At 39.8% G+C, this 72,089-nt stretch overlaps 2 protein-coding genes across 2 annotated transcripts in view; both read left to right on the top strand.

The window, feature by feature from the left end:
- The window catches only part of APOLD1 (apolipoprotein L domain containing 1), a 5,582-nt gene extending 4,313 nt beyond the window's left edge, over window positions 1–1,269 (top strand). The window contains exon 2 of the mRNA XM_043965080.1: window positions 1–1,269. This exon is cut by the window's left edge and continues 2,467 nt beyond it. The gene's annotated coding sequence lies outside the window, so the exon portion shown is untranslated.
- Window positions 1,270–20,965: 19,696 nt separating this feature from the next.
- DDX47 (DEAD-box helicase 47) lies at window positions 20,966–46,479 on the top strand. The gene is given in 13 exon segments (XM_043967008.1): window positions 20,966–21,073; window positions 22,508–22,550; window positions 22,553–22,600; window positions 28,620–28,808; window positions 29,053–29,124; window positions 29,346–29,464; window positions 32,845–32,916; window positions 33,011–33,127; window positions 33,996–34,142; window positions 40,317–40,454; window positions 41,060–41,130; window positions 41,418–41,547; window positions 41,791–46,479. Coding segments are annotated over 13 exon segments (1,380 nt in total). The 5' UTR covers window positions 20,966–20,983; the 3' UTR covers window positions 41,935–46,479.
- Window positions 46,480–72,089: the final 25,610 nt, after the last annotated feature.

The following is a 72,089-nucleotide window of genomic DNA, read 5'->3' as shown; positions in this document are numbered from 1 at the left end:
AAAGCCTAGTGTCCTATGAAGTTGTGTCTCATGGTTGATGGACAGTGTGGTTGGTGAGGTTGTAGTGATGTGTCTTGGTTTCATTTGGTACAGGTACAGAAGATCCAGGTTTTTTTTTTTCTTAGTAGTTAAGCTACCTTTAAGAAAACACTTCAAGTCTCTTGAATCGGCCTTCTAATCATTGTAACCAAGTACCAAAAATAGGTTCCAAAATACTAGGTCTGGCAAAAAAAAAAATTGCTTACCAATGATGGCAGTGAGCCGAGGAAGTGCAATTTCAAACCTTTGGGGTCTATTTCCAATTTTCTGAAAACTTTAACTCATATCTTGTTGCTTTTTAAAATCTTGCATCGTAGGCTGTATTTCTTTTGCTTATTTACATAGGTGCTGGCAAAATCTGGCCCTAACCTCATTCTTACCAGTGCTTAATATTGATTTAGATTCTACCAGTGACTAACCTCTATATGCAGCACTCTTGGAAGCAGTATCAATCTTTTCATTACACTAAGTACTTTAAGTGCATCAAAATTGTAGTTACATCTTGTATGGATCAATTTATAGAAGAACAGCATCTATTCTGCAATAATGCAATGTTTACAGTTGAGATTCAGTAAATATTATTGAATGAATAAGTAGCTTAATGGCTTAGGCAATAAGATTATCTGACTTATATGCCAATGGGGACTTCATAGAAAAAGAAGATCACCCTCTTTTCCCTATGTAATTATTACTTTGAAATTTGGAAGCTCTTTAGGGCATTAGGTAATTTATCCTTAGTCAAATGTAGCTACATATTAATTTCCAAGGGACAATAATTTTTTGTGGGAATATACAAAATGTTGTTTTGGTAAGTTTTCATTCTATCAGAAATAAGGTATAAAATGAAATGTGGAGGGAAGAAGGGAAAGAAATTCTCAGTTAAAAGGTGCACATCACTAAGTGATATATCTTTCAAAAATAAACTTGTTAAAAACAAACATGCTGAATGTCTAAGTGATTTTCTAAATATTTTTCTAGTATTCCATAGTCAAAGCATTTGAATTTGTTATCTTTCATAATGCTGAGATCTAAGCTTTGATTCTGCATTGTGGTGCTTCAACAAAACTGTATCTTGCTCTAGTTTTTAAAAAATGCAAACTATACTGTGTGTGAATTAAACTACCACGTTGGAGGTGAATTAGAACAGGGTTAGAACATATAATAAATGTCCGCTTATATGGGAATCAGACTGTAGAAGCTTCAACACCATGGGGAACTGGAGGGTATGGAGGGAAGGCCTCTGAGGAAATAAATTTGATATCTAAAAGTTCATTAAAGTTGAGAATTTGATATTTGATATTGTCCTGGCTTCACTCAAAATGAATCTATTATATTTCAAATAAACATTTGGCATTCCAGCCCAAAGTACATAAGAAGCAGCAAATTTAAAAGTGATAAAAGTTAAAGGCAAGAATACACAGGTGTCATTCCTCACTCTCAGCAATGATAGACAGTGAGAGCTGACAATCTGACCTCAAAGTAACAGAAACTATAAAACTAGAGATAAAAATTAAGAGTGCAGCAATTTGGATCAAGTAAAAGGGCAAATAGCTCTACACTTCAAAAGCTTCTGAGGTTTTTAAAAATTGGTGTTCATAATAATGACCTTATGTTATCAAAAAAGGTTAAATTATGTAAAGTGCACTCATAAGGCAGAGAAAAGGATAATGCATTTCAGAAAGATTTTCATTAAGAATGTTTAAAATAAAAATAATTTTTATGCTTAAATAGGCAAATGTCAAGTATCTGCAAAACTCACTTATCTTAAGTATTACATCCATAGGGTCATTGATGGAGACTCAAGAGGGATTTCAGAAATTTTCTAGTCTAAGCCCCCTATTTTATAGGTGAAGCTAGGGAGTTTGAGGGACTTGTATAAAGACATGGAGGAAGTAAGCAGCAAAGGCGTGATTTGAATACAAGTATTCTGAGTCAGTGCCCAAGTTGGTGCCATTGTGCACAAAGTACCTGGCCTGGGGTCAAGAAGATTCATCTTCCTGAGTTCAAATATGACCTCAGACACTTATTAGCTGTGTGACAAATCACTTAACCCTGTTTTCCTCAGTTTCTTCATCTGTAAAATGAGCTGGAGAAGGAAATGGCAAATCACTCCAGTATCTTTGCCAAGAAAACCTAAAATGGGGTCATGAAGAGTTAAACATGACAAAAAAATGATTAAGTATCACTCTGTGTCCAGTGACTATGCTGCCTTTTCATTCTTTTAGAGCATCCCTCCTATAAATGAGGATTTTGCTACATTCATACCAACATATTCAAACACTAATTAGCTAATTGAGCTTTAATATAGGCTTTATATGGTATGGCATTGGACTTTTATCAATCAAACTGTATGAATTTAGTCCAGTAGCATACTATATAAAGATTTGTATGATTCTAGTTGTATCACTTTGGGCAAGTCACCACCTCTCTGAAACTCAGTTTCTTCATCTTTAAAATGAGGAAGTTGCGGGGCGGCTAGGTGGCACAGTGGATAAAGCACCAGCCCTGGATTCAGGAGTTCCTGAGTTCAAATCCGGCCTCAGATACTTGACACTTACTGACTGTGTGACCCTGGGCAATTCATTGCCCCGCAAAAAAAAAAAAAATATATATATATATATATATAAATGGGGAAATTGGACCAGATTATCTCTATAATCTTTTCTTGGTCCAAAATTTTCTGATCCTACGAGAGTCAGAGATGCATTCTATAAAACTTCAGTTGAACACAATTTTGAGGACTGTTCGGTGGTATCATTTAGGAAACCAAGGAGAAAATACAGTAACTTATGTTAAAGAAAATGAAATTAACACCACCAGAGTATTGATGCCCAATTAGGTAGAAAAAGTATGTGATAAATTTAGTGTGCTAATTTGAATGATGACTTCCCACCTCCCTGTCAATCAATTTACTTCCTGTTTGGGAGGAAAGGAAAAGAATGGAGATATAAAAATAATAAGATCTGGCATTTGGCAAACCCAAATGTGTCAAATATATAATCTAGGCTAAAGGGCATAATGTAAGAGAAAGTGCCTAGATAAGTACAAGGCACTAAAGAAATGATGGGCATTTTTCTCTCTGGGATTAGCCAATGGGATATTCATCATAAATAAATTTTTCAGTTAACTGATACTCTCAAGGGTCTATTGAGTTTTGAAAGATTGTTTGTTCTTGATTCATAGACTCACAAAATGTTGGATCTTAAGTCCATGAATTTAGAAGTCGTGAAATCCAAGCAGCTTCATTTGATAGACAAGGAAACTGTGGACCAGAGAGGTCAAGTTACATGTACAAACTCACACAGCTGAGTTGGACCTGGCATTCTGATTTTAAATTCAGTGTGCTTTCCTAGACATGAATCAACCTTTATTTTCAAAGATGTGAGAGGCAGCCTGGCATAGGGAATGAAAGAGCTGATCTTAAAGTCAAGGCCTATGTTTAAGTCCTCTCTCTGACATTCTTCATGACTCTGGGCAAGTCACTTAACTTTTCAATGTTTTAGGCAACTCTTTAAGAGGCTAGGTTGCAGAGAAAGTGTGGACCTCCATTGGTAGAGGAAGTTTCCTTACCTGAGAGTCCTCTATTTCAATGAAACCACAGGTAAAATTTCTACCCTGTTTTGAAAGATATTTTATATCAACTTTTTAAAGGTCTATGGCACAATTCCACTGGCCCTTTTTCATTTATTAACTCACCTTGAATGTTGGCTGTAGCAAAGCTCTTCCTGGGGATTTGTCCTTAAGCCTTGGATAGAGTTAGTTTCAGAGCCTGCCAAGGCATGCTCATCTCTCAGCAGTTAGTTATCTTCTTTGTGGCTCAGCTACAAGTGATCTATTCACTCTGCCTGGGCTATTTGAGCAAAACACAGGGAAAGTCTTAGTTTAATTTTTGGACCTTTCTGCTCTCAGACCCCAGTTTTCCTTATCTATGCAAGGCAGAAGAATGAGAAGAACAGCCAGGGAGTACAAAAAACTCCTGTATTTGCTTTCTTTAAGAAGAAAAAAGTATTTCCAGGTTCCCTGAAGAGAGATGTGGAGCAACCTCCTTCCTGACCAAACTTTGTCTCTCTCAGAGCAGAGTTGGTCAATCTGAACATAAGGATAAAATTATACCTTAGCTCTTGGTAGATTATCTCCCTTAACAATTTTTATTTTGTTTTTGGGTTTTTTTTTTTTTTGCGGGGCAGTGGGGGTTAAGTGACTTGCCCAGGGTCACACAGCTAGTAAGTGTCAAGTGTATGAGGCTGGATTTGAACTCAGGTACTCCTGAATCCAGGGCCGGTGCTTTATCTACTGTGCCACCTAGCTGCCCCCCCTTAACAACTTTTAATTCAATTCAACTCAACAAACACTTGATTATACATATATTGCTAAGGCAGGGATGCAAACATGAAAAACTACACAATCTCTGCCCTCAATGAGTTTATAATCTATTTGGAGGATAAAATGTATGCAAATAAGATAGAATTCATTAAAGGCACAAATAAAATAGAATCTAAAGGGCAAAGGAAGGATTTTAAGCAAAGTACTTTAAGAAATTCAATAAAGAAGAAATCATTTTCATAAGGAGAAAGGGGGAGGGAAGTTTCATGGAAGAGGCACTTGGGCTAGGCACTGAAGGAAAATAATTTCAACAGGGAGAGACATACAAGAAATGCATTCCAGGCATGATAACAGTCTGACTCATCTATAGGAAGCCTTGAGTTAGGTTCAAAGAAGGCAAGAGCTAGTGGCTTTAATAGAAAACCGTCTCAATAAAGTATCTTATATAGAAAAGAACAGTACTTCAACGGATCGGTATCATGGGCCCACTTTCAAATCACATCCTAAAATCTTAAAGATTATTGAATATCTGAATTGAGACTTCGGAGGCTGTCTATTCCCAAATCAGGATCCCCTCTTACAGCACAGCTGACAAATGATTATTCAGCTTTGGCTTGAAGACCTCCAGTGAGGGGATAGCTCACTACCTCCTAAGGCAGCACATCTCACTTTTAGATAACTCTGCTAAAATAGTTCTTCCTTCTTTCTTTTCTTTTCTTTTCTTTTTTGCAGGGCAATGAGGGTTAAGTAACTTACCCAGGGGCACACAGCTAGTAAGTGCCAAGTGTCTCAGGCCGATTTGAACTCAGGGTCCCTCCTGAATCCAGGGCCAGTGCTTCATCCACTGTGTCACCTAGCTGCCTCCAGTTCTTCCTTATTTCAAACCAAAATTTACATTTTTGCCTCTTCCATCCATTGATACCCTCTGAAGTGAAATCAAAGAAGCCTATTCCCTCCTCTACATGATAACCCTTCAAATGAAGTTAAAATTGCATAATAACAGGGAGGCAGCTGGGTGGTTCAGTGGCTAGAACTCTAGGCATGCAGTCAGGAAGACCTGAGTTCAAATATGGCCTCAGATACTTAGCAGCTATGTGACCCTGGGCAAGTCACTTGACCTCTGTTTGCCTTAATCCACTGGAGAAGGAAATGGCAAACCACTCCAGTATCTTTGCCAACAAAATAGACAGCATTAGTGTACTAGGGTCATGGGGTTATGAAGAGTTGGACCAACTAAATGACTAAACAACAAAAACAACAGTAACAGGGAACATAATAATATGCTTCCTCTAGGTCTTCTCATCTCCATGCTAACTATCCACACCTCCTTCAGCTGATTCTCAGATAGCATGAACTTGAGGAAGAAAGTGAGGAAGTGCCTACTACGTGCCAGGCATTGTGCTAAGCATTTTACTAGTATCATCTCATCAACAACCCTGGGAGGTGGGTGCTAATTATTATTCCCATTTTACAGATGAGAAAACAGGCAGACAGAGTTTAATAACTTGTCCAGAGTCATAGCCATTAAGTGTCTAAGTTTGGATTTGAAGACAAGCCTTCCTTCCTCCTAGACACCTTGAGAACATCTTGATTATTCTTTAGAAATTCTCTTATCAAAATCCTTCCTAAACTGTGGCATCTGGAACTAAACATCATTTTATAGGTTTGGTCTGGCAAGGATATAGGCCTAGTTCACTTTCTTAATGCAGCCCAAGACTACATTAAATTTCTTGACTTTCATGTCACATTGTTGATCCATGTTGAGTTTTCTTGGATTCTCCCAGATCAAGTATGTGCTAGTAAATATCTAACAACCAGATCTCTGAAAAAGAATACTTGCATGACATATTTTTAAGTTCAATCTACATTATTAACATTTTCTCCATCACTTTCTCAAGTTTAGACAATCAACAATGCAATTAATAAAGGCTTGACTTTTGGCTATATGCCAAAGCCGGGTGGCTTTGTGGGCCAAATCATCTTTTTTCAGATGTGCTTCTATCTAAACATATCACCTTATACTTGTGATGTCTTTTACTTGTGAAGTCGATTTTTTGAACCGTGTAAATATATTTATCTATATTAAATTTGCATCTTATTAGATTTGGCCCCAGTGTTCTAGCCTATCATGATCATTTATTTTTGGATCCTGATGATGTCATCTGATATGTTAACTAATCCTACCAGTTGTGTATTTTCTGCAAATTTGATTATTATGTCACCTATGCACTTACCTAAATTACTTACAAAAATGTTCAACAGCTTGTATATTCATGAGGAACTCTATTAGAAACCCAATTCCATTTTCTATACATCTTTTGATTTCTTGGTGAGTTTCTTACAATTCTTAGATTTTTTAAGACAATCTTCCCTTTTCTTCTTTGTTGGAACTGTTTCTCTTCATTTCTTCAGAATTTCATTCTCCACCCTATTTCCCACTCACTACTTTTTTAAAAAGTGTGTTTATTTGGGAGCCTTTGAATTATTTAATTTACAAATACACCTTATTATGTGTTTTTAAAATCACAATCATTTCAAACCATTTTATCGAGACTGAACTCTTTCTTGTGAGAAAAAAAGTCTATATCTTCTTATTATAAAATACTAACTCATTCTCCCATTTAAAGAAATATTTCTCCTGTTACTTTTGGGGTTTTTTTGGGGGGGTTTGTGGGGTAATGGGAGTTAAGTGACTTGCTCAGGGTCACACAGCAAGTAAGTGTCAAGTGTCTGAGGCCAGATTTGAACTCAGGTACTCCTGAATCCAGGGCTGGTGCTTTATCCACTGTGCCACCTAGCTGCCCCCCTCTCCTGTTACTTTTTAATAAGGTATATAGCCAGAGCCATGGCTTCCACACATGGATCTCAACCCACCAAGTCTCAGTTGTACTTTCAAGGTCAAATTTGCCTCTTTTCATTCATTCTGTGAATCTATGTCAGATATAATTCCACATATGGTTGGACCTAGTCTGGAAAAGTTACCAAGGTTACCTGAGCTTCAACAAGGTTTTCTGGAAGGCTAAAAGGGCACTTTTGGGATTAAGGAATGAAGCAGAGACCTCCAGAAAACAGAGAAGAGTTCTGGAAGAAGGGCTATAGGGTTCAGTACTCCTCATTCAGTTGTGGGACCTGCCTTTCCAAGCAAAACATTTTCCTTCTACAGCACCCAAATGTTAGCCCCAAGCTATCCCCAACTGTGATTTGGCACAAAATGCTTGGTATGGGCTACTTTCGCTCAAACTCACCTGGTTGAGTTCTTGGGAGCTACTTACCAACATGGAAGAAGTATGGGTAGACTGACAATTGGTGAAGAGGTTATGTGAAAGTATAGAATAGACCAAGGTACCAAGTACAGGTACACATGAAGGTTAGTGTGTTGCTTGAACAGAAACTTGGTTGAGTAAATTGCAGGTTGATTGTGAGGGACCTGAGCTAGGAAGGTCAGAGGAAGATCAGTTTGGGTCTGTGATGGGGTGAGCTAGGCTGAACTCATTAAGACAGATAAGTTGGGTAAGTGACAGAAGGGGGTAGATAGAAGCATGTTAAATAAATTGACTGGGATCAGGGGATTAGAAGGGTTATTAGATAAGAACCAGAAGCAATGGAATATCAGCCAAGCAAGTTACGTTTCCCTCCCAAAGTGGTATCTTTTAAGTGGTCTTCTAGGGGAGCCCTACCTCTATATAGGGTCTGCCCTGACAACCCAGTTTAAGAGGGTTTAGTCTCTATTTAAGCACTCTCCAAAATTTCTCATCCTAATTTTTCCCTGAGCTGGACTTGAGAGGTAATGTTACATCTTTAGAGCAGATGGAGAGCTCAGTTGGGTCCAAGTATATACTACTCAAGGTGAGATCTTGCAATCCTACCTTTCAGTCCTAGGAAAGATGCCAAATCACAGAGTGCTGGAGCCAACGTATACTGGCTTGTTAGAACTGATTATTAGATTTTCACTGTTATCATTTACACTTAGGAAATTGGCAAATGATACAAATAAGGACTTGATTTACTATTTCATGATTGTCTACACTTAAGGGAGGATGGTGAAAATGTTAATACAGATGATATTTAAAAGTGTGTTCTGCACTAAAAAAAAAAGGGGGGACAGCTAGGTGGCGCAGTGGATAGAGCACTGGCCCTGGAGTCAGGAGTACCTGAGTTCAAATCCAGCCTCAGACACTTAACACTTACTAGCTGTGTGACCCTGGGCAAGTCACTTAACCCAATTGCCTCACTAAAAGTGTGTGCCTGCATACATTTTTTCTGAGAGCCAGTTGTTAAACATTTATCATCACACCCCTGGGCCTATTGGCTTTTATCAAGGTGTTTTCCAAGAATTCCTGGGGTTACTTGCTGTTGAAAAGCCCTATGTGTCTGGGGTGTGTTTGTGTGTGTGTATCTGTCTCTGTCTCTGTCTCTGTCTCTGTCTCTCTCTATCTCTCTATCTATTCGTCCATCTGTCCATCCATCCATCTGTCTATCTTCTATCCATCCATCCATCCCATCCACTCACCCCACCCACCTACCCATCTATCCATCCATCCATCCATTTATCTACCTATCTATCTATCTGGGGAAGGTAAGGGATTAAGCATTTATACACTACCTACTATATGCCAGGCACTGTGCTGAATGCTTTACAATTATGATTTCATTTGATCCTCACAATATCCCTGGGAAGTAGATGCTATTATTAGCCTATTTTACAGTTGAAGAAACTGAGACAAACAGAGGTTAATTCACTAGACCAGGGGTGACCACAGCAAGTAAGTGTCTGAGACAGAGAGAGTGAATCTTTTGTATAGTCAGATATCTGAGCCCAATAAGTATCGACTAGAAATTTTAGGGCAAGAGTTATAGAGATAATTCCATTTTTTGAGCTTTAGGGGTTTGAGAACCTGGCCCCCAAATCCTGTTTCTCCTATAACTAACCAACCCCCAAACTGAGAACTCTAGTAAAATAGAACAAATATTCTTTGAAATGTAGATGTGTATATGTAAGTGACGGATTTAGCCTAAATCCACCAAAGGCAGGAAATGTAAAACACAGTGCTCCAGTTCTGGCCTTGCTGGTGCCATGCTATATATGCTACTTCCATAGAAAACCACAATCTCTGGTTTCAGGACCAGCCCACTAGCTGAATCTGCAGCAAAGGGATAAGCAGCTTTGACTCATTTCCTGGCTTCCTAGCTATGACATATTTCCTTCATTTGTGTGTACATTTAAATGTGAATACAATTTAAAAAGAGACATATTATTAGAACTGGAGAATTTTATGAGGTTTTTAGTATCCAGATATTATTTCATGACAAAGTAATAAGTGAAGTAAAACTAAGCTTCCAGACCAGTGGTTTAAGATAACAGTATGTGCTCCTATGGATTTTAAGTCTGAATGTTTTAAAAAGCCATTAATTCAACAATTTAATTCAAGAATTATTTATTAAGTGTCTTCTATGTGCAAGGCACCAGACTAGGGGTTGGGGATACAAAAATACAAATAAATCAAGACAAGAGGCATATATTAGGCACCTACTATGTTCAAGGCACTGTGCTAAGTTTGGGGGATACAAAGACAAAAAAAGTCACTGCCTTCAGGGAGCTGGCATTGTTCTGGGTGTATACAACATGTAAGAAAGATAAAAACAAGATGATTTGAGGAGAGAGAGAGAGAGAGAATATGTATCAGATCATTAATAACTGTGGGGCAGGGAGAATCAAAGGATTCTTCCCAGAGGAGAGGACAAATTAGTATTTGGTGGTACTCAAGTAAAATGGTCCAAAATGGTTTGCAATTAAAACAAATAAATAAAACATTTTTGTCTCTGGACTACCCAGTAGAAAGATCGCAATGCATACTTGTGTAGTGACCATGTACTAAGAGCAATCTTCAGTTCTTAGTGGGTATTGTGAAATTGGAAAGTATAAATGCCCAAGAGAGAAAGAAAGTTCAGTAGTGATGACTGATGAAGTGACATGCGAACTGGGTGGAAGGAGAAGAAAACCACGTGGAGTCAGATAGTTCAGGGGTGGGAGGGAAGAGGAGAAGTGCTTTGGTGACAGTAGGGTGGTAAGGATGACAGAGGTCAGAGCTCCCAGGTGGTGGAATCAGAGCAAGAGAGAGAATATTCTAATGCTAGTGGAGCCATGAGAACCACAGATGGGATGGAGTTGTTAGAGGTCAAGGAATCCACACAGCTCCTCTAGGAGCCAGCACAGATGGAGGTTTCAGGAAGAAGGCCCTGAGTTGTGACCTCCCCTGGACTGGGTCTAATACAGATAGTGGGCAAAAACCATCACTCTAACTTTGGCTTATTATATCCGGACTCAGAGTTTTGTCTGGAGAATATCTGGATATTGCTGTTATAAATCATTCCTAAATGTGGGTAACAGGGTTCCTAACTGCCATAAAAGAATTCAAGGTAATATATGCATATTAGGTATAAAATAGTCTTTATTTTATCCAACATAAAAATTGAAAAATCCTGAGTACTTGCAGAAGTCCATAAAAAAGAAGAAAATGTATAAAATGACTCACAATAGCCCATGACCAATCAAGATACATTTTCTTCTCTAATGGGTTTCATTTCCCCACAAGATCGGAGAATCTTCCAAACTCAGTGCTACCCCATAGTTGGAGTACATTTTTTGTCCTGCTAAACAAGTGACCTCCTTCCTAATGGATCTGTACTGACCAAATAATTCACTGAATAGTGGGGAGCAAAACCAAAGACCCTTTCTCTCCCAGATTGTGGTTTTAGTCCCTTATTGTTCTTCAGCAGAGTGAATTATAGAATTTATTCTCTTCTTTTTCTGGGAATTCTGCCATTCAGGAAATTCCCCTTCTCTGGTAAAAGATTAGATGGCCAAATTCTCAAATTTGGAGTTATTATTGAGTTAGTCCCCTAGGCTGGTGCCACCCAATAAATCTCCCTTCCCTGGCTAGAAGGCCAGATTCTAGGATTGTGCTGTCCAGAAAAGATACATTGTCTGTGAACTTCTCTCTCAGACCACATAGTGTCTCTTTTGTGCTTCTCCAGGACAGTCCATCAGTGCCTGGCTGCTGCTGCCTCTTGGGCTAGAAAAGTCTACTCTCAGGTGTATTTCTCTTAGAGAATATTTGTTCCCTGACTTGTACTCAAAAGAAGAAAGAAGATGCTGGTCCTCTTGGGCTAGATGGGCTTTGGCAAGCACATCCAGTTCCCACGTGATTCTAATTGAAGGCAGCCATTAACAGTTCCTAGGGACCAGCAGGGAGGAGGACAAACCTTCCCCCCTCACCCCCACACACCTCATGTGTCTCTCCAGAAGGTGAAATGGGAAAGGCAAACCCACAGCCCCAAATTGCTAAGTAGATCTGTTTGCTTGCTTTTGTGACCTAGTACAAATAGTGGCTCACTTTTTGGGGGAGAAATTCTAGTCACTTAAATGCAAGGTACCCAAGAGATGGCACCAGACTAACCAATTCATCCTGTAGCAGCTTCAGTAGCTGAGATTTAAGCAAGAATTTCCTTCTAAGTTGCCAATGGACATACAACATCTTCAGTGAAGAGAGGTATGGACATTCCTGTAAGTTCCAAACTCACTTCTCAGGAGGCACTTAGTAAGTGTGTATTGACTGACTGACTAAGGGTCATGCTATGAGTTGCAGGAACTGAGCTGAGTATCTGAGAAAAAAAAGGAGGTCCATTGGCTGGGACTTTTCATTATTTTTCTAACAGCTCAAAACTGAGTCTTTTCTCTGCTTATAATTGTATTAAATAAATTCTGTCCTACTAGTGCTTGTGAGGGAGCTGAGGTCATTTGGGAGAAAGCACATGCAAGAATTTGAGCTCTAACCCCCATTGCTTCAAGGCTAGGTGTGTTACTTTTGATCCTTTTTTCCTCCCCTTTAATTTTCTATCTTTTATTTTCATATGATAGTCATATGTCATATGATAACCTAATTCGTCTCCATACATACATCAATGGCTCTAATGGATCTTCTAGTTCCATTAGTCTCCTTTGTAATGATAGAGTACCCTCCTTCTTAGCTCGTGAAGTCTATCTGTCTAATCTATCTATATGTCTGTCTGTCTATCTTTAGTAAGAAATCGGTAAGGTTAGCCACTCTTTTTTGAGCGTTCTGCAGCATTACTGATACTTGATGATCAACTCCTTCTAGTGTACCCCTGCCTCCCTGGGTTTTTTGTGACAATTTATTTCTCTTGGGTAGTTATTCCTTCTCAGTTACCTGGCTGGATTATCATCTCTGTCTCATTCTCCTATGCATGGAGATACCTTCTGTGCCATTTATCCTAAGATTCTCTATATTCTTCTATTTTCTTATCAGTGATTTTATGCATTCCATTCGTTCAGCTCCTCCTTTGCACGACAACTCTAGTGATCTATCAAGGCCCAGTCTTCTCCTGAACTACAATACTCATACCATATCTAAAACTCACACATACAAAGCAAAAGATATCCCTATTCCTAATTTTAACAATTTCTGTTTGAAGGTCTACTATCTTTCCATTCCACCCCAGGTTCCATCATTTTGACTCTAATTTTCTACTCGTTCCTTGCTCCATTATTCTAAAAATTCACTCAGTTATCAAATCTTGTTAATTCTATCTCCACAATTTACCTTACATCTGTCCCCTTGTTTTCATTCACATAGCCACCACCCTAGTTCAGGCCCTCACCTCTTGTTTCAATCATTACAATAATAGCTTACTAATTGGTCTTTGGACAGCTAGGTGGCATAATGGATAGAGTGCTGGGCCTGGAGTCAGGAAGACCTGAGTTCAAATCTGGTCTCAGACACTTACTAGCTATATGATTCTGGGCAAGTCACTTAACCCTGTTTGCCTTAGTTTCCTCATCTGTAAAATGGGCTGGAGAAGGAAATGGCAAACCATTCCAGTATCTTTGCCAAGAAAACTCCACAAGGGGTCACAAACAGTCAGACATGACTGAAAACGATTAAATGACAAAGCAATAAATTGGTCTTCCCCTTTCCAAAATGTTTTTCTACACAGCTGCCACACTGATATTGCTAAGACAGGTCTGACCAAGCAAGGCCTCTCTGATGAAGAAACTCCAATGACTCCCTCTTGCCTCTAAGATAAACTACAACTCCTCCATTTGGCATTTAAGGTTCGTCAAAAACTGGTTGTAGCCTGTCTTTCTAGGCTCATTGCCCATTATTTTCCTTTAGATGCTTCATGTTTCAATCAAATTGGCCTACTTGTATTTCTAATATATAACATAGCTTCAGATAATAACACACTAATTACTCACATTTACATGGTGCTTTTATATTCCATATTCAGTATTTATATTCTATCATGTGAATCTATAATTTCACTGGAGGGTCAAGGTGTTTTGTTTGAACAAGGTTGCCAGAACCTTTCTGCTGAGTAGTTTCACTCAATATGATAAATTATTGATCTGTAGATTGCTTTTTGAACCAATGGCATTAGAATGAGAGCAAAAGGAGTTGCATGTTTTTAACAGATTTTCTCCCAAACTCCATAGATCCTTGATAAAGATCTACCCATTGTGCCATAAGTTTGCCTAGATAGATATCTAGAAATATAGAAATCCTTCAGAATTTTTGCATGTATCAACTAAGAATTAGGGCTTCTTTTTCTTGCTCTTGGCACATGACCATTTCACCTACAGAATCTGAATCAGTGAGAGAATATTATTATTATTATTATTATTATTATTATTATTATTTGTGGGGCAATGAGGGTTAAATGATTTGCCCAGGGTCACACAGCTAGTGTCAAGTGTCTGAGACCGGATTTGTTTCTTTTTTTTTTTTATGCTAGAATAAATTAATTTTTGGGGGGGGTGGGGGTGGGGTGGGGCAATGAGGGTTAAGTGACTTGCCCAGGGTCACACAGCTAGTGAGTGTCAAGTGTCTGAGGCCGGATTTGAACTCAGGTCCTTCTGAATCCAGGGCGGGTGCTTTATCCACTGCGCCACCTAGCTGCCCGAGAAAATATTAATATTAAAATATAATTGTATTTGTGTATATAAGAGAGAAGCTTGAGAATATTCAAAACATTGTGTGATTTTCTAAATGCAATCTAAGATATATGTTATAAATTCAATGGAATTTTTATTCAATTGCAAAGTCTAGGAAATAGTTTTCCTTACATTTCTTTCTTCCTGAGTGGATTTTTAGACTAATCTCTTTCAAGTGGTTAGGGATCTCATTGAGTAGGCCCTATAATATTCTAGAGCTTGCTGCAGTCAGCACAATGTCTTCTAAAAATTACATTGTATCTGCAGTGAGTGCACCTGGAGGACCTATTTGTAAGGAATTAAAAAAAAATTTAAAGGAGAATAACCAACATGCACTGATTAAATGCACACAGTGTGGTTGGGACTATACTTGTTGTTGAGTCATTTCATTTGTGTCTGACTCCCCATGACCCCATTTGGGATTTTCTTGGCAAAGATACTGGAGTGCTATTTCCTTCTTTAGATTATTGTACAGATGAGGAATGAAGCCAAACGGGGTTAAGTGATTTGCTCAGGATCACACAGCTAGTATAGTGTCTGAGGCTGGATTTGAACTCAGGTCCTCATGACTCCACTGCCAGCACTCTATCCACTGCACCATCTAGCTGCCCAGGCACTGTGCTAGTTGCTGGGAATTTAGATGAAAATTACAAAGAAAACATGTAACCACAAAAATGGATCACTGTGTCTATTACTACGAAGAGAACCCCCATATATGAGATCATAGATCCACTGGCAAATTCAGGTATTAAATATCTTAGCAAATTATGACAAGCTATATCTGCCTAAAGAATTGCAACATTCAAGGCAACTAGGTGGAGCAGTGAATGGGGCAGCTAGGTGGCGTAGTGAATAAAGCACTGGCCCTGGATTCAGGAGGACTTGAGTTCAAATTCAGCCTCAGACACTTGACACTTACTAGCTGTATGACCCTAGGTAAGTCACTTAACCCTCATTGCCCTGCCCACACACACACAGAAGAATCATAACATTCTCTTCCATGGACAATGTTTAAAAGAAAAACTGACAAATATTTAAAAGTCTCTTTTTTTCCATGCAGACCATTTACCCCTCTTGTTTGTCACCAACACATTCACTTTCCTTTATTTCATTATGTTTCTATAACAGGTTACAGTTCCAGGGTTTTCAAGTTATTTTCACTTCATTGCAATTTATGTTGATTTTGTCCTGAAAAGCACTACCTAAATGTTTCCAAATCACACTCTATGTTGGTTTGCTTTTCTTTCTCTAACTGCCAGGGATGAGCTAGTGAGCCAGGGTAGGCAGTAGTAGCATCTCTGAGTTGCTATTGGGTGCTCACATGCGCACATGCTCTGTTGGAGCGCTCTCTGCTGAACCGGCACTCTTAGGTGGTTCTGCGCTCTCCCCACTCCCCCCACGGAAGCAACATCTATTTCTCTACCATTTTTTGCTTGTTGAAGAACCCTAGGAATAGCCTAAGTGCTTTTGCAGGGCTTGTGAACATCTAACTCTGGTCTTTGCACTTTTCTTTCCTTTGGTTCATCTACAGCTGAATCAAATGTTTCATCTTGGAAAGAACTCCCCTTCTTTCTCTCTTACTTGTTTATCTGAGCATAAAGTGCAAAAGACAGTTGGGTTTTTGTTGGCAAATATTTTTGGTGAGGCCACATCTGGACCATTCAGTCAAGGTCTTAGCATCACATTTCGGGAAGCATACTGGAAAACTGGACTGCACCTGGAGAAGGGTGACAAAGATGGTGAGGACAGTGGAGATCATGCCACCCAAAGATCAGTTGAAGGAACTGGGAACATTTAACCTGGAGAAAAGAAGACGTAAGATGGGTGGAGGAGACGTGTTAACTGCCTTTGTGTTTGAGTGTCATCAGTGAATGAGGAATTTCACTTATTTAGCTTGGCCCTAGAAGGTAGAACCAAGAACAATGGGTAGAAGTTGCAGAGCTGCAGATTTCAGCTTGCTATAAGGAAAAAACTTCCTAATAATTATAGCTGTGAAATCAACTGTTTTAGGACGTAGGAGGCTTAGATTACTAATCATTGGGGATTTTATTGTAAAAATTCTTATTCAGGTATGGGTTGAACTAAATGACTTTTAAAATACCTTCCAACCCTGAGATTATATGGTTGAGAAAAAAAAATTAAATGGTGAATGTGTAAGCTATCCAAGAAAAAATGGAAGTTTCTCAATCCACATATGTTGGCTTAAAAGATTGTTTTTGATGATTATAGTTGAATGGTTCAACCAGATTTCCTAAAACAGGTTTCCTTTTCATTTCTTTGCTCTGAAACAATCTTTCCCCAAGAAACTTAAGTGTGATTTCCCTTAAGCTATAATGTATTTTGCAAATATCATGGATACCTTAAAATCTACATCATGCAATTTTTTTAGTCCTTTAATCGTTTTCATCTGAATTCCCTTCTCACTCACTTTTCTCATCCTGACCATGTTGTTTCTATTTTCTGCTCTCATTCTTATTATCCTAAAGGGAATTAGGTAGTAAATTTGCAATAAATTGAATAAACCTTTCTGTTTCCTTTTTTAAAAAAGTGGTCACTAGGGGGCAGCTAGGTGGTGCAGTGGATAAGCACCGGCCCTGGAATCAGGAGTACCTGAGTTCAAATCTGGTCTCAGACACTTGACACTTACTAGCTGTGTGACCCTGGGCAAGTCACTTAACCCCCATTGCCCTACCCCCCCCCCCAAAAAAAAAAGTGGTCACTAGAAGCATTGTTCTTTAGGCAAATGCTGAGTGTGTTACTCTAAAAGATGGATACATTCTCCTCTCACCTCCTCCTCTGGACTGGGCTGCTACAACCCATATGAGATAGCTGGGAGGTGGGAGGAGCCTGAAGGTTCCAGTGTGCTGCTTTCCTCATTAACCCCTACGAAGTCTAGGCTGCTCAGAACCCATGTGGGCTGCTTGACAGTTTGACTGCTTATGTGGCTTGCATGAGACTGGTCACCAACTCCATTCCTTTCGGTGAGATGGATGACGACCAAATCTTACTGTGTTTCCTTACTAGTACTCTAAGATCCTTTAGGCCTCATCATCTAATTGTTTATATCCTCCAGACCCACCCTCTCTCCTCTCTAGAAAAAGGAGATGTCGTCTTGAAATTCAAGAATCCTTTCGTGCTCAATCGCATAAGGCTTAGTCATCCCCAAAGTGCTAACATGACATCAGCTGGAATTAGGAAGTGTGGCCTTGTTGGTTCAATCCTAGGTTGTGTTCATGTGCAGATACCATCACACAGATTTGTGTTTTTTAAAGGATTGATTCAGGGATAGACTTTATTGTAACTCCTCATTGATCTCAGCAACTTAATCATCACAAAGCAGCTTGGTGGTACAGAGGATAGTGCTAGATTTGATTTAGGAAAATCTGAGTTTAAATCCCACCTCAGGTTTTTGTTTTGTTTTGTTTTTGTGGGGCAACGGGGGTTAAGTTGACTTGCCCAGGATCACACAGCTAGTGTCAAGCGTCTGAGGCCGAATTTGAACTCAGGTCCTCCTGAATCCAAGGCTAGTGCTCTATCCACTGCGCCACCTAGCTGCCCCCCACCTCAGATGTTTACTAGCTGTTTGACTCTAGGCAAGATACTGAACCTCTGTTTGCCTTTTTGTTGTGGGTTGTTGTGGGAATCGATGATGCAATATTTGTAAAGTACTTTGCAAACCTGAAGGTGCTACATACATGCTAGCTATTATCATATATTATTCCAGTTTAGAGATGTTACAGATTTTTTTTGTAAAGAAAGAGCCCTTTTAAATTACAAACCTCCCACTCAACACTGTAATGTGATTTAAATGGGGGTTTTTGGGTAGTTTTATATATCCTTAACATTCTTCTATGGTTGATTCAGTTCTCTATGTATTTTTATATCAGAACTCTATAAGAGAAATTTGATGCAAAATTTTTTCACCGTTAGCTGTTTCCTTTATATATTTTTTTTATTTTGTTTGTGCAAAACCTTTTAAATTTTATGTTATTGAAATTATCCATTTTATCTCCTGTGATTCTCTTTTTGGTCATGGACAAAACCCTTATGCAGGGTTGTAAATGATATTTCTCTTCCTGTTCCTCTAATTTGTTTATTATGTATGACCCTTTGGAACCTATTGTGGTATCTGGTGTGAATACTGATTAAAATCTAATTTCCGTCATATTGCTTTCCAATCTTCCTATCAGCTTTTTAAAAGTTTATTATTTATTTATTTAACATTTTAAAAAATTCTTTTTTGAGTTCCAAATTCTTTCTTTTTTTCCAGTTGCTTCCCTACCCACTGAGAAGGCAAACAATATGATACCCATTATACATGTGATATCATTCAAAATATATTTATGGCTCTGGAGAAGAGTAAGGTTGGTGACCTTGCACAGCCCTCCCTCACTTAAATCCAATTCATTGCAAGTCATGACATCACTTCCCGATGTCAAGGTCATCTTTGAGAACAAAGGATCAACAACGACAACAGCTGGTACTGTGCATAGTGATCTCCTGGTTCTGCTTACTTTGCATCAGTTTATATGTCTTCCCAGGTTTTTCTGAAACTACTCTGCTCATCATTTCTTATAGCACAATAAGTATACCACAACTTGTTCAACCATTCCCTAGTTGATGGGCATCCCCTCCATTTCCAATTCTTTGCCACCACAAAAAGCTGCTATAAATATTTTCCTTTTTCTTTGATCTCCCTGGGATATAAACCTAGCAGTGGTATTGCTGGATCGAAGAGTATGCATAGTTTTATAGCTCTTTGGGTATAGTTCAAATTGTTCTCTGGAATGGTTGGACCAATTCACAACTCCACCAATAATTCATTAATGTGCTTATTTTTCCACATCCCCTTAAGCATTTTTCATTTCCCTTTTCTGTCATGTTAGCCAATCTGATAGGTATGAGGTGATACCTCAGAGTTGTTTTAATTCCCATTTCTCTAATCAATAGTGATTTAGAGCATTTTAAACTGCTTATTCATACCCTTTGACCATTTATCAGTTGGAGAGAAAAGAGAAAAGGGGGAAAAATTGTACAAAAAATATTTATAGCAACTCTTGGTGCGAGGCCTAAGAATTGAGAATCAAGGGAATATCCATCAATTGAGGAATGATGGAAAAAGCTTGCTATATGATTGTAGTGGAATGGTCTTGTGCTACAGGAAATGACAAACAGGATGATCCCCCAAAAACCTGGAAAGACTAATGAACATCGATGTATAGTGAAGTGAGCAGAGCTGGGAGGACATTGTGCACAGTGACAGCAGTATTGTTCAATGAGCAATTGTGATGACTAACTACTCTCAGCAGTGCAATGATCCAAGACAATCCAAGGAACTAATGAGGAAGCTTACTATGCACCCCTATAGAAAGAACTGATAAAAAGAACACTTGTGGATTGTACATCTATAACCTGGTTGCAATCTTGTGGAGGGAGAGGAAAGGAGGAGGGAGGGAAAAAAATTTGGAACTCTAAATCTTATGAAAATGAATGTTGAAAACTACCCTTACATATAAATGGAAAATAAAATAAATACAAAATAAAAATAAAACAAAATAAAACACAGGTTTAAAAAGAGAAAAATAAAGAAAGTGAAATAAAAATAAATAAATTTGGCTTAGTTCCTTCTATATTGAGAAAGAGGCCTTTATCAGAGAAATCTTGCTGTAAATATCTACCATTCTTGCCTTCCCCCAGTTTCTTGCTTTTTTTTCTGATTTTGGTTGCTTTAGTTTTATTCGTGTAAACTTTTTTTTTTCATTTTTACTTTCATATAATCAAAATTACCCAATCCTCTCTATCTCTTGGTTGGTCATAAACTCTTCCCTTATCTATAGAATCTGACTGGTTTATTCTTCCATGCTTCCCTAATTTACTTATGATATCTAAATCATGTACCCATTTTGACCCTATTCTGGTATAGGACGTGAGATGTTAGCCTATGCCTAGTTCTAATTGTTTTTTCAGCAATTCAAAGCTTGGCTCATTGGATTTATCAAACACTAGGACTATTTGGTCTATTTGTTCACTTGACTAGCTGAGGGTGGGTTAGAGCTTGGGCAGTCAGTGGAGCACGGCCGGTAGGGGGCGTTCTGGGTAGAACCCGCCATTGACTTTTGTGGTTTTCTTGTCAAAGACCCTGGAGTGGTTTGCCTTTTCCTTCAATAGTGGACTAAGGGAAACAGGGTTAAATGACCTACCCAAAATGCTGACTATTATCATTATTACATTTAAGGAAATCAGGCTCTGTTAGCCCCTTCTCCTGCCTTCTCTGACCCCTCCAATCACCCTTCAAACAGGCCATTCTGTGGGGGACTTTTAATTCACTTTCAAAAAAAAAAATGCTTTTGAGACAAGAACGGCCCACACAACAGAACTTTCCTCCTATGTGGGCTGTGCCCTTAAAGCAAACCAATTGTCAGACTGCACTGGGGAAGACGGTGGCCGAGAAGGAATAAGGAACTACATTTCCCAGGATTCCTTAAGAGAAGAGGGTGGCGATAGGATAAGGGTTAGGGAGGGGCGGGAAGACAGAGGCCACGAAGGAACAAGGAACTACATTTCCCAGGATCCCGTGCAGCGTCCGTAGCTTCCGAGCGCAAGTTCAACATGGCTGCGGCCACGGAGCACGATTCTGTCGCCAGTTCATCGGAACCAAAGGAGGCCGAAGTTCAGGAGTCTAAAACGTTTAAAGACCTGGTAAGAGCGGGGTTGGGTCGCTTTTATTTATTCAGTTTTCCTCTTTTGTTTTTACATAGCAGTTCCTGGATCAGTCTGGGAACCTTTGCAAACCCAGGCTGGAAGGATCAGGCGATCAGACCATAAACATTTATTAAACACCTATTGTATGTCAGGTACTGTGCTGGGCATTTAGTCCATAAACGTTTATTAAGCGCCTCCTGTGTGCTACAGACTGGGTAGTCAGTTCATAAACATTTATTAAGCACGAACGGCGTTCCAGGCACTGTGCTAAGCCCCTGGTCTCACCCTGGCCCAGGTCAGCGCCAGTTTCCTCGGGCTTTGAGCCGGGCGGGGGGGAAGAAGATGTGGCTTTGCGGGCCCGACCCTGCCTGCGGGAGATGACCACCCGCGTGGGCATCACCAGCCTTTTTGAAGGAAGAGGACAGGCCGGTGTCTACACCTGGTCATGGGTTGCATGCTCACCTCCCCCCTCTTTAGGATGGTATATGTATATGTGAGATAACCTGCAGAATTGTCCTAGATGCATGAGATAAATTGTAGAATAATCCTAGATGACTTCTCTCTCACACACACCATGTTTATGTGGCATACATATAAGTATGTTATTGTTGTTCAGTCATGCCTGACTGTGACCACATTTGGAGTTTTCTTGGCAAAGATACTGGAGCAGTTTGCCATTTCTTTCTCCAGCTCTCTTTACAGATGAGGAAACTGAAGCTAATAGTGTGACTTGTCCAGGGTCACACAGGAGTTTCAGGAAGGCCCTTGCTGCCTGAGGAAAAATTACAATGTATCCTCTGTGTGTGTGTGTGTGTGTGTGTGTGTATGAGAATACATATAGGAAAACCCCACAATGTAGTCTATGTATACATATAGGGTATAATATATGTTAAATAATATAATATACAATCTAACATAAAATAATGTATAACATGATATATAAAATATATAAATCTGAACTTTATTCTATGTGTGTATATAGGCTATGAATGTACGAATACTTATTGGATAAATCCTCAATATTTCCTACGTGTAGATATAGGGTATTTGTATAAGGATATATATTGGCTGAATTCAGTTTGTCCCATATGTGTGTGTAAGGTATGAATACATAGGATAAATTATGGATTTATTCTGTGTACATGCATGTGTTTGTGTACATTCATAAACACACTACATATATATATATATAGAGAGAGAGAGAGAGAGAGTGCATACACATATTTGTATACCATTCTTTGCATGTTGTCTCTCTCCCACCCCCCAAGCCCCCCGCCCCCAATCAGACTGTGAGGCCCTTGAGAGCAGCACTTAGCACATTGTAGCTAAATACTTGTTGCATGAGTAAAGTGATGCCTGCTAAGCTAAATGTATATGAAGGAAAAGAGTTTTGGGAGCTACAGGTAAGGTTTATTTTCTCTGAATTCATAGGGTGTGACAGAAGTATTATGCGATGCCTGTGACCAGTTGGGATGGAAGACACAACCAAAATCCAGATTGAAGCTATTCCCATGGCGCTAGAAGGTGAGTTTAAAATGAAATAATATACAGTACATGACAGAAAATGGCACAGAAAGGAAGGAGTGTAGGTCAGATTGTTCTCTTTCTTAATATCGGGGATTCTTAATGTGAGGTCTTAGAACTTGTTATTAAAAAATATTGGTGTAATATATTTCAAGGTAATTGATTTCCTTAGTAATCTTATATATTTTATCTTATGCATTTAAAAGCATTATCCCAAGAAGGGGTCCTTAGGCTTCATCAGACTCTTTCTCTGGGTCCATTCCAGTTAGACCCAAGAATAGGGAGAAGCAAGGTGGGGAATTCTTTAGGTTCCAAAAAGCAGATGATGTACCTTAAAGATATACTTTGTGTTTAATATACAGAATAGTAAACCGAAGGTAGGATAATAGAAAAATTCAACAAGTTAAGAATCTCTTCTGTGCAAGGGGTTGAAAATGACAATTCCAGCTTTCAAGAAACTTACTGCATTCTGTTCAGTGGGTGTAATGGAGAGATAACATTTGCAGGGGCAAGAACTAAACAAAATAGGAAAATTTGAGGAGAAAACATTTTTTTCATGACAGTAACCCTTGGGAGGGGAGAGGTTGAAACATTCCTACCCTGACTTGTGACTGTCCCATACCTTCCTGTGCATGGCCTCCTGATGCCGGTAAAGGTGCAGTTCCTGTGGCGGGAACACAGGGAGACCTCATTGGTCCCCAGCATGCTTTGATGACCCCAGGGAATTCCCATTTCTTTCTCCGTGTTCATAAATGACATACATATTTCATGTAAAATGTTAGTATTATGGTCACAAATATAAGAAGTTGTGATAACTAAATGTAAGGAGTTTTTTTTCTTGTTGACTATGTTGGGGAAAAAAAAAAGTATATATATATATATATATATATATATATATATATATATATATATATATATACTTACCCAGCATTTGAGATTAATAAAATTTGTCTCTGTATAGTTCATTAAAGTTAGTTTAGTGTCATCCACTATTAATCCAAGTGCTCTGTCCAGTAGCTTTAGTTGGAGAGACCAAGACACATTAAGTAGCATGAAATGATATATGCATTCAAGGAATATTCATCAGTTGCTTACCTCTAGGCAGTGCACTCTCCTAGGTGCTAAGGAAGATATGAGTAAGAATGAGACATGATTCTTGTTCTCTATTAGCTTTCAGTCTATCAGAAAGGATAAACACTCACATACATATGCATACATATATATATATATATACACACATACATATGCATATATTCGCTCATTTATTTTCAGAAATTTTTAAGCTCTTTCTTATGTACAGAACATGCCAGGTGGCTGGTAGTAAACACAATTTAGCAGAGACACTATCCCTCTTACAATCTAGCTGGAGGAAGAGGTGCAAAATCAAATAACTGCAATAGATGTTAGATGATGAATACATTAGATAATTGCAAAAGAAACTGTTTGAGGTCTGGGGGAGATGATCATTACTAATAAGGAGGATCAAGGGAAAGTTTCATGGGAAAAGTAGCAGATGAAAGGATGGGTGGGAATTCCTAGTCATGGTGAAAGAGGAATGACATTCCTGGCAGAGGGAACAGCATGAGCAAAAGCAAGGTGGTGAGAGAGTACTCCTCCTGTTATGGTAATGGAAAGGCACCTGATTTCACTGTAGTTTATATTCTGTAGAGAGTGGGAAAAGACTGAAAAGGTAGGTGGCACCAGATTGTGAAGGGCCTTAAATACCAAGGAAAGGAATTTGAATTCTACTTAGTAGTTAGTAAGGAACCATTGCAGTGACATTTTCAATTCAATTCAATAGACATTTATTAAGCACCTACTATGTGCCAGGCACTGTGCTAAGCACTGAGGATACAAATAAGAAAACAACAACTCCAGCTCTCAAGGAGTTTACAGTCTAATGGGGGAGACAGTACACAAAAAGAGGCAGGAAAGGTGGGGGTACCAGGTTGTGCCTGGCATTTGGGCATCTTGTGGCATCTTGTGGCGGCCAGGTGGAGGAGCAGAGACAAAGTGGATCGAGCTGAAAGTCCACTTTCTGTCTCTCCAAAAGAAGACTTTGGGAGGAGTTTGGTCCTTGGGCCCTCCTCTCACTGTGGAGAGAAAGCTGGGGGAGGTGGGGTCAAGGCTTGAGTTAGCAGCATGGTAATAAGATTAGAAATGATGAGCTTATCCTAGGAGGGGCGGCTTGTTCTGAGGAATTGAAAACAGGCAGAGTAGCAGATGCACAGTGGAGCAGATAATGAGATTTGTGCAAGAGAAAAATGGTTCTGACAGCAGCATGATTGGAGGGTGAAAAATTGGAGGGTGAAGGTAGGAGAGGGTATTAGGCTGTTACATTAGGGGAAAGTGAGGTCCTATACAAGATTGGTGGAGTTCAGAGGATGGGATGTGAGTAGAAAGGCACAGACTTGAAAGCATGAGTTATGACTGGGGAATGGCAATCAATTCAAAGAGTGTATGTACAGGAAAGTAATCACTAAGCATTTATGAAGTACTTACTATGTGCTAGGTGATGACACTGTGCTAAGTGCAGAGGATACAGAGGGAAAAAAAAGCCCCTGACCCTAAAGAGATTTCTTTCTAGTGAGTGGGGAAGACTGACTGCATGTGCAGATCAGTACAAAGATTAATTCAGGGTGTCCCAGAAGTCTTAATGCAGGTCTAAATTCCAATGGCTTAACATTGCACTAAGACTTTGGGGACCTGCTGTACAGAGGAGATGGAAGATAGCCTAAGAGGAGAAGGCCTCCTGGAGGAGTTGTTACTTGAGTTCAGCTTTAAAGGAGGCGAAGGATTCTGAATGTTGGAGTTGAGGAGGGAGAGGATTCCAGGAATGGAGGGCGGCCGGTACAAATGCCCAGAGATGGAAGATACAGTGCTCTGTGTAAGGAAAAAGATGTGTTAGAGGGGCTCTATATACAGGCAAAATGCCAAACCAATTCTCAATGTGATTTTAGAGGCAAAGGGAAGCCATTGAGGTTTGTTGAGTCTGGTGGGGGAGGGCAACTTGGTCAGACTTTGCATTTAGGAAAATCACTATGACAAGTGTTGTAGACGATGGATTGGGGTAGAGAGAGAGTAGGTGGGTTGGTGAGTATAATTAGGAGGCTGTTGCAGTAGTCCAGGCAAGAGGGTGCTGGCTGTGTGAGCTGGGAGAAGGCAGCATATGTAAGAGATGTTGTAGAGAAAGAAATGATAAGATTTGGTAATTGATGTGGGGTAAAAGAGAGAGGAGTTGATGATACCGAAATTATGAAACTGGTTGACTGGTGGTGCCCTCAACAGTAATAGTCAATAGTCGGGGCAGCTAGGTGGTGCAGTGGATAGAGCACCAGCCCTGGAGTCAGGAGTACCTGAGTTCAAATCTGGCCTCAGACACTTAACACTTAGTAGCTGTGTGACCCTGGGCAAGTCACTTAATCCCAATTGCCTCACTGAAAAACAAAACAAAAGAAAACAAAAAAAAAATAGTCAGTAGTCACTGTTCTGGCCAGAAACCCTGAGCGTCTTCCCCTTCCAGTTTGATTTTTTTTTTCTCTTAAGTAGGGAAACTACTTCATCTTTTGCCTCATTTCTTACCTAGCCTTAAATCACGGAGTGGATGTTACCTTAGACAAACTGAGGCCTGTAAAAGACCTTAGCTTGAAAAGGCCATGGTCTCCCACTGCATCTGGGGCCATCTTCAATCGTCCTGAACCCAGATGGCTCTGGAGGAGAGAGTGAGGCTGATGACTTTGCACAGCTCTGCCTCACTCAAATCCAACTCACTTGCAAGTCAAGATATCACCCTCCTGATATCATTGGTCCTCTTGGAGAACGAAGGACAAACAACAAACAATAGCCACTAAACATTTATTAAGCACCTACTATGTATCAATCATTGTGCTAAGCACTGGGGGTACAGATAAGAAGAGGAAGACAATCCTTGCCCTTCAGGAGCTTATAGTCTAAGGGACAAGACAGTACTGAAAAGGAGGCTGAAAAGGAGGGGTAGAGGTTTCAAAGGGCTGGGGCAGGATGTTGGCTGAGTTGAAACCAAGGAAAAGAGGTAGGGAGGTTTGGAAGACGAGTGGGTTTTGGAGGGAAAGGTAATGGATAGGAAAGTTTGAACTCCCAAGAAGTGGTTGGTGATGTGAGAATGAAGAGCAGGGGAGAGACCAGAGCTGGATATTTAGATCTGGTAGTTGTCAGCATAGATGTGATAATTAAATCCAGAAAAGCTGAAGAGGCCACTAAGAATGAAGAGAGAGAAGAGAAGAGGGCTTCAGTTATGGTTCTGGGGTATAGATACAGCACAATACATGAGGGTCCCCCAGAGGATACTGAAGAGAGAGTAGATACTTTCCAAATGTTAGTTGAGGTGAATTGAATTAAATTTCTTGTTTTCATCATCCCTCCCCTTTATTGTTACTCCTCTGCTTGAAAACAGTGAGTTCTTATTGTATATGGATTGTAGACTCCTTATCCTGAGTCCTTCAAGGCTGTCTGCTGTCTGGCTTCAATTTACCTTCCCGGTCTCGTTTCTCACTACACATGTCCAGGGATATTAGACCACTGGACTACTCATTGTCTTTCATTCTCATCTTGTTCTCGTTATGTATTCCAGACTACAATAGATTCTCCTTTCCCCTTTTCCACTTGTTGAAATAGTTCCCTTCAGAGTCCAGCCCAGGTGCCATTTCCGTGAATGCTTCCATCATTTTTACTCTTTACAATCTTTCTTCCCTGTCGCTTGAACTCTCCTTTGCCCTCTTCACATTCTATTATAGTTATTTGTATCTATGTTCTATTCTGTTAGTTTGTAAGCTCCTAGAAAGCAACAACTATGTCTTATTTCAATTGTGTATCCACAGTGTTTATGCATATCTTTAATTGAATTGACCAGAGTACATCTGGAGTACTGTTCAGTTTTGGCTGCCATATATGAAGAGGTTTATCGTCCAGATGGCTTCTACAGGAGCATAACTGGAATGTGAAGGCTCTGGAGATCATGTGAAATGCAGAACAGTTGAAGAACTGGGGGTATTCTTCCTTGAAAAGAGAAAAGTTAGGGGCAGCTAGGTGGCGCAGTGGATAAAGCACTGGCCCTGGATTCAGGAGGACCTGAGTTCAAATCCGGCCTCAGACACTTGACACTTATTAGCTGTGTGACCCTGGGCAAGTCACTTGATCCTCATTGCCCCACAAGCAAAAAAAAAGAAAGAAAGAAAAAGAAAAGAGAAAAATTAGTTGGGACATTAGAATTTTTAGAAGATGTTTAAGGGCTGTCATGTAGAGGAGAAATTGGATTTACTTTTTATAGTTCTAGGGCAACCATGGGTATTTTTTTTATGTGGTTATGCTAAAAACCAGAGGGCACTTGGATTTGGCCCTTTGGCCATAGTTTCTTGACCTCTGCTCTAGAGCATTAGTAGTGGAAGTTTTAGGAAGGCAGATTTGGATTTCATGGGTAAGAACTTGTAACAATTAGAGTTGTCTAAAATGTATTGGGCAATGAGTTCCTGGGCAACATAAGTATGCAAGCAGAAGCTGGATAATCATCTGCCAAAGATATAGAGGGGATTCTCCCTTTCATTGGGAGGTTGTGCAAGATTATTGGTGACAAACTCAAATAGAAATAGGGCCTTTAAACTGAACATCCTTGTGGGCCGCAGATTAACTTAGAAGACTATATACTAACATCTATGTTCTATTACATTTTAATTTATTTTGTTAAATATTTCCATTCCCATTTTAATCTGGTTTGGGCTGTACTTGGGAGTGTTGTACACTTGACACCTCTGCGTTAGATGATCTTAAAGTTAAGTTCTATGATGTAATAATAATCAGGGAACATTTGTGAGAGCTACTTCTAGGCAAAAAAGATAAATAAGAGACCTGGGTAATCCATAGTCTGAATATTGCCTTATTTGGACAGAGATAAATCATTCCTTAGCATGTAATCTAAGGCTTCCTAAAGCAGTGCTAAAATTCTTTTATCTACCAACTAAAGTTTAAACTACTGTCTTTTTTGTAGGTCGTGATATCATTGGTCTGGCAGAAACAGGCTCTGGAAAAACAGGGGCCTTTGCTCTGCCCATTCTGAATGCTTTGCTAGAGACACCACAGCGTTTTTTTGCTCTGGTTCTCACCCCCACTCGAGAACTGGCCTTTCAGATCTCAGAGCAGTTTGAAGCTTTGGGGTCTTCCATTGGAGTTGAATGTGGTGAGTGGACAAAGAAGAGCTATGGTGGTAGGGGTGACAGGAACAACTGAAAGGGTATGAAAATAGGTAGTGGGAGGAAATATTAACTTTGTATTAAATTATGGCCTTAAGTAGCTCATTGGTAACTTACAATTATAATTTTGTTTAAACCCAAGAGAAAATATTTTGGAATGAATTGTGATAAGTTTTAGATTAACCATGGAACTAACTCCTTCTTGTACCAACTTCATATTCTTTTCTTCAGCTGTAATTGTGGGTGGAATTGACAGCATGTCCCAGTCTTTGGCATTGGCAAAAAAACCACATGTGATAATAGGTAAGTTGCTCTTTCTATTTGTAAGACTCTACTACTGATGGAATGGGGTGGTGATGATGGTAGAAGGGGGAGTCTATTATGTTCTTGGGACTTTGAGGAATATCAGGTTATTGTTGTCTTTGTCCCTCTGAATTCTTTTGTGTAGTACAGTTAATTCTCTTCATTCTCTTTTGATTTTCTTGAATTTACTTTTTTTTTTTTCTTCAAACCTTTCTTGGTAGCAACACCTGGTCGCCTGATTGACCACTTGGAAAACACAAAAGGTTTCAACTTGAGAGCCCTCAAGTACTTGGTCATGGATGAAGCAGACCGGATATTGAATATGGACTTTGAGACAGAGGTTGGTTTACTTGTACTTTATCACCCTTTCTGAAGAGTCAGGTACTTAGGACAAAGGCCCTGAATTTTATTACTATTTTTACACACACACACACACACACACACACACACACACACACACACACACAAAATTAAACAGCTATTGTATCTAAGGCAGCATATCAGATTCTGTGTTCCCAGTCCACCCAGTTTTGGATCTTTGTTAACTATTTTACTTTTTCTCCTCTTCCAATTTGAAAATATTTTAGCTTTCTTATTTCTCTTAGAATTTAGCCTCATGACAGTACTTTGGCCATGAGCTAAAACATTTGTATATGTTTAGGTTAGAATTATATTAACCGGGACAGCTAGGTGGCGCAGTGGATAGAGCACCTGCCCTGGAGTCAGCAGTACCTAAGTTCAAATCCAGCCTCAGACACTTAACACTTACTAGCTGTGTGACTCTGGGCAAATCACTTAACCCCAATTGCCTCACTGAAAAAAAAAAAAAAAGAATTAACCATATTTTCAAGACTTCTTACACACAGTTGAGAGACTCTCTTCTTTTACCTTGTAAGTGAAGGTAGCTGGGTGGCTTAGTGCATAGAGCACTGGCCCTGAAGTCAGGAGGACCTGAGTTCAAATTCAGCCTCAGACACTTGACGCTTACTATTTTTCTAACCCTGGAGTCACTTAACATCAATTGCTTCAAACATCCAGGGCCATGACCTGATGTATATCTTGACACTGGACCCAGATGGCTCTGGAAGAGAGAATGAGGCTGATGACTTTGCACAGCCTTGCCTCACTTAAATCTAATTCAGTGCAAGTCATGACATCTAGGGCAACCTCCCAATGTTGTGGTCCTCTCTGAGAATGAAGGACAAAACAACTACATCTTAAAGTGCTTGGTAACCATTTTATCTCCCTGATGACAATTGATAAACATTTCTTTTTTTTTTTTTTTTAGTGAGGCAATTGGGGTTAAGCGACTTGCCCAGGGTCACACAGCTAGTAAGTGTTAAGTGTCTGAGGCTGGATTTGAACTCAGGTCCTCCTGAATCCAGGGCCGGTGCTCTATCCACTGCGCCATCTAGCTGCCCTGATAAACATTTCTTAAACAGCTGCTATGTGCCAGGCAGTGGAAATGAAAAAAAATGAACCAATCCCTACTCTCAGGGAGCTTTCATTCTAATGTGTGTGGCAATAAATACATAGATAAGCATATATAGAATAAATAGGAAGAGGATAAATACAGGATGGCCCAAAAGTCTTAGTGCAGTTTAAAGCTTAAATAGATTTTTAGACCACCTTGTATAAGGCACTTAGACAGGGAAGAATATGAAAGGTCTAACGACCGTGCCTCTTCAGCTGTTCAGGGGATCAAGTATGTGTTGGCAAAGGCTTTTTCTGAGTTCTTACCTTGTGGTGACCATTTTGCAATCAACCAGTTAGTCAAGAAGCATTTATTAAGCACCTGCTTACTCTGTGCCAGGCCTTGTAGTGGGCACCAGGGAGACAATACCAAAATACTCAATATTCCCTATTCTCAAAGGGCTTGCATTCTGTTAGGGGAGACAGCACATACATACATACATAATTGTTTGTAGAATTAGTACAAAGTAAATTCAGGGCAGTTAAATTCACAGTCATTAGAGATGGGGAGAGGGCACTATTGAGGAAGGGATCAGAAAAGGCTTCATGTAGTAGATAGTACTTGAGTTGTTGAAAATTCTTTGAGGTAGAGGTGGAGAAGGACTGGATTCTTGACATGGGGGCTGGCTGATGAAGAGCCCAGGAGTCATGGGATGGAGTGCTGTGTATAAGGAACATAATTTTTTTTTTTTTTGGGTGGGGCAATGAGGGTTAAGTGACTTGCCCAGGGTCACACAGCTAGTAAGTGTCAAGTGTCTGAGGCTGGATTTGAACTCAGGTACTCCTGAATCCAAGGTTGGTGCTTTATCCTCCGTGCCACCTAGCTGCCCTCTAAGGAACATAATTTTGACTGGATTATAAAGTATAGGATTGGGGAGGGTAGTGTATAGAGAGATTGGAAAGATATGTGGGAGCCAGGTTGCAAAGGGCTTTAAAAGCTTACCAAAAGAGTTTACACTTAATCCTCGAGGCAATAGAAAGCCATTGAAATTTATTGAGCAGGGGAGTGACAGTTTTTCAGCAGTGTGTAGGATAGACTGGAGTGGAGAGAGATGAAGAAAGAAACTAGTTAGGAGGCCATTGGAGTAATCTGGGGGGGGGGGGGCGACAAGGGCCTAAACTTGAGGTTGTTGCTCTGTGACTAGTGAGAAGGAATCAGATATGAGAGATACTGTGAAGGTAGACATGGTAAGATCTGGCAACTGATTGGAGATATATTGGTTGGGGGAAAATAGAGTTGAGGATAAAGCTGAAATTAGGAGTCTGGGAGCTTATAAGCATGGTGGTATCTTGCACAGAAATTTGGTAGAGGAGTAGGTTTGGGAGAAAAGGTAAAGAGTCCTATTTTGTACATGCTGAGCTTGAATCATCTCTGGAACAGTTTGAAATACCTATAAGACAGGGATTTAGGACTGAAGCTCCAAGAAGACCGTGGGTCTCAATATAGAAGCCTAGGAGTTAAATGCATAGATATCAAGATTAAACCCATGGAAGATGATGAAATCACAAAGAAGACATAAAGAGGAGAGAAAATGATCCAAGACAGATATTTTTTATATCGTACTTTAATGTTTGCAAACATTATTGTATTTGGGCTTCACAGCTCTACAAGGTTCATACTGTTATGAGGGATATTATTATCCTCATTTTACAAATGAGGAAACTGAGGCTAATGATGACAGTGTTGCCTACCTTGCTGGTGGCTCAGTGGAGAAAGCACTAGGCCTAGAGAAAGGAAGACCTACCGTTCAAATCCAGCCTCAGACACTTCCTAGCTGTGTGACCCTGGGCAAGTCACTTAGCTTCTGACAGAAAGATTCTCTGGATCTGCTAGAGGAGGAAAGGGCAAAACATTCTTTGCCAAGAGAACCCCATGGACAGTTGGTCCTGAAGAGTCAGACATGACTTATAGAATGAACAACAGAATGGCCAGAAAGCTAGCAAATGTCAGAGGCAGGTTCCTGATGGGATCTTCTTTCTTTAAGTCATGACATCTCTAATTGTCATTGAGCAGATGGGTGCATATTGTTTTTGTCTTTTCTCATAGATAAACTCTAGTAGCCATTTATTTGTCATTTTCTTTTCTCTAATGACCAGTGGTGTTGGTCATGTGGTCCACCTCCTTTCATTCCCCAACCACTTGGTCCCAGCACTTGCGAGAAGGCAGTTCTGATCTGCTGCACTGAGGGGAGTAGCCAAGGGACAGGTCAACAGCTAGATTCACATTCTTCTTTAACTGTGCCCTAGGTTGACAAGATTCTGAAACTAATTCCCCGAGATCGTAAAACATTTCTTTTCTCTGCTACCATGACCAAGAAGGTGAGTCTTGTTTCTCATGTTTACCCATGAATTGATTTGTAAAGTAGCCTTGAGTCAGGAATCAAAGTCACCACTCTTGATTTTATTCATTCAGGTGCAAAAACTTCAGCGAGCCGCTCTGAAGAATCCTGTGAAATGTGCTGTGTCTTCCAAATACCAGACCGTTGAGAAACTACAACAATATTACCTCTTTATTCCCTCCAAATTTAAGGTCTCTATTTCTGTACCCCTAGTTTTTTACCTCAGATAAATTGTTGATTTTTGATGATCCAAGCTTAGTGGGTAGAAATTGTAGTACAGGCAACTCTAAATTGCAAAGTAATTTGCATTTGGTTTTGGAATGCATTTTATACCTACATTTTTGTCATGGCAATGATAAATATTTGGGGAAATAGCATTTATGACAAAAAATAAGGAAGTCCCAGCCACCCATCCTGATGCTGATCCCATTCAGTGTGAGTTATACACAACATAACCTCTTACAAATTCAATGTACTAGTCTTCCTAAGTTAGCTTCTCTTTCTAAGCTAATTATGTGGCTTGAAACTCACATAGGAAGAATATTTTGACTTAAAAGGCCTTTTCTGGTACCTAAATATGATTACTGGGAAGGAAATCTCAAATCATGTCCTCTACTGCTAGATTATACGTATGAAATAAGTTGTTCATAATACCATTAAAGAAATTGAAAGGAAAGCAGGATGCCTTGCTGTCCCCTCCTCGCTCTCTCCCATGAATGAGAGCTCAGATAAATTAAGAATCAACTATGTGAGGGGGACAGCTAGGTGATGCAGTGGATAGAGCAACGGCCCTGGAGTCAGGAGTACTTGAGTTCAAATCCGGCCTTAGACACTTAACACTTACTAGCTGTGTGACCCTGGACAAGTCACTTAACCCCAATTGCCTCACTGAAAAAAAAAAAAAAGAATCAACTATGTGCTTTTGTCTCTTTCAGTCATAGGAATATGACTAAGAGATGTAAGGACCTTAGAGGTTATCTTGTCCAACTTTTCAAGTGTATTAATCACCAATTTTCTTTCCCAGTCCTTAGCACTTGTCTCATTTTGTGTAATCTCTAGGACAGCTACCTCGTTTATATCCTGAATGAATTAGCAGGCAATTCCTTCATGGTATTCTGCAGCACTTGTAACAACACCCAGAGAACAGCCTTGCTACTCCGAAATCTTGGATTCACTGCCATCCCTCTCCATGGACAGATGAGTCAGGTGAGAATTCTTTGGCTTCATTAGGTAAAAACTGATAGCATGAGAAACAAGTTTGATTAGAGAGTTTACATGCTACCTGTATTTTTATTTATTTTATTTATTTATTTTTTTTAGTGAGGCAATTGGGGTTAAGTGACTTGCCCAGGGTCACACAGCTAGTAAGTGTTAAGTATCTGAAGCCAGATTTGAACTCAGAGACTCCTGACTCCAGGGCCAGTGCTCTATCCACTGCGCCACCTAGCTGCCCCCTTGTCTATATTTTTATTATATGCTAACTTTTTTGCATAGACTATGAGGTATTGCCCCAGAGAAATGAATACTTGTTGTTTTCTTATGACTTTGAGGAGACACAACGTGAACTCTGTGAAGAACCTTTACCCCTCCCCTACAAGGAATATTCTATAGACCAAATATGAGTTTATTCTGTCCTCAGTAGAAGAGACACTGTTACTAAGTTGACCCTCAGTTTTCTTGCAAGCATTTACTAAGCACATGTGTATTGAGCACTGGAGATACAAAGATGAAAAATGACATAATCCTTTTGTCATAGTCATTTAGGGGGAAAGATATACCACATATGTGAACGATATGGTCAGGTAGAGTGTGGAAAGGGAAAAGGAGAAATTCAAAGGACTATTTGAAAGCACAATATGAAAATTTGAGGACAGAACAGATCATTTTTCATCTCAATAGATTAGGGGGAAAGAGTGCTGAAGGAGATGATTTTGGAGGTGAATGTCATAGGTAAGGAGGAAGTGCAGGCTTCTCATGAATTGGAAGTGCCTGAGTTTAGCTGGGGAGAGATGGAAGATGGAATGGTTGTCTGCATGAATAAATGCTTACTAAATTGAATTGACACGCGGTAGAACAATGGAGGATGAGATCTAGAAGTGGCTTATAATCTAGTTTGGCTTGAACGTAGAGTGTATGAAAGGATTATAAAAGGGTGTAATGTGAGGGGCGGCTAGGTAGTGCAGTGGATAAAACACCGGCCCTGGATTCAGGAAGACCTGAGTTCAAATCCCGCCTCAGACATTTACTAGCTGTGTGACCCTGGGCAAGTCACTTAACCTTCATTGCCCTCCCTCCCCCCCCAACCAAAAAAGGGTGTAATGTGACATGTAGACAGCTAAATGGTAGAGTGGATAGCAGGCCTGGAGTCAGGAAGATCTGAGTTCAAAACCAGCCTCAAGACACTTACTACCTATGTGACCCTAGGCAAATCATTTAACCTCCTTTACCTCAGTTTCTTCATCTGTAAAGATGAGCTAGAGAAGGACCTGGCAAAACACTCCAGTATCTTTGCCAAGAAAAACCCAAATGGGGTCACAGCTGAACAAGAACAACAATGTGACCTCAAGGTGGAAAGGCAGATTGGTGCCAGGTATGGAACATCTGGTTAAGAAGTTTGTCTTTTACTTACTAGCTGTGTGACCTTGAGCAAGTCACTTAAACCCTCATTGCCCTGCAAAAAACAAACAAACAAAAAAAGAAGTTTGTCTTTTATTCAATCTGCAATAGATAATTCATTGAACGTTTTTGAGAACAGATTGGAGAGGAGTGAAAAACAGTTACATAGAAAGAGTGGTTAAGTGGCCATCTCAGTAATCTAGATTGGACATAATGAGGATCTAAAATATAACGATGACACTATAAAAGGAAGGAAAGAGACATGAGATAAATTGTGGAGATAGATTCAATAGAATTTAATTGACTAGTTGAGAGGTGGGGTAAGGAAAAGAAAAATGTCAAAGATCAATTTGAATTTATGAATTATAGGCTCCTGACCACGGGTGCAGTGTACCTGGCAAAGACTGGCAAAGATGTATTCACCTTGAAGCTTGCAAATGTGATTGAAAGTGCTTTAAACTGCTAGGTAATAAAGAATGTAATTACAGTATAGGAAGAAGAGCAGTTGAGATCCAGAAGTTCATAAAACAAAAATCCAAGCAGGGATACAATAACAAAAGCTTCTAACCTCATGGATAACAAGAAGGGAGGATCAGAGATTTGAATTCATAGAGACAAATTTGAACATATAGCTATCATCAAGAGTTGATAAGATGAGACCCATGAATGGAATAGGGCTCTGGAAGTGTGTGCCATGTTCAGAAGAAATAGGATAGGTGAGAAAAAAATGAAAGGAAAGTAGTTAGTATTATATAATTAAGAAGATATATTCATTTGGGAATCCAGGAACCAAAGAGGAGAGACATGTTAGAGAATACTTGGGTAAAAATCAGTAGAAGCAGATTTAGAAGCCACTGGAATATTCTATAGACCACCTACACAAAAATAGAAGATGGTGAATTTGGCAAACAGATAACAGACCTGGCAGAGAGGCATGGTACACCTGCCAGAGTTTTATCATTGATAAAAGCAAGAAAACTAATAATATCTTGATTTGTCTTCATGAAAGTTTTATCCTACAAAAGGTGCTGGAACCAATAAGGGAAGTTCTATTCTAGATTTGATTCTCCCCAACAAGAAGAAATTGGTTTTGGGGGTAGAAGTTATGGAAATGTTGGTGTAACATAACCACTCAGTCTTAGAGTTTATATTAAAGGAGAGGAAAACAAGCAATAGTTTGGCAATAGTCCGCTCTCCTTTAGAATTGGGGAGAGCAGACTTCAAAGACTTCAGTCCAGGAAGATAAGTAGTAAGTATGCTGTGGCCTAAAATTCTGCAGGGAAGGTGAGCCCAAGAAGTGTGGGAAGTTCTTGAGAATGAAATGCTGAAGACACAAAGTAAAACACTAGCAGTGAGGAGGGGAAAGAGGATGAGATGTCTAAAGAGCCGGCTGTAGATACACAGATAGCTCACCAAGCAACTTACATTGGAAAGAGATGTGTACAGAAGATGGAAGGAAGGGCAGGTAACCTGAAGAATACAAAAGTGTGGTGCTGCCCTGTGGGATCAATGCGAGGAGTACCAAAGCTTAGAGTGGGCTGAGGCTTGTAAGGAAGAACTAAGGACAACAAAAGGTTGCTGCATTGGAGAAATGAGAAAATCAAAGAAGAAAGAGGACCTGACTTGGGGAGGGGCAACATACTGCATTACTGAAGTAATTGATAGATGTGACTGCCGTACCAGTCTTGGTCACCTTTGAAATCCTATTAAATATGGAAAATGGAAAATATGTTATTATAGGATTGGAGAAGGGTAAATGCCTTAAGTTTTTTTTTGGGGGGGGGGATGTGGGGCAATGAGGGTTAAGTGACTTGCCCAAGGACACACAGCTAATAAATGTCAAGTGTTTGAGGCTGAATTTGAACTCAGATCCTCCTGAATCCAGGGCCTGTGCTTTATCCACTGCGCCACCTAGCTTCCCCCTAAATGTCTTAATTTTCAAAAAAAGGAAAGAGAAGAGAGACATAGGCACATAACCAACCTGATTTTGATTCCTATCAAAATTCTAAAATGTATTGTTAAAAAGGATGGTTAGTGGGGCAGTTAGGTGGCACAGTGGATAGAGCACTGGCCCTGGAGTCAGGAGTACCTGAGTTCAAATCCGGCCCCAGACACTTAACACTTACTAGCTGTGTGACTCTGGGCAAGTCACTTAACCTCCATTGCCTCACTAAAAAAAAAAAAAAAAAAAAGGATGGTTAGTAAAATGAGAAAAGGAAGTGATGATGACAAAAAAGAAATATAATATGCTTAATAACGTATCCTGCCGGATTAACCTCATTTCCTTTTTTGACAGGTTCTTTCATTTATTTAACAGGTTTATTAAACTGGTGAATCAGGGAAAGGTTATAGCCAAGGTTTTAGGAAAGTATTTGATCAAGTCTCTTGGTCTGTTCTTATAGAAAACACAGAGAGGTATGGGCTAAATGATAGTACCATTAGGTGGAGCTATTGCTACTTGTTGGTACTGGTTGAATGGAATAACTGTCATTAATGGTCTGATGTCACTTTGGAAGAAAGTCTCCAGTGGATTTCCCCAGAGAGCTATATTTGGCATTGTCCTATTTAATATATTATCAATGACTTGGATATGACATGTTTATCAACTTTGGGCATGACTCCAAGCTGGAGGACTGGGTAGCTAACACAATGGATAACAGTATCAGGATTCAAAAAGTTTTTGCTATGCTGTAATATTGGACCAAATCTAAAAAGAGAAAGTTAATTGGGGTTAAATATAATGTCGAGGCACCTAGGTAATGTGGTGGATAGAATACCAATTCTGGAGTCAGGAGGACCTGAGAAATCTGGCCTCAGACAGACACTTGAAACTTACTAGCTGTATGACCCTGGGCAAAGTCATTTAACCCTAATTGTCTTGCAAACAAACATAAATAAACAAACAAATAAATAATTGGCCAACCTAATAAATAATAAGTGAATAAGTGAATAAATAAGTGAATGGATGAATGAATAAATGAAGTGACTTGTGCTTGGTTCAAAAAAGTTAACTGTGGCGGCAGCTAGGTGGTGCAGTGGATAGAGCACTGGCCCTGGATTCAGTAGGACCTGAGTTCAAATCCAGCCTCAGACACTTAACACTTACTAGCTGTGTGACCCTGGGCAAGTCACTTAAGCCCAATTGCCTCACTAAAACAAAACAACAAAAAGTTAACTGTATAAATTGAAGATGGTGAGGCAAGAGTTCATCTGAAAAATGATGTAAGGATTTTAGTGAACTGCAAGCTTAGTGTGAGTTAGTAGTATGAATGACATGAAGCCTAGAAAGCTAATTTAGTCTTAGGAGGCATAGGGTTTTGGACCAAAGTTAGTGATCATCCTGCTATCTTCTACCCTCTTGAGACCACATCTGAAGTATTGTCCTTAGTTTTGTGTACCACATTTTGGGAAGGACCAATATTGATAAGCTGATAAATGTCTGTTTAGAGGGGGAAACCCAAGATTTTTAAGGGCTAAAATTCTGGCTATTCTGTCTAAAATATCTAATGAGTGGTCGCCAATAAATTATAAGCTTCAGCAAGAGTTAGACTTTTAAGCATTTATTAAGGAGAATAAGAATTTGGTAAAGAGAGAAGAAAAGGCCTAGATTCCTATCTATTAAAGGGAGAGCACATTTCTAGCTCCGCTCTCCACCACAGTCCAAAAGAAAGAGCGTGAGTCAGAGTGCCCAGCTCTTCCTTCTTCCTCCCACTAGCCAACGTCACTTCCTGACACCAAAGAAAAGATGCATGTTCTTGCCCTCAAAGACCTTCCTTTCATGGCTGAACTTTTCTACAGTAAGTCTCCAGCAGGTGGCGTCATTCCAATCGTTACAAGATAGAGAAAGGGCCTCAAATTTGTTCCATATGATGGATGCTCCAGTAAAGAAACATTGTACATTTATCCTAGAGAAGAAAAGATGAGGGTGGGGGTAGGTGGAACATAATAGCTGTGTTCACATATTCAAAGGGTTATCATGAAAGGGGGTTAGATTTGTCATATTTAGCACATAAGGAAGAACTAGGCGTGATGAATGGAAGTTGCAAGTTATCAAGACACCTATTTAGGCTTGAGGTCAGGAAGAACACTTTTTTGGGGGGGGGGCAGTGAGGGTTAAGTGACTTGCCCAGGGTCACACAGCTAGTGTCAAGTGTCTGAGGCCAGATTTGAATTAAGGTACTCCTGAATCCAGGGCCAGTGCTTTATCCACTGCGCCACCTAGCTGCCCCTGGAAGAATTCTTAACAAGTAGAATTCTCCCAAAGCAGAATGAGCTGCTTTGGGAGGTTGTGGGCTCCCATTGGTCTATATTGTAGAGAGAATTGTTTTTCAGATGTGGGGTGGACTCAGTGACCATTGAGGTCTTTTCCAATTACAAGATTCTGTGACCCCATGATATGATTTTTGAGTCTGAGTGACTGGAAAAATCGTGGTGTCAGTACAGAAAGTGCAACCTGCATTAGAGACAGCAGGTGGTTAAGAGTTTTTCCTTCAGTGAAGTAGGAAAGTTGGGAAGAGGTTTTTTGGAAAAAAATAATTAGTATAGTTTTATTCAGATTCTGTGATCGTGCTTTTCTTTGACATTTTGTTACCATTTTCTAACCCTAGTTTTAAGCTTGTATTTGAATTAGGACCTGATAAATTTTTGTATACTAAGTTGTTTTGTACTTGCTTGTTGTGTTCTGTACTTCTGTTTATACATCCTAGGGTCAGGCTCTCTCTTCTTTTCACTCACAGTCTCGTGTATTTCTTTTCATTCTTCCAGAACAAACGCCTGGGATCTCTTAATAAATTCAAAGCAAAAACAAGATCCATCCTGCTTGCCACTGATGTTGCAAGTCGAGGTCTGGACATTCCCCATGTAGATGTTGTGGTCAACTTTGACATTCCCACCCATTCCAAGGTAAGTTCTGCTTGCCTCTTCAGCTTAAATAACATGTTTCTAAATGGAAATGTTTTCTGATTTCACTGACTGGTGAATGTCAAAATATAGGAAAGGAACTGTTGTAGAGCAAGAACAAACCAGGTCTAGTCAGCAGGCATTTATCAAGTGCTTACTAGGTGCTGAAAGAACAGGTGGCCAAGGTCATGCTGGAGAATGCTTACTTCAAAAGGTACAAGAGTGAGTTAGCAAAGGTTTCCCACAACCATCATTTCTTTAGAGGAGCAAGCAGAATGTTAGGCTGCAGTTTGGGATTTTCAGTTTCTTGCAGCCTTGGACATAATTTATAGATTGTCATCATGCCAAAAAGAAGAGAAAATGGGGTTCTAGGTCACCATTTGTAGTAACCCTACGAGCAGCACAAAAAAGACTTAGTAGATGTTGGGACTGGAAACACAGCCCCAAGCCAGTTTGTTCTTTTGTATCAGGGGCTCTCTCCTTTCTTTCCTAGTTTGGGATTAGGTGATTCTGGCAGTGTTTTTCTTACACCTGGCTTCATGCTGGCACATTTTTCCCCCCAGTGCTAGTGTTATTTTTGCTTTTGATGGACATTTTTTTTTTTTAAGGATTACATCCATCGAGTGGGTCGGACAGCTCGAGCTGGGCGCTCTGGCAAGTCAATCACCTTTGTCACACAGTAAGCGATCACATTGTCTTTCAGCCTTTAGAACTAAAGTGCTTGTGCTTTTCTTTCTGCTTGGGAATAGTTGAAGCATCCACTTCATTTCTTAATTTCTTTTGAGAAGCAGAGAATCTTACACGCACATATGCCTTTATAGGTGGGTGGTCTGTTTGTTATTCAAGGAGCGAAGGTTAACATTCTCATGGGCATTGCAAGGGATTTTTATTAGACTTTGGGCTGAATTTTGAGTCTCAGATGATCCAAAATCATACCAATTTTCTTTTCTTTTTTTTTTTTTTCAGGTATGATGTGGAACTCTACCAGCGTATAGAACACCTAATTGGGAAGAAACTTCCTGCTTTCCCAACTCAGGAAGAAGAGGTCATGCTGTTGACAGAGCGTGTGGCAGAAGCCCAGAGATTTGCCCGCATGGTAGGGGACTTTGTATCTTTTTCTCTTCTGACTTCAGTATGTATCAAACCAGGTCTCATCCTTTAGTGAAGAAATTCGAGACAAAGATTCATCTTTGGAAGTGTTACTCACCACCTGGCATCTTTTCCTTGGAGGGATGGAAAGTGAAGGGCTTTTTTTTTTTTTAAATAGTCAGGGGAGGTTCTGAAATAATTAGAATCCAAGTCTAACATCTTTCCTGGTTTTTGTTGTTGTTTTTTGTAGGAGATGAGGGAGCAAGGAGAGAAAAGGAAACGTCCGAGAGAGGACAAAGCTGATGATGATGACACAGAAAATGCTATGGGTGTACGGAACAAGGTCGCTGGAGGGAAGATGAAGAAAAGGAAGGGCCAGCGGCCCCATTCATAAAGACTTGTTTTGGGGGCAGCTAGGTGGCACAGTGGATAAAGCACCGGCCCTGGATTTAGAAGGACCTGAGTTCAAATGTGGTCTCAGACACTTGACACTTTAACTAGCTGTGTGACCCTGGGCAAGTCACTTAACCCTCATTGCCCTGAAAAAAACCAACCAAACCAACCCAAAAAACCAAAATAAAAATAAGACTTATTTTTGAGACATTTTTTGGTAAAAGAGGACTTCATCGAGAACAGAACCCCACCAACAGTACTCTTCAGACTAAAGCCTTTCAAGCCCGAACCAAGATTCTGGTTAACTGCACAGGTGCTAATTCTATATTTGCTGGCTTCATTACAGAGTATTTTTTTTTTTCTCAAAATGGCTGATTCCTTTTTACTGCTGTGCCACACACAACCTTAAGCTCCTGTTCTGGTGACATGAGTAGGACACTCATATTCCCTCCCTTTCCTTCCCCTTCTCCCTGCCTTACCTGATGATTCCCAGATCTTCACAATCAGGCTTAATCTCTCTCTAGGACTCTAGTCACATATCATCAGTGGGAGTTCTGGCAATCTCTCCCTAAATGTCCCCTTGTCATTTTACACTGAATATGTTGAAATTGGAACCCTCATTTTCTCCTGTCTATTCTTCCAATTTCTGTTGAGGACCATGATCTTTTCTTTCAGCTAGATTCATAACCTTGTCATTTCCCTCCACTCTCAATGATCTCTCTAATCAGTTGTCAAGTCTTGGTTGTACACAGTGCTTCTAAACTTGGGGTCCGCAGGGTGGATGGGAGAAAGAAGTTACATCTTTATTTTTCCTAACCTCTAAATGAAATTTAATATTTCCTTTGATTATGAATGTAGGCAACAAACATTATTCCAAGAAGGGCTTCATGGGCTTCACCAGGCAGTCTGAGGGATCTGTGACACAAAAGATGAAGGATCCTCCTCTCCAGGTCCTCATCTCTTCTTGTCTGACCTGTTAAAATAATCTCATTTCCTGTCTCTCCCCATTACAATCTGTCCTCCATAGAGCAGCCACATTAATATTCTTAAGACATAGGCCTGACAATATCATTCCTCTGCTTAAAAACAAAAAAATCTTCACTGGCTCCCTCCTGTGATCTCTAGGTTCCTCAGCTGGATTAAAAAAAAATATTCTTAGTCATCTATAGAAACCACCTAATATAAAAAGAACCAGGAGATTGGAGGTGAAACTGGGCTTCTGTTATGTACAGTTAGTTTCTATTAAGTGTAGATTAAATTATTTTCAAATTTTTATTTGTGGGACAATGAGGGTTAAGTGACTTGCCCAAGGTCACACAGCTAGTAAGTGTCAAGTGTCTGAGGCCGGATTTGAACTTAGGTCGTCCTGAATCCAAGGCCAGTGCTTTATCCACAGTACCACCTAGCTGCCCCATAGATTAAATTTTAAGAAGAGAGTAGAAAAAATTCCCTTGGTTGTGTTCCCTTCTGAATTTTATTTTATTTAAAAATTTTTTTTGATGATTTCTTCTATTGTAGGTGCCTTTTTCTTTCTCTTATTTAATCCATGTCATTTTCTACTAACTTTCCCCTAACCTGTACAAACCCTCCCGTGTATTAAGTTGATATAATCAAGAAATTGGCTGTGTCTGAAACTGTCCTGTTCTGCACTTCTCATCTTGCCTCTCTGCAAGATCAGCAGTGATGTATCCCACTGTCTGGCTCCCACCTCTCTCCTTCATAATAACTAACATTTGTCCCACACTTTAAATTTTGTAAAGTACTATACGTGCATTGTCTCACTTGAGCTCCACCACAACCCTGTCGGATACTACAGGCATTGTTTTTTCTCTTTCATTTTACCAATAACTCAGAGACTTAGAAAAATTGTCACTTGTGCATAATCATGTGGTTAGTGAGACAAAGGCAGAATTTGAATTCAAGTCATCCTGGCATCAAGTCCAGTATTGATTGAATAAATAAAGCATTTTTAAGGTGCTTACTGTGGGCAAACCACTGTGGTAAGTTCTGGGAATACAAATGGAAAACTAAGACCAGTCCAGGCTCTCAAAGAGCTTACATTCTAATAGGTGAGAATATACACACATATGGAAGATTCCATCTGAAGTCAGAGGGAAAACACCATGGGCCGGCAGCAAAGCCAATTTTAATGCCTCTAATATTACTTCCACTGATAAGATTATATTCGTTGCTGACATTGAGCAATGGTGCCAAGGACTTGGGTTGCAGGGATTTTCTTTTCTCAGACTTCAGTAGCTACGATTGTGGAGCACATGCAGGAGCAGGTGCCAGGCTGCATCTCCCCAGGGTTTGCTTCCCAGGATGAAGACTGGGGGCACTGGGCTGGAAACATTGTTGTTCTCAAGGCTGTTGGGTCTGTCCTGGGCTGTGTCCATGCACCAGTTGGTCGAGGTGGTGATACTTGTGGTTTAGTTTGCCCAGCCAATGCTGTCTGTCTCCTCCTCCCTCAGGGTAGAGGCTGCTCCAATCAGGCTCATGTGCCTGCCCTAGGAGCGGTATTGCTGAGAATGGTTGTCCCCTGCTCCACAGAAGTTACAAGTCTCTCTGCTGTTCTCATTGCCTCTGTGCTTCAACCAAACTGGCCTGCTTTATTGCCTCAAGTCAGTGTCTCGTCCCCTGTCTCTCTGTATAGGTCTTCCTGTGCCAAGAAGGCACTTCCTCTTCACTGCCTTGTCCTAAAAATCTCCATATGAGGAGAAAGGAAGACGTACAAGGGGGTGGTCTGGAGGTGCTGAGAGTAGCTTTAGTCCTGGAAAAGTAATATTAAAAGGAAAGGAAAGGTTCTACGCAAGGGTCTTCTGAGCAAGAAACATGGACTGGCTCTAGAAAATGGGGCTGTCCCTAGGTCAGACATGAAGATGGAAGTATTGTAAGTGGGGTCGATGACCAGGGAAAAATGCAGAGTCTCTGGTAGAATTTTCTGGTGGGTTAGGTTTTCACGTCAGGATTTCTAGGATAAAAATGTGTCTGTCCTAGGAAAGGGACTTGTTTCAATAAGGAGATGATGTAAGAATTTGGTTTTTGGCTGGTGTGCTGTGATACAATGTGAATAATCATTTTTTGGATATGTATATATGTCTTTCAGGGGGGTGGGATCGTCTTAGAATCAAAGATTAACTTTGAGAATGAAAGAATTAGCTTCCACAATTGAGATGCCTTAATTAGGAGGCATTTATTAAGTGGCCACTATGCTCCAGGCCCTGTTCTAGGTGCTGGGGCATACAGAGACAAAAAATAAAAATCTCTGTTCTCTGGGACCTTACAGGGGAGACAACATGCACATATGTAATTAAGTGCATTTGTTTAAGGAATTTTGCATTTACTATGTATATGTAAAAATAGATATGATATGCATAATGTATACATACCATTTTGTATGCACAGTATATACAATTATATAGATAATAAATGCAAGATATTTTAGGGGGGAAGATTACCAGCAGTTGGTGTCGGGGAAAGACTTTGTGTACATAGTAAGACTCAATCTTGAAATAAGTAAATAATTTTATGAGGTTTTGAGATAAAGAGAGTGAAAAGGTCCTTGGTTAGCTTGCCCTGGAGGACTCTGGAAAGCTCCTACTTCCAGGCAAATCAATGAAAACCTTGTGTTAATTTTTGATAATTCATTAGCGTTTTTCCTTTCAGTAGTCCGGAGGCTCCCACAGAGCTCGTTAGATTTGAGAAGTTTGTCTTTGAATGTGGGGTAAAATGAAATAATATTATGAAGCTCTTTCCAAACCTTGAAGTGCCATATAAATGCTAGTTATTAGTGATAGGGAGTAGGTAGTAGGGTAGAAGGCTGGACCTGGAGTCAGAAATACCCGAGTTCAAATCCAGCTTCATGCATTTACTAGCAGTGATCCTGGGCAAGTTGCCTGTGCCTACTTCAGTTTCCTCATCTGTAAAATGGGGGTAATAGTAGCACCCACCTCCCAGGCTTGCTGTGAGGGTCAAATGAGATAATATTTATAAAGCACTTTGTAAACTTTACGGTGATATATAAACACTAGCTATTAATATTTCCATTAATTTCATGAGGATGTCTATAGAATGGTTAATCTATGTCTGTCTACCTGTATTCTCTCCTATCATTTGATCCTCAGTCTCCCTTCTTTTGGTTCTAGTTCCCCAAGATTCGCTTTGCCACAGGAGGCACATTGATTTCCCATGGCACAGTTCAGGGTCGGCCAGATAAGAACCAGAAGACGCTAGAGATATGGGGTGATAACTGTGAGAGCAGCAGCTTCAATGGCTCCATGTCTACAAGTCCCACTGTTAGAGGTTTTACTGGATTGAATGATTTGGGGCTGAGGACATACATTCCAAGCATCTCTCACTTGAAGTGTGTGCAGATATGCCTACCAGACTAAGTGAATTCTCAGTGAGAGTTATAGGCTAAGGAATATGAAGGTGAAACATTGTCAAAGGTGTATGATATGATTATGGATTTGAGTCAGATTAAACTCTGACCATGGGGTCTGGAAGGTACCCAGACCTGCCCCAGTATAGTTTGTTAGAAGTTTATTGCTTGTCAAAATTCTCACTGTCTCCTTTAAGTTTTATTGCCAATTAACAGTATTTTTACTTCTGCTCAGTCTCCCCACTTGTCAGCTAAGTAACATTGTCTCTTTTTCTCAGAGCAGAATCCCCTTGGCCTTGGGGTCCCAACAATGGATTATTCTTTTCTTCCCAACATAGCCGAAGATAAATTTTAACCCTGTCATCCTTATCTTTAGAGACAGGGGCCTGGAGAGGGGAGTCAGTGGGAACTGTGAGATGTGAAACATCTGACTCTCACTCCCCTGTTTCCTTTTCCTTTGGTTTGACCTTGTTCCCCCTCCCCTTTTCCCCCTTGTCCCTGGAACACGTATGCATGTCTCCATACGCACCCTGGGTGAGACAGGATTGGATGTTAGATTGTGAGCTCATCCACCCTAGGTGTACGTGGGGACAGTCCTTTTCAAGATTACTATAAAAACCTAGAGGATTGGGCATATCTTTGCAAGACTTCAATGTGTAATTGGGTTTTGCCCGTCCTCATGAGGATGTAATAAATCTGTCTCTGCTTGACTTGGTGGTCTCCTCGAGTTATTTGGGTAAACTGAGGCAGTTTGCTCCATACAGATGGGGGCGCGTCCGGGATCTCTTTGGGGATCTTTGGAGACTCCCAGGAGCCTGTCCTTCTGAACAAGGACGTCCCTGCTGAGTTCAGCAGGTTCAGGGGTCTGGCTCTTGGTGAGGCTTCTCAGCATCCATGCCCGGAAAGAGAGAGAGACTTAAAAGCCAACCAGACACAGGGATGCCGGCTAAAGTAATGAGGAGTATCCGGATTGGTTCGGTCACAACGTGTGCACAGACCCAGACTGGTGAGTAACTGGGTGACCATTCAGGGGGATTTCTAGGAAGAAATCGGGAACCCCTAGTTATCATCCTAAGGTCTGTTGAAGTTTTGCAGGGTTGAATAGGTCACTAGGACTGAATAGACACCCTGATACGAGATACAGAATTAACCTTAGGGTGCCCTCTAGGTCCTATTGAGTTTGCGGGGTTGAAAAGGTCTGGGGACGCCCAACCAACAATAGACACCCCGAACAAAATATAGGAACGCCCCTAGGGGGGGTTTAGTACCTGTTGTTTGCAGGATTGAAAAACCGGCTAGATGGTAGAGACCTTTTAAAGGTGGAGGTCCATGCTGAGCCAGGGTTGAATAGACATCCTGAGCAAAAACAGGAGCCCGGTGAGTTCAGGGTTAAAAAGTCCAGACCAGGCTAGGATCTTGAACAAAATACGGGTAGAACATCTAGAGTAGGGCAAGTTTAAAGAGCCAGAGGAGGCTGGAAAAAATCCTGGATTAGATAATTGGAAGGAGACCTTTTCAATTGAAATTAAAAGTAGAGGTCCAGGAGTAAAAATTCCATCAAAATAACTGTATTGACAAAAGAAGAAGAAAGGGAAATTGATCCCTGCAGTCTGGGTTAGAGAAGGGACTGAGAAGGGGATTGTAGAATTTGTAAATTACTCAGAATTTGAATTGAGCCATTGAAATGTGATCTGTCTGCAGCCTTAGGTAAAAGGCTGCTGACCACAAAGGAGAAAGAGTGAGTGTGAAGTTTGTTCTTAGGGAACACCTAAAGTTTGTAATAGGCAGATTAAAGAAGAGAATCCCCTGGGTCTATCTTAAAATAGATAAATGGGGTTATTTGGTGAGATATTGGCTAAGCTGCCACTTTGCTAGTTTCAGATGGTTTAAGTATGTTGAGAAGGTACGAGGAAGTTTGATTAAGTGAGGAGGAATGAATGGTTAGGAAGTTGTTTGCTAGCCTACATGGTCTGCCCTGTCTGCATTGACTGTGACCAGGGGTATGAGAGTGAATAGTTAGGATTTTTGAGAGAGAGAAAGAGAGGAAAGTAGAAGGAAAGAGAGAGAGAGAGAGAAAGAAGAAAGAAAAGAAAGCCACCCCTTCCCCTTTTTCTGCTGTGGGGGAGGAGAGAGCATAAGTCTGTGCTTGGAATTTAGAAGGAAAAGTTTTGTTTAATTGAAGAAGCTACCCTTAAAAAAAAAAAAAACAAACAACTGGCTAGGTTAAGGAAGTGGGGGAGGAGCAGGGGGAATCTTGCTGCTCTGGCATTGTCTTTCAGACTGAATTGGAGGACTAAATGTGGCATTAAAATATTCCTTTAAACTAGCAAAAGAAAAGTTTGTGTAATTAGGGAATCAAGAAGGGTAATTGAATTTGATTGGGCTATCTATTTAAGAAACTTTGGGAATCATACAAACTATATACTGCCACTTTAAAAATTTTCTTTTGTAATGGAACTGTTTAAGGAGAAACAAAAACAGGAAAATAGGAAGTGTTTAGATTAAGTGATTATGGGATGAATTAATACTAATATGAAATTATCAATGAGGTTCTATACGATATCGTTCAGAAAATAAATTGGGGTTTAATTGAATTAATTCTGATTTAACTCTAAGTGAAATATATACTGTTCTATTTGTGTAACTTTAAGCTGACTACCTCAAGGTGATTTGTAATATGGAAAGGAAAAGTGCCCAATAGTTTAATAGTTTATTGTATTGGAGATATGGTCAGATTTGGACTCTCTAAATTACTTTGGGTTATGAATTTAATTGAACGTGATAATGGTTTTCTGTGAAGTGGGCATAGTAAGAATATTATCAGCTGTATATTAAGGCTTTAAGATCCAACAGATCCTCAGTAAAGTATAGTGATTTGCTTTTTTTTCTAAAAGTTAGAAGTTTGATGGGATCTCTTTGTGAAATGTAATTTGGTATTACAGGGGGATGGGACTTGAAATCCTTAGCGCAGTCTCTTATCTTGAAGGAAAGAAAGAAATGAAATCTAGAGATAAAAAAAAGAAACTGGCTAAAAAAAAAAAAAAAAGAAACTGCTGGATTACTTTAAGTTGTATTGTGATCTGGTATACTGTAGTTTGAAAGAACAGCAACTACAACTACAACAAGAGATAATGAGAGGATTTAAAAAGGGGCCTAGTAAAATTTGTTATTATGATTGGAATGAGTTATTTGAATATTTCCTCTTTGGTTTGGAAGAAGCTGAAATTCCTCCCCACTGCAAACACTTTAGATGAGAGAGAAGGGGAGCAGAGATAAAGTTAAGCTAATTTGTTGTGATGGCGATTTGATATTGATAACAATCATGTTCAAACCTACTGTGATTTGTGAAATTGTGTTAATTAATGGAAAAAGCTTTTCTGGAATCCTGAATATCTGAATATTTGAGTTTCATTCTTAAGGTTTGGTGTATATTTCTATTATGAGAATGGACAAAGTGGAAGTTTGTTATTGTAACATTGAATTAATTGGTTATTGAATTAATACTAGAACATCTAAATAATTTGTAAACTATGAGAAAGATCTTGCTGTTTTGATCTGGATTTATTGGTGCTAAGTAATAGTTAAATTGGTGCCTGAACTTGTCATGTATGACATGTTAGTGAACAATAAGTAACTTATGAGCTATCTTGTATCATCTTAATAGGGAATCTGAAGTTTACTTATGTTTTTAATTAATTGGAATTAGAACATGTGTAGAAACACATGCAAACTAGTTGTCACTTTAAAGATGTTCCCATTGTTTAGAGGAATTCTGAGGACAGTATCTTATGTTTAACATCTAAACCCATTCTACCATGTGTTATTGTGTGGGGCATTTTCTAGTTTGTTCCCAGTATGCAATTTGGGATTGCTTACACTTATTTCAACCATTGCTTGTTATTGAGCATCTCAAAGCAGATTCGTTTGTGTAGTGCTAATCTGGGGATGAAAAGAGAAACCTATTTAAGTACAAGTATAGTTAATACTTGCTGTCTAGGATATGCGATCCTTGAGAAATGAATTCGCTTTTAGTGCTGATTATTGAGACTTGCTATCTAAGATGTTATGGGACTATTAATCATTATTGCTCTGAGTTTGACTCCAGCTATTACTATTAAGGAATGGTGAGCCATAAGATTCATGATACCAGCAACCCTATAGGGGTTTTACATGTGTGCACTGCAGGTGGAGTTCTCTTGGGAAAGGATGGGAGACCGACTGTTTGGCAAAGGCTGAGGTAGGTGTCTCCTGACTCGGTTTCCCTGAATATTACATATGGAATGCAAACTCTCCCACCTGGCTGATTTTAAGTCTGGCATATTGCATTGGTTGTCTACAAAACTTCTACTGGGAGTTGGGAAAGTACCTTTCCCCCAGAGCTTTGTTCTTTTTCTTTTGTGGCAAGTTCCTATAATCATGTCACTTGATAAGCACGAACACAATATTGTCTCTTCATCCCTAGATTAATACTGTAATATCTGGGTGAGATGCAGGTTTAAGATTCAACCTATTTGGCTTAGAAATTCTAGTCCCTTTCAGAATCTGAACAACTAGAATGTATAAGCATTTAGCCTTGTCATCTGTCTGTTATTAGTTATGCATGTTAGAAATTGAACCAGAGACATCTCAAGTCTGTTTCAAGAAAACAGAGAAGAGTAAAATATAGAATGTTTTGTTATATAAGTTTATTGTGTAATGTAGAAATAATATCTGTCTATAGAGCATGTCCTGTAATACAAACATGGTTTATTATGGACGACTTATTTGACATGCACTGTTTTGAAATTAATTGGTTAAATGTCATCCTAAGTCTTTTATTAGAATTGAAGTTAACTTGGTAACTCTTATGTAAGTTCATTTGTGGTCATCTTCTTACAAAGGGATTTTGTAACCTAAGTTTTATGTGAGGATTACATCTTAAACAATTGAGTGAAAACTTTTGGAGAAATAAAGTGAAATGGATATAGATGTAATTTGGAAAAATTTAAGGGTTCTGCCATCAGTGGCATTTTGAAACATTTAGATTATATGGCTTGCATGTAGCAAGATAGTGGTAACCCTTTGATTTGTTGTTAATAATGTCTGTCAGATACAGAACTAGGTAAAGCTTTGAACAGCATGGGGCATTCATGACACCTTTCACTGGATGAAGGACATTTGTGAACAGCTTTTTGCTCCTGATGCAGGATCTGGGGGTTCCTGGATTCACTCTTTTGGTTTGCCCCTTTTCCCTATTGTTGTCTTTTAAAATTTTTTGTCTTTGTCTCTTTAACCTCTTGATAGTTTGTTTTATCTAGGCTCAAGGCTTTCAATTTTATGTTAGCAATTCCAGACTATATACCCCCTTCATCATCTGGACCAGGCCTGCAAGGATTTCTGCACCTTCCACTGTCAGCTCTACACACATATTCAGCTTGAAGCAGCTACAGAAGAAGAGATCTTCGCCCTCTTTTCCCTTAGCTATTGGAAGGAGGGGTGGGGAAATGTAGTGGTAGCCTAGTGGGCATGAGTCTAGTTGGGGATATTCAGGCCTAGAAGGGGTCAATTAGAGATTGCTCTTTCCTTGGATAAAATTGGGAAACAGTTGTATTTGCTATTAAATTTGCTTTGTAAAAGGTTCTAATAGGGGTACCTGAGGTCAAAGATGAAAATTGCTAAGTGAATGGACACTGGGAACACATCACTGAAATTACAAAGAGGCTTTAAATCATATTTGTTGTTATAATATTGGTAGTTATTGACATGTATATGGTATATTGGGATAATTAATTAGACCCCAATTTACCTCCTGAAAGATACCTGTGGAACAGGATTAGGTATTCATTTGTAATTTTGGAGTTCTCCTTATACTTGTCCCTGTTTAGTCCCTTGCTTTATAGGTTTGATACAACGTGCAGTTCAACAGATGCAGCTGATGGTGACTCAGCAGTTCACTGAGAAAAGATTAAAGACCCTGATTCTGAAACTTCACGAAGGAGAGACTGGTGATGAGTTGGACTTGGACTGATGGGCTGAAATCCTGCATGGCTGAAGGGCTCAATGACAGTGACTCAAATCCAGAATATGCTCTCTGAGCATAAAAGAAAAACGGAGGATTGTATGATATGATTATGGATTTGAGTCAGATTAAACTCTGACCATGGGGTCTGGAAGGTACCCAGACCTGCCCCAGTATAGTTTGTTAGAAGTTTATTGCTTGTCAAAATTCTCACTGTCTCCTTTAAGTTTTATTGCCAATTAACAGTATTTTTACTTCTGCTCAGTCTCCCCACTTGTCAGCTAAGTAACATTGTCTCTTTTTCTCAGAGCAGAATCCCCTTGGCCTTGGGGTCCCAACAATGGATTATTCTTTTCTTCCCAACATAGCCGAAGATAAATTTTAACCCTGTCATCCTTATCTTTAGAGACAGGGGCCTGGAGAGGGGAGTCAGTGGGAACTGTGAGATGTGAAACATCTGACTCTCACTCCCCTGTTTCCTTTTCCTTTGGTTTGACCTTGTTCCCCCTCCCCTTTTCCCCCTTGTCCCTGGAACACGTATGCATGTCTCCATACGCACCCTGGGTGAGACAGGATTGGATGTTAGATTGTGAGCTCATCCACCCTAGGTGTACGTGGGGACAGTCCTTTTCAAGATTACTATAAAAACCTAGAGGATTGGGCATATCTTTGCAAGACTTCAATGTGTAATTGGGTTTTGCCCGTCCTCATGAGGATGTAATAAATCTGTCTCTGCTTGACTTGGTGGTCTCCTCGAGTTATTTGGGTAAACTGAGGCAGTTTGCTCCATACAAAGGGAAGGGTTAGGAGAAGAATGGTTGAAGGAGGGAGAGGTATCCTTGCCTGTACATCCCACTAGAAAGTTGGAAGTTTTTTATTAGGGCAGAATATCTCAGATGGGGCCTAGGGGAGGGTTGAATGAAAGCACTCTGTAGCAAAGTATAAATTTATGGGAAAAAATCGAGCATCCCTGCTAGCTGGTATTTGTCCTAGAGAGTTGAATGAATGAATGAATGAATGAATGAATGAATGAATGAATGAATGAAGCATTTATTAAGCACTTACTGTTTGTAAAGCACTGTGATAAATGCTGGGAATACAAATAGAAAAATAAGACCAGGGTCTGCTTTCAAGGAGCTCACATTCTACTTAGGGAAGAAATGCTCCCCTCCCCAGGCTCCTCTTGCTTAGCTCCCTAAGTGGTGGTGGCCTTCATTCCGTATAGCATGGTTGTGTCTTGAGAAGGGTGCTGGTGAATAAGGCATTTTCTCAAATGAAATACAAAATTTTTACTTGTAATTTCATGTTTTGTTGCTATTTATTATGTTGGGGTTGAAGGAAAGCTAGAAAAGGGGGAAGCAAAGGAAAAGCAAAAGAGGAGAATGCAGAATGAGAGTGATGGGCAAAGGAAAACGCTCTCCCCTTCTGTTCAGTAACATACAGTGTGTTTTAAAGTCTTTTTATTGGTCTTTTGTTGTTTGTTTCGATGTCACCTTCATACCCCCAGCATATCTTTCCTTCCTCTGTTCCCCAGCAACATGTTTGTCAGTAGATAGAGTGTTTCATTCTGTAGTTCTTTTCCTTTGCAACTGTAATGACCTCAATGGTAGCCTTTTTTCCCTGTTTCTATTCTCCTCTTTCTATTTTCATTTGTTTAAGGTATGGAAGGGGTCCCATGCTCATAAAATTTCCTGAAGATCTGTCCATTTTCTTCTGTATTCCAACTCGGCCCACTATTTCCACTCCAGAAAAGGCCAATTTCTAGATTCCAGAAAATGAATAAAAACAAAGAAGCCCCAAAGATGTTCAAGACCTGTCGTGACCCTGCCAGATCAAAAGTTGCCCAAAGCTACTTTTCCGCTGGTGGGGAGTTTGAACATCAAGCAGCCTCCAAAGCTCCAGGAGACTTTCTCTTCCCTCTATCTACCTGCCCAACCCTCTACCCCCATAGTGTAAATCAGTTATTGAAGCAATGTCCAGGTGCAGTTCCTTGCTCCCTTTCCCATGTCTGGGCCTGCTGGCTCTAGGTAAGAACTGTATACAAATCCACCAGGCCCTCTGGGGCCTCAGGGATTGGATTCTTGAGGTTCAAGCTGACTGACCATTCTGCACCGTCTATCCTGGCTGCCCTACATATTGTAAGAAGATTCCCTCAATAAAGCTGCCTTGCTTTACTGTCTTGTGTGTTCCGTGTTTCTTTAGACTAAACTTTGGTATCTTGAACCTTCCTAAGTCTGAATGAAGATACTAATGAAGGGAGGGAGGTGCATTTTCTCAATTCTTCTCTGAGGCCAAGTTGGGTCATTATAATCATAACATGTTGAGTTTCGGTTTTGGGGGTAACATACAATTTAAAGAATTTATTAGAGAGAAACGTGGGTCACAACCATAACATATACTCTAGCCATAGGAGGGTGGATCAATGTTTTTCAATAACTATGTTCTGATAGGTGTGTCTGAGGTTGGACATTCCAGCATTTACTTGAGGGCCTGCCAATTCTAGGGTATTTGGTTCCTAGAACTGAGGGGTTAAAGGTAGTAGCAGCAATCTTTACTGATTGAGATAAAATTACAGCCAACATTTGTACAGATGGGTACGAAATGAGTTCTGAATAAGGAACAAATAATGGTTGAAACTCAAGCAGTTATTTAAGGGAAGATACTCATTAAGGAAAGTGTTTACTTCAGATGTTTTTAGGGGTTATACTGCATCGTGGTGATGGCTTTTCTGACCTGTTAAACCCCTTGGGTGGTTTAGAAATGGGTATTTTCTAGAGTGGAAGTAGTGGACCAATCTGGACTAAAGAGGAAAATAGACACAAGGCAATCATTGGGAAATTTTATACCCTCTGTACCCTAAGCATGTTAAGATAGAATAAGAACAGATTTTTTAAAAAAAAGAATAGAAAAATGATGGTTAGAAAAAGATATAGAGCAATCTTAACCTAAAGGTACAAGGTCTCAATAGCAGGCTAGAAAGAATATGATCCAGGTATTTGTCAGCTTGTCTTAAGTAACAAAAAAAGTCCAAATCATCAAGGGTTAAACCAGCCAAGGGCAGATACTGAATCAGGGTGTGAGTCACTTGTCTTTCATTGGAATGAAGAGAGACCCCTGGCACTAGAGATTCAAGGGTTACCCACACCCACATTCTTACCTAAGCCTCACCTGCCCCAGGTATGTGCTGCTAAGAATAACTGAGGGAACCTAAACTCTGAGAGTCACACCTAAAAGGAAGAGCTAAGCAATCGTGAAATCTGCTTCAGGACTGTGGGACCTTCATATCTGCTTTCATTCTAGCAGCACCTGATCCACTCTGTAATAGGTAGAAGTAGGGTCAGTATAGTGAACTGACCTGTAATGAAATGGGGTGTCCCTGGGCCAGCTCCCAAACAGAAAGGTCCCCTGCAGCCTGCTGTGAGTGACTTCCTTCTGCCACCAACCTGAAGACACAACCCCACATCATATAGTTAGCTTGGCCCATTCAAGTTTCTTCTAGGTATTTTTTGTCCAGTTTCTAATTTTGTTGTTGTTGTTGTTGAGTCCTTTCAGTCATGACCCAGTTTGGGGTTTTCTTGGCAAAGATACTGGAGTGATTTGCCATTTCCCAATAAAGGTCTTGTTCAAGTCATTTTCAGTCATGTCTGGCTCTGTGATCTCATTTGGGATTTTCTTGGCAAAAGATACTGGCGTGACTTGCCATTTCCTTCCCCAGCCCATTTTACAGATGAGGAAACTGAGGCAAGCAGGCTTAAATGACTTGCCCAGAGTCACACAGCTAGTCTGAGGCTGGATTTGAACTCAGGTCTTCTTGACTCCAGATCCAGCACTCTATCCTCTGTACCACCTAGTTGAAACCTTCTTTCTACTTAGCCCTTTCTACTTGGCCCTTTTTAGGCCCAGTCATTAAAGTTACTGCATTTTCTTATTTTTCTTCTCTACTTCTACATCCAGCTGAAGCTCAGAACAAGTTTTCCCATTGAAATAATGAGAAACTGGGGCAGCTAGATGACGCAGTGGATAGAGCACCGGCCCTGGAGTTAGGAGTACCTGAGTTCAAATCCGGCCTCAGACACTTAACACTCACTAGCTGTGTGACCCTGGGCAAGTCACTTAACCCCAATTGCCTCACTAAAAAAAAAAAAAAAAGAAAAAGAAATAATGAGAAACTGGCAGATTATGATAGCATTAGAATTATAATTCAATTATGGTATCGATGAAATAAATGCTTTCTGGGAAATCTACTACTTATTGTTTCTATTGGAAAACAGATCCCACTTTTCATACAGGTGCACATAGAGATCTGTAGTGAGTTAAACACGTCTCTCTCCTCCCTTATATTCCAATGAATCTGTGATCTCACTGATGTGGGCATCTCAATAATGAAGAGTGCAACCAATCTATGTCCCCCCACCTCCAATAAATTCAACACAGGTGGGGAGTGGTAGGGATATGTCTAGCCAATGTGCTGGGGAGACTTTCTCGTGTTCTGACATTGCAAGGTTATCAGTGGACGGTGTGGACTCTGTTCTCTATACAGGAATAAGAGAAGAGGAGATAGGTTTCCTATGAGAAAAGCAAGGGAGAGGACTATCCCGTGCTACCATTAGGTGGCAGTCTGAAGAAAGGGTGATGTAGTAATGCTGAAAGAATTTTTAAAGATGTGCCAAAGTACAGAGAGGAATGATTAAGAGCCTTCAGTCTTTGATAGGTGGGAAGGGATGAAAAGGACTCCTTGTATAGAGCTTGGCCAAACAATGACTGAGGTGGGCTGGGCTTGCACATGAGAACTATCAACAGATATTTGGAAGAAGTTTGCTTCCAATAATTACTTAGCAGAACTGACCAAGAAAGTAGAGAGCAGAGAGTAGGAGCAAAGCAAAGTTAAATGTAGCTATCAAGGAAAAAAATGTCACGTTTTGCTCCTGCTTTAGAGTATTCAATATGACAAACATCTATTAAGCACCTGCTTAGGCACAATGTAGGGTTCTAGAAAAGGTATAGAGTCAGTTCCTACATTCATGAAGTTTACAATCTAATAGGAAACGTACGCAAATAACTTTTCTTTTTGGTCTGGACCTGTGATTTCACTGCTCTAGGGAAGTCCTGGTGAAAAAACTCCCTTTACCAATCAAAGCCAACAACTCTTCTGCTACTTAATGATAGTTGTGGAAGAGCAGAGAGGTTAAGTCACTTGTCCAGGATCACACAGCAGATGTAATCTATCAATGATTGTACTTGAACTCAAGTCTCTCTGATGCCTCACTGCCCCTCATTCACATGTACCTCTGAGCCTAAATGGCCTCTAGAGGAGACTGTGGACTCACATGGAACTGTTTTCAATCCTGAAGGGCCTGACTCTTATTATTATTATTTTTAGTGAGGCAATTGGGGTTAAGTGACTTGCCCAAAGTCACACAGCTAGTAAGTGTTAAATGTCTGAGGCCAGATTTGAACTCAGCTCTTCCTGAATGCAAGGCCGGTGCTTTATCCACTGCACCATCTAGCTGCCCCCAAGAAATTATATAATACCCTCAAGACTTTAAGAATGGGAGGCAGCTAGGTGGTGCAGTGGATAAAGCACCGGCCCTGGATTCAGGAGTTCAAATCCAGCCTCAGACACTTGACACTTACTAGCTGTGTGACCCTGGGCAAGTCACTTAACCCTCATTGTCCCACAAAACCAAACCAAACCAAAAAGACTTTAAAAATGAATGCAGGAAAAAAAAAAAAAGAATGCAGGAGGGGCGGCTAGGTGGTGCAGTGGATAGAGCACCTTGAGTCAGGAGGACCTGAGTTCAAATCTGGCCTCAGACACCAATTGCCTCATTAAAAAAATGAATGCAGGACAAATAACATACCCAATTAATTATTTTTGTTGAGTTTTGTCTGACTTTGTGACTCCAATTGTATTTCATCATAATCACATACCATAATTTGTTCAGCCATTCTCTAATTGATGGATATTCCCTCAATTTCCAGTTCTTTGTCACCAGAAGATAACTGCTATAAATATTTTTGTACATATAGGTCATTTTCCTTTTTGTTTTTTATCTCTTTTTGGATATAGAACCCAATAGTGGTATTGCTAATTCAATGGGTACACATGGTTTTAGACCCTTTTGGGCATAATTCCAAATTGTTCTACAGAATGGTTGAATGGTTCACAACTCCACCAACAGTGCAATAATGTCTCATTTTTTCCACATCCCACATATTTGTCATTTTCCTCTTCTGCCCTATTAGTCAATCCAAGAGGTATGAAGTAGTACCCCAGAATTGTTTTGATTTGCATCTCTCCAATCAGTAGTGAGTTAGAGCATTTTTACATGACCATAGAAAGCTTTTATTATTTCATCTGAAAACTGTCCACATCTTTTGATCATTTACCAATTAGAGAATGGCTTATTTTTATAAATTTAACTCAGTTCTTCATATGTTTGAGAAATTAGGCCTTTATCAGAGAAACTTGCTTCAAAATTTTTTCACAGTTACTATTGCTAACTGTATTTCCCTCTATCCTATTCCCCCCACCCAATTTATTCTATTGTCTCTCTCTCTCCTTTTACCCCATCCCTCCTCAAAAGTGTTTTGCTTTTGACTACCCCTCCCCCAATCTGCTCTCCCTTCTATCACTCTCCCCCTCCTTTCTTATTCCCTTCCCCTTCTCCTTTCCTTCAGGGTAAGATAGATTTCTATACCCAATTGAGTGTGCATGTTATTACCCCTTTGAGCCAGTTCTGATGAGAGTAAGGTTCACTCACTCCCCTTCACCTCCCCAAGATGCCTCTCCACTGTAAAAAGCTTTTTCTTATTTCTTTTATTTGAGAGAATTTACCCCATTTCACCTTTCCCTTTCCCTTTCTCCCAGGGCATCCCTCTCTCACCCCTTATTTTTTAGATATCATCCCTTTATATTCAACTCACATCTGTGCCCTCTGTCTATATATACTCCTTCCAACTGCCCTAATAATGAGAAAGTTTTTACAAGTTACAAGTATCATCTTTCCATGTAGGAATGTAAACAGTTTAACCTTATTAAATCCCTTATGATTTCCTTTTCCTGTTTACCTTTTTATGCTTCTCTCAGGCCTTGTATTTAAAAGTCAGATTTTCTATTCAGCTCTGATCTTTTCATCGAGAATGCCCAGGGCAGCTAGGTGGTGCAGTGGATAGAACACCAGCCCTGGATTCAGGAGGACCTAAGTTCAAATCCAGCCTCAGGCACTTGACACTTATTAGCTATGTGACCCTGGGTAAGTCTCTTAACCCTCATTGCCCCTGCAAAAAAAAAAAAAAAGCATGCCTGAAAGTCCTCTCTTTCTATGCCCCACGAGTATTGTATTCTAAGCCCTCCAATCCTTTAATGTAGAAGCTGCTAAATCTTGTGTTATCCTGACTGTGGTTGCATGATACTTGAATTGTTTCTTTATGTCTGCTTGCAATATTTTCTCCTTGACCTGGGAGCTCTAGAATTTGACTATATTATCTCGGGGGCGGGGCGGGTATTTTGGGATCTCTTTCAGGAGGTGATCAGTGGATTCTTTCAATTTCTATTTTACCCTCTGGTTCTAGAATATCAGGGCAATTTTCCTTGATAATTTCTTGAAAGATGTCTAGGCTTTTTTTTTTTTTATCATGGCTTTTAGGAAGTTCAATAATTTTAAAATTATCAATCCTGGATCTATTTTCTAGGTCAGTTGTGATATCTCACATTGCCTTCAATTTTTTTCATTCTTTTTTGGTTTTATTTTATTGTTTCTTGATTTCTTATAAAGTCATTAGCTTCCATTTGCTCAATTCTATTTTTAAAGAATTGTAATCTTCAGTACCTCCTTTTTCCATTTGTCCCATTCTTCTTTTTAAGGAGCTTTTTTCTTCAGTGAATTCTTGTATCTCTTTTTCCATGTGGCCAGTTCTGCTTTTCAAGGCATTCTTCTCCTCATTAGCTTTTTGTACCTCTTTTACCATTTGACCTAGTCTGTTTTTTAAGGTGTTATTTTCTTCAGTATTTTGGGGTGTCTTTTACCAAGTTATTGACTCTTTTTTCATGATTTTCTTCCATGACTCTAATTTCTCTTCCCAATTTCTCCTCTACCTATCTTATTTGATTTTCAAAATCTTCTATGAGATCTTCCATGGCCTGAGACCAATTCCTATTTTTCTTGGAGGCTTTGGATGTAGGGGTATTGACTTTGTTATCTTTTTCTGAGGGTGTGTTTTGATCTTCCATGTCACCATAATTAATATACTCAAAAATTTTTTCTGTTTGCTCATTTTCCCAGCCTATTTCCTGACTATAAACTCTTTGTTAAAGCAGGGCTCTGTTTCCAAGGTGGAAGGTGCACTGTCCCAAGCTTCAGGGGTTTTGTGCAACTGTTTGCAGAAATACCTCCAGGGACCTATAAGTCTTCAGTTCTTCCAAGGTGGTATAATCTAAGGAGAGGTGCATTTACTACTCTCCTGGCTTGTACTCTGGTCTATGAGTGACCAAAAGCACTCTTTTCTGCCTTGAAATTGTGACAAGGGTCCACTTTGGCCAGCCCCAAGCTCTGGTGTGCTAGTGCTTCTCCTCCCCCTGGGACTGCCACCTAGGACTACAACTGGGATCTGAGTATGGGCAAAGTAACAGAGTCCTGCATCAGTTTCATCAAAGAGACTCCTGTGATCTCCTTCTGATGAACTTTTTTTTTTTTTTAGTGAGGCAATTGGGGTTAAAGTGACTTGCCTAGGGTCACGCAGCTAGTAAGTGTTAAGTGTCTGAGGCTGGATTTGAACTCAGGTACACCTGACTCCAGGGCTGGTGCTCTATCCACTACGCCATGTAGCTGCCCCACTGATAAACTTGTTTAACCCCTTACCATCTGTGGGTTGAGAGATCTGGAAGCAGCAGCATCAACTCTTGCTGCTGATTACAACTTGATTATTTTTAAGGTTCCTTTCCGCTCTAAATTTACAATTTTTTGTTAGAAATTGGATTGAATTGACACACTTCATTAAAGGATTGATGGCCATTGCCATTCTTTTTAACTATTAATCTTCCAAGTCTTTTGAAAATACCACCCCTCTTCAGTCCATCACTTCTATTGGAATTATTCTACTCCACTTTCCTCCCTTCCTTTCATTACATAAGGGTGCAGGTGTTTACCTCATTTCTTATATCCCTTACACTCACAGGTATGAATGTAGGCATGGCATCATGGGAAACATTCAGCAAGCCCAGGCCTTGTTGTGCTCCCTCCTCACTTACGCTTCTCAGAAAGGATCCTTATTTTCTTTTGGGGCTCAGCTCAGTTGCCCCTGTGAACCCTTCCCTTTCTCCTTCCTGAAGTTATTCTGTTTTTACATATCTTTATACATGTTGTTTTGCTCCTGTAGAAAGCCCTTATCTTCAGAGAACTTGCAATTTCACATTTATCTTTGAGGCCCCATCATCACGTAACACAGTGCCTTGTACATCATAGATACTTAGTTTTTGTTATTGTTTGATTGAATTTTGGGGCAGCTAGGTGATACGCTGAATAGAGCACCAGGCCTGGATTGAGGAAGACCTGAGTTTAAATCTGGCCCCAGACATTTACTAGCTGTGTGACCCTGGGCAAGTCACTTAACCCTGTTTGCTTCAGTTTCCTCATCTGTAAAATGTGCTGGAGAAGGACATGACAAACCACTCCAGTATCTTTGTCAAGAAAACCCCAAATGGAGTCATGAAGAGTGGGACACAACTGAAATGAATGAACAACCAAAAATGGAATTGAATTGGCTCTCTCAACCTGGAGATTCCTCTGAGGACGGAGTCCATTAAGCTGTACTTATTGTTATCAAACATCTCGGAAACTCTGTAAAACAAGCTATTAAACTCAGTGTTAACTGAAAACCAAGTTTTGCTGTGTTTTCTGGGTGGGAAAGGATAGTATTTTATGTGGATTTCTAGACAGCTCATACTAAATAATTTTTATTGTTACTTGTCACCAAAACACACACACACACACACACACACACACACACACACACACATAGACAGACTCTGAATTAAGTTGGGTGTGTTGATCTTTATCAGTGAGGAAATGGTAGGACAAAAAGGTTAAGGGGCTCACCCAGGAATGATGAGTTAATGATTGTTAGAAACGACAGCCAGTGTTCAGTCTTAAACATTTCTCATTCTAAGTTTATTGTTTCAAGCGGGCAACAATGATACAGAAGAGAGAATAGTAACAATAGAGTTAGGAGACCTGGACTGAAGTCCTGGCCAAATCACTTGCCTTGCAGAATTACCATTTCTTCATTTGTAAAATGAGAGTTAATTATCAATCAATAAACATTAAGTGTCTACTATGTGCAGAGCAATGTGCTAAGTGCTAGGGATATGAAAAGTGTCACTCCCCATAAAACAAAATAACCCTAGTCCTTACCCTCAAAAAGCTTGCAATCTAATGGAGGAAAGGATGGGAATAAGGTCTCTTCCAGCCTACACTCCTGAGATCCTGGAAAATTGCCTTCCATTGCACATCCAGAGGTGTGTGAGACTTTTTCACATAATGTCTATTAGGTTGCAAGCTCCTTAAGAACAGACTTTGAATTGTCTATTTTTATAACCTCAATTTAATCCTGCACAATAGATGGTTAATAAATATTTGTTGCTTTGGATCTGATGATGAATATATTCTCTTTTTACTTTTTGTAGTGTAGATATTTAATGAGTCAACAAACATTTATTAAGCACCTATTTTTCACCTGGTGATATGAAAAGTGGGAAAAGTGTCTGCCCTTAAGGAACTTAAAATCTAGTGGAGAAGACAGCAAACAAACAAATATGTACTACCATCAAATCATTTAAAAAATAATCAGGAAACAATTAACAGAAGGAAGCCTCTAGAATTAAGAGGAGTTAAGAAAGGCTTCTTGTAGAAGATGAGATTTTAGTTGGGATTTAAAAGAAACCAAGAAAGACAATGGGTAGAGATGAGGAAGAAGAGCATTCCAGGCATGGGGTACAGCAGTGGAAATACCCGGAATGGAGAGATGGAGTGTGTTGTTCTTGGAACAGCCAGGAGGCCAGTATCACTGGATCAAGGTACATGACAGGGAGTAAAGTGTAAGAAACTTGGAAAGGTAGGAGGGGGCTAAGTTATGAAAAGCTTTGGAGGCCAAATAAGCATTTTGTGTTTAATCTTGGAGGTGATAGGAAGACATTGGAATTTGTTGAGTAGGGAAGTGACATGGTTGAACTTGGGCTTTAGGAAAATCATTTTGATGGCTGAATAAGATTAAAGTAGGCAAACCCAACAACAGGCTATTGTAACAGTTGAGGTGTGAAGTGATGAGGGCCTGGACCAGAGTGGTCTATTCAACCCATTCATTAAATACCTATTATGTGGGTCAATTTGATGAATTGGAATTCAGGAGAAGGATATACAGGGGCATGGATATATAGATCTGAAAGACATCTGCATAGAACTGATAATTGGAACTATTGAAATTACCAAGGAAGAGAGTACAGAACAAGAGAAGAGGATACAAAGCAGAGCTTTGGGGAACTTCCTCAATTAGTAGACAGGAGAAGTTTGATGATCTAGTCTAGTTGTCTGGGTCATTATCTACATCTCTATATTCCATAACTCAAGTCTGTCCTGGGTCTTCTTTCTGCACACTTTCTCTCAATGACCTCATCAACTTTCTTGAGTTCAATCATCATCTCAATACATATGCCTCCCAGATTTATATATGCAGTCCTAGACTTTCCCCGAACTCCAGTTCTACATTGATTCTGTCTAAAACGGAACTCATGATCTTTCCCCTCAAACCATCCCTCTTTTAAATTTCTTTATTACCATTGAAGATAGTACCATCTTTCTAATCTCACAGATTCATGACCTCAGAGCCTACACTACTCCCTTTCCTTCATTACTCATTTCTCATCAAATCTAGGGGTGGATATTGTAGGTAACTCAAATCCAGTCCATAGGTATACTCCAAGGCTAGGAGTTCTATGAAGATGATTCAGGAGCTTAGGTTCAGTCTGCCCCAATATTGGCTACAATTGAGAGCTAGTAACTGTTGCCCAATGGTATTTGATTTACATTTTCCTGAAAGATCAATGATTAGCAAGGAATGTCTCCCAGTTACTTTCTTTGATCCCTGATTTGTAGCTGTAAGGGAACCCCAAATCTCCATGTGCTTCCCAGTTTTTCTGGCTGATTGACTGGGTTATATAGGACGTCAGCCAACTCCTTGATGCTTGTTTATGGATATTTGGAACAATAGAGTGGGGATCATGGGCAGGCCCAGGTGAAGAAAGAGATTCATACCACAGCTGCCATCCTACCTTATTATCCTTGAAATCCTTTTATTTGTCATGTGCTATGTCAGTTCTCTGCTCCCTCCCTCATTCTGCTCTGCATCTTTCTTCCTTCTGTTGCTTGCTAGCCCCAGACCTTTTACTTTCCTATTGGTCACAAGACGAGAAACAGAGTGAGGAGGAATGTTTTAATCCAGTGTCTGATAGTTTTGTCAATTACTGCTCTGTAATGTAATTTGAGATCTTGTAATGCAAACATCCTTCATTTCTACTTTTTTTGGATCAATAGTTGCCTTAATATTCTTAATCCTTTGCTCTCACATGTGAATTTTGTTATTATAATACTTCTTTATTTTTAGGACAGTTTGTGTATAATAAGGATTATTTGTTTTTTAAATGTTTGATAGAATTTATTTATAAATCTGTAGAAGTTTTTGTTTTTCTCACTCATGACTTATTCAGCTTTTCTTTCTGATATTGGGTTGTTTAGATCCTCTTTTGTGTTTTTTAAAATTTAGGTATCTTATATTTTTGGTGTTTTATATTATTATTTTTTATTGACCTGTTTCCTTTAAGTTTTCTTTTTTGGGGGCATGCTGATTTTTTTCACTTAAACATTTTCTTTATCTTTTAAAAGTAATAAACATTTTTATTTATAGTTTTGAGTTCCAATTTTTATCCCTCCTTCCTTCCTTTCCCTCCCTCCTCCCTAAGGTGGTAAGCACTCAGATATGGGTTACACATGTATGATTATGTAAAATATTACCATATTAGTCATTTTGTACAAGAAAACTTAAATAAAAGAAAAAATGAAAGAAAGGAAATAGAGCATGTTTCAGTCTGTGTTCAGTCAATATCAGTTCTTTCTTCTTTTCTTTTCTTTTCTTTTTCTTTTTTGCGGGGCAATGCGGGTTAAGTGACTTGCCCAGGGTCACACAGCTAGTAAGTGTCAAGTGTCTGAGGCTGGATTTGAACTAAGGTCCTCCTGAATCCAGGGCTGGTGCTTTATCCACTGTGCCACCTAGCCGCCCTATCAGTTCTTTCTTTAGAGGTTGTAAAGAATTAATTGTTATTTGAGGTTTTTATGACCCCATCTTCTGGCTAGAATTAAAAAAAACCCAGCATGCGCACTGGCCTGGGGCTCAGATGCAGAGTCTCTGCTCCACCCACTGGTTGTAGCCATTGCCAAGGCGCTGGTACCTCACATCATCACCACTCTCTGACACCCACATGGGCCTGGCAAAATTATAATGACTGGAAGCCCAGTGAGGGCAGTCATGTGACTGTCAGAGCGGCCAGCCAATTGGCTTGGGGCTGTGTGTGGTCAGCCTGGGTTCTGCTGGGAAGAAGGGAGATTTTTCGTCATTTTAGCTTGAAGCTGGAAGGCGACAGGAGGCTGCTGTGTGTTCTCAGGTGATTCTTGGGCGGTGGTGTGACTCAAGTTGTATTATTTCCTTTTCCCCATTTTATTTCCTTTCCCTTAATCCTACTGATCCTGTTTTTGTTTTTTTTAAGTTTATTCTTGTTAAATAAATCCTGATCTGTCTTGAGGGAGGCTGTTCTCCTTCCTTGCCTCAATATTGTGGTGAGCCGACTAGCTAACACTCACCAATTAAAATTGGTCCCTACAAGGTGGAAAGTATGTTTCATCAATAGTCCTTTGGGATTGTCTTGAATCCCTGTATTGTTGAGAATAGTTAAGTCTTTCACAGTTCTTCATCAAACAATACTGCTGTCTCTGTGTTCTGCTCTGTCTCTCTTGGTTCTGCTCACTTCACTATATATCAATTCATACAAGTCTTTCCAGACCTTTCTGAAATAATTCTCCTTGTCATTTCTTATAGCACAATAATTTTCCATCACCATCATATCACAGCTTGTTTAGCCATTCCCTAATTGATGGGCATTCCTTTGATTTTTAGCCACCACAAAAAGAGGTGCTATATTTTTGTACAAATAGGTCTTTTCTCCTTTTTTGGGATATCTTTGGGATATAAACTTAGCTGGATCAAAGGGTATGCACAATTCTATAGCCCTTTGGGCATAGTTCCAAATTGTTCTCCAGAATGGTTGGATCTTTTCACAACTCTACCAACAGTGGATTAGCATCCCACCTTTCCCATATCCCCTCCAACATGCAATATTTTCCATTTTTGTTATACTTGTCACTCTGATAGGTGTGAGGTGATATATCTCAGAGTTGTTTTAATTTGCATTTCTCTAATCAATAGTGATCTAGAGGATTTTTTTTATGTGATTATAGATAGCTTTGATTTCTTTGTCTGAAAACTGCCTGTTCATATCTGTTGACCATTTACCAATTGGGGAATGACTTATGTTTTTATAAATTTGACTCAATTCTCCATATAATTGAGAAATGAGGCCTTTATGAGAGATATTTGTTTCAAACATTCTTTGGGGGGCGGGGCATTGAGGGTTAAGTGACTTGCCCAGGGTCACACAGCTAGTAAGTGTCAAGTGTCTGAGGCTGGATTTGAACTCAGGTCCTCCTGAATCCAGGGCTAGTGCTTTATCCACTGTACCACCTAGCTGTCCCTGTTTCAGACATTCTTTTGTGGTTTTCTGCTTCCCTTGTAATCTTGGTTACATTAGTTTTGTTTGTGCAAAAACTTTAATTTTATATAATCAAAATAATCTATTTTACATTTTGTTTTATGTTCTATATCTTTTTTGGTCCTAAATTCTTCCTCTGTCCACAAATCTGATGGATAAACAATTCCATGCTCTCTTAATTTGCTTATGGTATCATCTTTTATGTGTAAATCATGTACCCATTTTGACCTTATTTTAATATATGGCGTGAGAATTTGGTATATATCTAGTTTCTGTCACACTGTTTTCCAGTTTTCCCAGCAGTTTTGGTCAAATAATGAGTTTTTGTTTCAAAAGCTTGGATCTTTAGGTTTATCATATACTAGATTACCATAGTTATTTACTAAAGTGTAATTTGTACCTATTCTATTTCACTGATCCACCTCTCTATTTCTCAGCCAGAACCAGATTGTTTTGATAATTACCACTTTATAATACAGTTTGGGATCTGGTACTGCTAGACTACCTTCTTTAGTTTAGGTTTTTTTTTTTCATTGATTCCCACGATATCCTTGAGCTTTTGTTTTTCCAGGTGAATTTTGTTATTATTTTTTCTAGATCTATAAAATATTTTTGATAGTTTGATTGGTACAGCACTAAATAAATAAACTTAGATAGGATTGTCATTTTTATTATATTGGCTTGGTCTACCCATGAGCAATTAATATTCTTCCAATTATTTAGATCTGGCTTTGTTTGTGTGTAAAGTATTTTGTAGTTCTATTTGTATAGTTCTTCTGTTTATCTTGACAGGTAGACTCCGAAGTATTTTATATTGGCCACAGTTATTTTTTTGTTTGTTTGTTTTTTGTTTTGGGTCAATGAAGGTTAAGGGTCACACAGCTAGTAAGTGTCAAGTGTCTGAGGCTGGATTTGAACTCAGGTACTCCTGAATCCAGGGCTGGTGCTTTATCCACTGTGCCGCCTAGCTGCCCCCCATAAGCTTTTTCATGTTTCTTTTATGTGAACTACTTTGCCACCTTCCACCTCTCCCTTTCTCTTTCTTCCAGTACATTCCTCTAACCCCTTAACTTTATTTTAAAGATGTCATCATGGGTCAGCTAGGTGACACAGTGGACAAAGTCCCAGCCCTGAACCCAGGAGGCCCTGAGCCCAAATCCAGTCCCAGACATAAGCCACCCACCCTGCCTGCCCCACGAAAAACAAGGATATACAAAAAAAAAATGCTTTGCAGATATCTTTCCTTCATATTCAATTCATACCTGTGCCCTCTGTCTAAGTATATTCCTTTCAGCTGCCCTAATACTGAGAAAGTTTTTATGAGTTAGAAGTATTATCTTCCCATGTAGGAATGTAAACAGTTTAACCATATAATATCCCTCATGATTTCTTTTTCCTGTTTACCTTTTTATGCTTCTCTAGGGTCTTGTATTTGAAAGTCACATTTTCTATTCAGCTCAGGTCTTTTCATCACAAATGCCTGAAAGTCCTCTTTTTCATTGAAGTCCCATTTTTTCATGACCCTCCTGCATCACTCTCCTTTCTCTTTCAATTTTTTCCTCTACTTCTCTAACTTTTCCCTCTACCTCTCTTACTTATCTTCAAAGTCCTTTTTGAGCCCTTCCATGGCCTGAGACCAATGCATATTTTTCGATGTAGGAGCTTTGACTTTGTTATTATCTTCTTCTGCGGGTGTATTTTGATTTACCTTGCCACCAAAGAAGCTTTTGATGGTCTGCTGTTTTCTCTGACTGCTCATCTTGACTGCCCATTTAACTCCTTCTTAATGTATAGCACTGCTTCAGGATGCACTGTCCCAAGCTACAGGGGATCCCAGGTGGTATGATTAGGCTCGTTCTCAGCCTGCCTGGCCTGTAAGTAACCATGGCCTGCTTTTTCTTTAACCTAGGAGCAGAAATCTGGTTGAAATCTGATTCTCTATGGTCAGAAGCTTGGGGTGTCTATACCCCTACCCCACTGGGCCACTGCCACTCAAGTCTGCTTACTGGTTCATAATATGGGTGCTCTGCCTTAGCTCCAACAGAGACCGCAGCTATTTTTCCCAGCTAACCACTGGACCCCCTCACAGGTCTGTGAGCTGAATTTCAGAAGAAGTTGCTGATAGTGAAGATTCTGAGGCTCTGGAGGTACAGCCTGCCTGGGGCTGGATCTGCACCACATGCTGAGCTCTTCTCTCACCCCGTATAGCAGACAATCCCAGCCACCTATTTAAGATGTTTTTGGCTGGAAAATAGTCTCACTATGTTCTTTTGTGGGTTATGCTGCTCCAGGAGTTGTCTTATAGCATTTTTTTTGGAGGTATGTGGACGGATTTGTCGGGAACGTGGAGAGTCACAGCCTTTCCTCTGCCATCTTGGCTTCACCCCTGGCTCTGAGAAGGGTGGTTTTTGTTTTGTTTTGTTTTGTTTTGTGGGGCAATGAGGGTTAAGTGACTTGCTCAGTGTCACAAAGCTTGTAAATGTCTGAGCACTTTTAAAGGAAAAGTCTGGGGTAGTCCTGTTGCTGCTTTTTCAGGTCAGTAAAGTACTCTTATTCTAGGATTGCAGGGACAGCTCAGGCTGGGGATCTGCAAGCAGTGAGTCCTCCCAAATGGGTCTGATACAGAGCAAAGTCTGATTGCTGTCTTCGTGGTCTGAACTCTATAAGTTCCTGATCTAGGTTTGGGTCTGAGCAATAGGTATTTAGCCACTATCAGCCAGTTATGAAGGTCTGGTGGTTCAGAGTGACAGAAATGAGGCTCTCTTTTGGTCTAGGATTTTTGCCCTGGTTATTCCTCTGCAGGCTTCAGACTAAGCTGGAAGCCAAGACTACTCAACTCCTAGAATCTGAGCCACATTACTGCTGCTTGCTTCTGAACCTGGTCCTCCCTCAGTACACTTCTTAGGGCCTATAACAATGTGAGATGGTACTTTAGCTGGGAGTTCCATCCATGGACATAGGTCTCCTCCTCAGTCTGCCCTGGGTCTGTGACCCAGAAGTGGGTAGTAGGTGACAAAGCTACCCTTTTCTACTGGTTCCCATTATGATGCCCCAGTATGGTGGTGTGTTGCCCAGCATGGGTCTGAGACCTCTTCTTGACCTGGTGCATAGATTCCCCTCACAGCATTCTGCTGGCCAAAACCCTTTCCACAGTAGGTGTAGACATCTCCATATCTCTATGCTGACATGGCCCGAACAAAATGGCTCACAGTGACTTTTTCTTGAATTTCCCCAATAGGATTTGGTCTAGATCTGTTTGGAGGAGTCTTTATATCTTTCTCTGTCTCCTTCAACTTCTTTTCAGTCATGACATTAAAATTATATCTTCAGCTTTTCTCAAGTCATCACTTTTAACAGTTTCTTTCCATACTAATGCTGCATAATATTATCTTTATTATGTTTCTTCATAAAATAACAGTTAATACAGTTCTTCCCCAAAAACCCCAATTTTTCCTCACCCTCTTTTTCTCTGTCTTCATAGTTTATTTCAAACCATCTCCAAAAATTCTCTACTCAGTTTCTCTAAAGCTACCAACCCCAAATGCCAAATCCAATATATTCCATTTGGCTCTTACATCTACAGTACCTATAGCCTCCATGGGAGAAGCTTTAGAAATAATTGTTACACTTAGTTGTGTATATTTTGTGTTCTTACAGAGAATATTAGCTATGTGAGGACAGGACTTCTTTGTTTCCATAGAGCTTAGCACAGTGCCTTTTATATTATGTTTGTTTAATAAATATTTGTTGAATTGTTGAAATTGGGGAAGAGGAGAATCTAAATAGGGAAATAAGATAAGTACTACTACTAATAATAATTTACATTTATTTAGTGCTTCATGATTATAAATACCCATGAGAATTCAGAAAAGAGGGAGATCACTGTGGGCCAGAGATTACATGTGGACTAAGTATTCTGTTGGGTAAGTAAGAAAGAAGGGACTTCTTTGAGCAGGGAAGAAAACATGCAAAATTTCTCCTCCCCATCCCCTTAGGAGAATGAACAAGTTTGGGTGGATTATTTATATTGAGGGAAGTAAAGTACCTCTTCAGTTCTTCTGAGGAGGATAGTCTTTAAGAACAAAGACAGGTAATTGCCTCAATAACTGGGTTCCTGGTTTGGCTGGGTGTGGAAGAGCTTTGGTGTAGAGGAATCTTGCTCCTGAAATTCCTAAGAGTTTGTGTGGTTTATAAGAATCAATCAGTTACACTGCTGTCAAGACCAGTAGGATAGCACCATGACACAACCACACCTCATAAATTTCATGAAGCATTAGAGCTTGCTGGAATTCTAGAGACCATCTAGTCCAAATTTCTTATTTTATAGTTGAGGAAACTAAAGATCAAAGAAGGTTGTGGTTTTCTCAAATGTAAAACGACAAACTGAGATTAGGATCAGAATCCAGTTTTCCTGTCTCTTTGGCCAGGCTCCTTCTATGGTACTACATGGCTCTGGCTAGCAGCTTGAGTAGGGCTCTGTCATTCTCCTTAGCTCCATCTCTATCCTTCTAAAAAGGTAACAATTGTGCTCACATGTGATATTTAAATTGTTTGTATGTGTATCATTAATTGCTTATATCTTCCTGGTCACCTTGGGGAAAGTACCATCCAGTTGGAAAGTCTATATAACAAAACAAGAATATTCATACATATTTGGCAGAACTATTAATTCTTCCAACTGTAAAGGCCAAATTTAATATGGAGAGAGTTAATTGGGTAGCTCACAGTAATATTGGGGTTCAGAAAATAATGAGGGACCTCTAGGTCCAAAGTTTCCTCTCTTCCAAACTTCCTTTTTTAGTTATTTCTCCCAGGCTAATAAGAAAGGAGATTAACAGCCTCTTTTCCACAAACAAATCAGGTTTTATTAATGGGAATAAAATATATAACAAAGGTAAAGTTAAT

The sequence above is a fragment of the Dromiciops gliroides genome, chromosome 5 (assembly GCF_019393635.1).
Source record: "Dromiciops gliroides isolate mDroGli1 chromosome 5, mDroGli1.pri, whole genome shotgun sequence".
In the NCBI taxonomy this organism is placed as follows: Eukaryota; Metazoa; Chordata; class Mammalia; order Microbiotheria; family Microbiotheriidae; genus Dromiciops; species Dromiciops gliroides.
Note: the sequence above shows the minus strand (reverse complement) of the source record. Positions and strands in the feature narration are given on the sequence as shown.